We start from the raw sequence: 72,089 nt of genomic DNA, 5'->3' as shown, positions 1-72,089 counted from the left end.
AGAAAAAAAACCGTAGTTGGGAACCCCCTCCCCGGCAGACCGAGAAGTAGCTGGTTGCACTGGGGCTACGTGATCGCATGCATGCAATTGCACCAAAGTGTGCGTACATGTGGGCACGGCCAACGTAGGCCCCCACGCAAGGTTGGAACGAAAACGAACACAAAACGGACGTTGCGTCACTTCCGGGCAGTGTTTTTGCGATTTTCGACCTGGAAAACCCTAGAAAATGCGCCGAGCGTCAGAAAAATACGAGAATTGGCGTGTGTGCTGTGGATGGTGATGGCAACGTGTGGAAAAAGTGTCGTGGCGTTTGACGGAGTAGAAAAAAACCGTAGTTGGGAACCCCCTCCCCGGCAGACCGAGAAGTAGCTGGTTGCACTGGAGCTACGTGATCGCATGCATGCAATTGCACCAAAGTGTGCGTACATGTGGGCATGGCCAACGTAGGCCCCCACGCAAGGTTGGAACAAAAACGGACACAAAACGGACGTTGCGTCACTTTCGGGCAGTGTTTTTGCGATTTTCGACCTGGAAAATCCTAGAAAATGCGCCGAGCGCCAGAAAAATACGAGAATTGGCGTGTGTGCTGTGGATGGTGATGGCAACGTGTGGAAAAAGTGTCGTGACGTTTGACGGAGTAGAAAAAAAACCGTAGTTGGGAACCCCCTCCCCGGCAGACCGAGAAGTAGCTGGTTGCACTGGGGCTACGTGATCGCATGCATGCAATTGCACCAAAGTGTGCGTACATGTGGGCACGGCCAACATAGGCTCCCACGCAGGGTTGGAACGAAAACGGACACAAAACGGACGTTGCATCACATCCGGGCAGTGTTTTTGCGATTTTCGACCTGGAAAACCCTAGAAAATGCGCCGAGCGCCGGAAAAATACGAGAATTGGCGTGTGTTCTGTGGATGGTGATGGCAACGTTTGGAAAAAGTGTCATGACGTTTGACGGAGTAGAAAAAAAACCGTAGTTGGGAACCATATTTAAAAATAATTTGTTTTCCGTTTGAAGTTAAAAAAATATCATAAGATATGACCATGCATGGACTACTGCACGCCGACGCTAATCAACCCGTGTCGTCTGGGGCCCGGCCCAATCATTGCGTACGGCAGTGGAGACAGAAGCGACGCGGGCCCGACCAAATCTATCGTGATTAGCACCTGGCACGCCCGCCGCCATATGCCCTCGTCACCCACGACGCCCTAAACCACGCCGCCATCTGCCCCCGATCCCCTGACACCCCTCACCCTGTCCTCTTCAGCACGCCGCCGTCCATCCACCCCTTCTGGCCCCGTGACGCCACTCCGCCGTGTGTCCGCCGCCGGTGGAGAACACCTCATCCGCCGTCCGTCCGCCGCCGTTGGAGAACATTAAATCCACCGCCCACCGATCGACAACACGCCATCCAACGTGGTCGTCCGTCTACATCACGTCAGCCGAAGATTCTGACGTAGGCGGCCGCGGTTCCACAGCACGCAGTCGGCGTCGTCATCACCACCAGCACACCCCCCCCCCCCCCCGCCGCGGCCACCGACGGCCGTACTGGTGGGATGTAATTTTTATGTTTTTTCAACGATGCAATTATCATGTTCATCATGTACACATGAAAAGTAGCTAATATGTTATTTGCTCCTATTCGTAGTGATGGAGGACTACGGACAGATTTTCTGTTCTGTTGAGAAGTGGTGTCTCCTCGTCAGCAAACTGACCTCTAGGCAAAAAAAATGATTTGCAAGCACTAGACTAGGACAAATGTTGATGATTCCTAGTGTGCTCATGCGCAAGTGTCTGCTAAAGTTTATGATTAAATCATACACAGTGGACACAAAAAGGTTCATTATGCCATCAAGAAACGGTGCGATATCATTGCGCGCTGAAGATGTGTTTGATATTTTTGGCCTAGTGAACAAGGGCAGAGATGCCATGAAAGCTTTAGGTAAAGGGGGGCTAAAGGCAAAAGTGAAGGTGCCGAGTCGTTTCATAGATTCGAGTACGAATGAAATAATGATAGACCAGCTTATACAGGACATCACTACTAGTGGATTGTATGATGATGATTTCCTGCGTCGAATTATGTTGGTTCTTCTAGGCACTGTTCTTGCACCACACTCCACGGTAGAAGTTCCTAATGCTTTTTACAAGCTAGTGGAGGATGTGGAGAGCATTAAATCATTTAACTGGAACGCGTTTACTTTACGCGTTTGCGTCGATGGCATCATGAAGACTTTATCGGATCGTACAAATTTTACATGGCCGGTGGGAAACCTTGCTCTCATACAGGTAAATTGTATGTTATATATATGTTATTTCGAACTATAGTCTGGACTGTTAAGATTGCTAATATATTTCATGTTCATGCAGTACTTGTTTTGGGAGAAAGTGCAGCCACTTGATGACGAGACTTTTGATCCACTGGCGCATGAGTATCCGTTGATGCTTAACTGGCCAGAAGTCGAGGCTATGAAGCGTGATGCGTACGACACATCGTACGGCCGCGGGAATGGGAGGGTAAGTATTTATGGTTTGCATGCATGGAGTTATGGAACGTTTTTCATGGTGAGTAATTTAAAATGATTTAACATGGCACAGGTTGATGACATAATAAGTGAGAAGCACAGACAGATGATAATTGCTCAAGAGGAGAAATTTGTGGAGGAAGAATCTGAGCCAGTTGATAGAACAGGTCGTTCGCGGAAAAGGAAGGATAATAGAGACGAGGCTTCATCGAGCAAGGATACGACCTTAGATCAAATTATGAAAAGCATCAAAGACATGCAGAAAGAAATTCGCCTTGTCCCTAAAAAATGTGTTGAGGTAATTAGCGATGTGTTATTCAAATTACATGAGATTATTCATATTCTTTGCATGTACTTACTGCTTCCCATGTGTTATTGCAGATAATACTGGAGGAGCTGGAGAACAAAGGTCTTGTCTTCAAGACAAATAGAGGGTTTAGTGATGTTGAGTTTGTGGAGCACAGTGAGAACTGGATGAGGAGGTATGGTCCGTCAAAATATTTTCCAGATGTAAAATCAACTCCTGCAAAGGACGATATGGACAACGGGGTGGAGGCATCCTTCACCAATGGGAACGGGAAGAAGTCCGCACATGAGAAAGGTATGCATCTCAACACACCCGGTACAGGAGATGAAGGGGACCCCTTCGTTATTGACGAGAATGGTAATTCAACCGACCCATCTTTTGCAACGGTACGCACGAATGACTTTCCAGCAGTTACTTCAACCCCCAAGAATATAAATGCAGTGTCAGACGGTTCTAGTGCCGATAAATCTGAGGAGATTAGTATGGATAGTCTGAACACACTTATTAAAAAAGGAAAGAAAGTGGCACTAAGGAGAATGATGGGAATGAGAAAGAAAGTGGCACTAAGGAGAATGATGGGAATGCGAAAGAAAGTGGCACTAAGGAGAATGATGGGAATGAGAAAGAAAGTGGCACTAAGGAGAATGATGGGAATGCGAAAGAAAGTGGCACTGAGGAGAATGAAGGGAAACGCAAGAGAAAAAAGTCAAAGCATATTCTTTCACCCTTCCAGCAGATCGGTGGACGTAAACGTCCAAAGAAAAGTAAGTGTTATGTACTTTGTTTTGAAGATATTTCATTCCTTCCATGCACAATTTATTTACTCATTGTTTGATTATATTTTAGGTTTGTTTGGTATAAGAGACGTTCTGATTAATACCGATTACATTACTGAGGATCACATAGAGGCCGTGAAGGTTTATATCAAGACACTATCAGACTCGGCGAAGCTTAGTAGGAAAACTGTCGTGCACATGATAGGAATTGCTGGGGAAACATGTACACCTGATATGCTTCAAGCCATCATTGCGAAAAAATGGTTGCATGGCGGTGTAAGTATTACAACAATTATATGAAGTTGTACATGTCATATTTAATTTTTTCTAAGAGGAGTATTGCTGTTATGTTATTTTCAGGTCATCAATAGTTATTGCAACCATATGCAGACCCATAATCCTCGTCCTGGCCGTCACATTTTATCATCTTGGGTGTCACACTAGCTTATTCTTCGTGCTGAAGGAAAGGTTAAGAACTCTAAGCACCATTTTATGGAGCATTTCACAAACCAAAATAAAATGGTGTCTAGAGTTAATGAGGAGTATTTCATTACAGATAAGGTATTTCACATTTGTATGATCCTTCATAGTACATAACTAATTGTGTGTCCAAGAACTTGACTAAACTTTGTTGTAGGCATACTTTCCTTTTCATGTGGAAAAAAGTCACTGGATAACAGTTCTCATGCACAACAAGAAAAAAGAGTTTCAAGTTTTAAATTCTACTGGTAAATGTAGCAAGGCAGTTCTTAAAAAAATAAGGCAGCTGGTAAGCTTCTTTCTTTACATGTAACAAGATAGATAGTACTAATTAGTTATGTACTTCATATGAACTTCACATCTATATTTCAGAGGGCAGAAATAGCTAAAGATACCTTGGAGGTGAACTCCCTTGTACAAACGGAACATCCAGACGTATCTTCATGGCCAATAAATGAGTACGATATGCCGTTACAAAAGGATGGGTATGTTCAACTGTTTAAGTTCTAAGTACTTCTCTTACACAGCAATGCCTGACTCGAGGTTTTTTACAGAGTTTCTTGTGGTCTGTTTGTGGTGAAATGCATTCAAAACTGGAACGGAGATGAATGGATATTTGAGTTTGATCAAGCTGAGGTGAATGCTTCAAGGGGACGCATTCTAGCTGAAATACTTTTTTCAGAGTGCAACACGATGGAAACTGTGAAAGAGAAGATTTTGAAGATCATGGACAAGAATTAGTTTGTTGATGGGTTTTTGGCTACGAGAACATTCTTTTTCTTATTATCGCAACTAAATAAATGTGCCGTTGACGGCACTAGGAACAATTTTGATATTATGACATTTCTTATTGTAATGGGCATGATTATGCACGTCCGCAACTAAATAAAGGTGCCGTCGTCGGTACTAGCTACAATATTTATTTTCCAACTATATATGTTAAGCTGCTATGTGCTATATGCTTATGTGATGATGATGCCGCCGTCTGCTGGCTCGTAGAGTTTCATATAAATGGAGGCAGACGGCTGGCTTTATGTGCAATATTATTATGTGATGATAATGCCAGCCGCCGTTTGTTGGTTCTTAGATGCACATATAAATGCAGGCGGACGCCTCCTCGTTTGCTAAAAAAATTTGACTAGAAAAAAAACAGCCCGACCTTCCCTTGTGGACCCAGGGACTGTGCATCCAACCAAAATCTAGCCGACAGGCGACTCGGGCGGTCGATGCGGACCCCACAAGGGCCCACAAGTAGGCCAACGGGGCTGACAAGGAGCTTGAACAGAGGAGTTCGAGAGAAACAGCCGACGCGGCTATTTAAGCCGGTCGGTGCGCCCTTCCGTTGGCGAGGTGGGATTAAATAAGGCGATGCGGTCGACGCAACGCTGACGAGGCTCCATTTCTTGCAACGTCGCCGCCCGGCCCATGTCGGCCCAGTACGACAGGGCCAGCCTCGCCCCTCCCCGGCCCAGTCATCGTCGTCTGGCGCGCCCGACGAAGGAGTTTAGTCCCACCTCGGAAGCTTACGGGGGTGAGGACCAGCTTAAATATGCCGGCGTGCTACACAGGTCGAACTCCTCTGCTAGTACTGCTTGAAATCGCCGCCCTGTTGGACCCGGCTGCTGGGCCCTTGATGGGCTTTATATGGACCTCCCGAGTCGCCTCGTTGGCTTGATTTGGGTTGGGAATATAGCCCAACTTGCGGTCCAGCAGCCGGTCGGGCATTTTTTTGCACAACGACGGTCGGCTATGTTTTTTTGCACAACGACGGTCGGCCATGTTTTTTGCAACAGGTACAGTAACAAAAATGCAGCATATTAAAACTGTGAACTCTTTCACATAGCAGTACAAATAAGATGGCAATTCATTAAACAAATATGATGTGTCATATCACATATGTTCACATAAGTATTTTCATCACACATAAATAAATCGAGACATAAAGTTTTCTGCCACACAAGTACGAACAAGAAACAACATAGTTTATTCGGACTAGACTCATGCGACTATTTTTATTCTTCCAACATAGCAAGATGCTTCTCTACGCCCAATTCCTGAACATAACATAAAAATATGGGTGAGAAAATATAGTTTGTAAAACCGAAGTACCAACATAACAAAAAATAATAAGGTAGCATCTTACTTCTGGTTTTTTCAACATGTAGCCTTGTTATGACCTGGTAGACTACACAGACTGCACAAAGGACCACTTTTTTTTCTCTGTAAAATCTTTTGGCCTACCATTCTTTGTAACATCGGGGGCCCCCTTTGACCGCCCCTTCTTAGGTGCACCCTTCGTCGAAACTTTCTCAGGATCACCAATACCAGGCTCAACTTGTTGCGCTTGACTTGCCTCCTTCTTAAGCTTAGCATACCTTCTACTTCCTATAAGTTCCTCCTCTGGTATCTTTTTCTGCGCTATTATGTTGTCTAGACACTTCATCAACTCGTCAAACAAGAAGGGATCATTTGCTGCAACATGAGCTGCCTCTGCGGTTTTTATGCTTATTTGACTATACCGGTCTCTCTCTAATGGCCCTGACCAACCCCATCCAAACATATCACTCTTCCGCTGCACAGGCAATCCATCTCTCGCATTTTTTGACAACCGATGAAGGACACAACACTTTGGTATTTCAGTTATGCTCAGATGATGGAGAACAAAAAGAATGTGTTTGCATGGCAGGCCTTTCCGAACCATCCTAAGACAACTGCATGTTATAGTTTCTTCTGAGTTACCTGGTTCATAAACAACATTATACATGAACTTGTGGTTATCCTTCCATGTCACCATATATGTCTGGCGCTCAATTCCCACGAGCGTCTCAAATATCTCCAGCTGACCCATCTTGTGCAAATCATCTTGCAGGATGTAAAAATTAGCAGGTGTGAATACTTTGGCGGCATGCTCCTCAAGTGCCTTATATTCAGTAACCGACGGTGGTTCTTTTTGGTGTGCCTCACAGTCATCGTACGCCTCATTCTCACGCAGGCGAACTATACAGTTCTCATAATGCACAACCAAATTAACTATTGTCATACCGTAGTCCAGGTGTAGGTGAAGGCAGGAGTTGAGGCTTTCGCTTCTCTGGTTACTTCGCATACCAAGGAAAAAACCATCGGAAAGATATGAAGCTGCCCAAAGTCTCTTCTTCCTGTACATCCTGTCAAGCCACTCTTTAGTTCTATCCGTCTTCCACTTATTATAGAAAGCGGTCCATCTCTGCTCAAAGTTCGCTTGAGAGGTGGCATAGTATAGGAGCGATCTGAACTCATCCAGTGACTTGTAATGCAGGTGCCTTTGCATATTTTTCTCGATATGCCAGGAGCAAAGACGATGGAAAACATCTGAAAGCACAGTCCGAATAGCCCGGATCATTGCAGCGTCACCATCTGTGATTATTGACTTTGGCTTCACCTGGCAGTTTGCCTTCATAAATGTTTGTAGCAGCCACACATATGTCCCTTCCGTCTCGTCAGCAATTATGGCACATCCAAACACTGTGGTGCAATGGTGGTTGTTAACTCCGACAAAGGGGACGAACGGCATACCATATCTGTTCATCTTATACGTGCTATCAAACACAACCACATCTCCGTAGTCCTGATAGTCCCTCCGTGACTGTGCATCACAGCAAAACATACTCTTCAGTCGCCCTTCCTTGTCACGCACATACTCAAAAAAAACTCAGGGTCCTTCTCCTTCTTGCTCCTCATAATGCCAACTGCCGTCTCTGCGTCACCTTTTGCTATGAGCTTCATTTTTTCTCTGCAACAAAGATTGTAAATATCCCTCCTGATAAGCCCGCACTTATCGTACGAACCGTATCTGCTGATAAAGTTGTCCATTATTATATGCTTTCTTATCCCGGCAGCTTCCAACGCCAATATCTCTGCCCTCGTGCCTTCTCCAATCCGTCTGTGAGACCACAGAAAACAAACCTCGTCGGGCCTAGCCATCGCGTGGTTGTGATCATCCACGAATGACGCGACAAACCAAACACCATGTTCTCTGTCCAGCTTCACCACCATATGTGCACCGCAATCGCAACGAGTCTCCGGTCTAAGCCTGCGCTTGCGGCCCTCCATGGTTATAAACTTGCCCTGCCTTCTACCTGCCCTGGAGCAAAGAAATCTCCGGTACCGTATCATTCCTGAAGCACCTCGTTTGACTTTCTGTTTTCTGATGCTAAACCCGTTCTCTTTGGCGTGATTGTTATAGAATATGTATGCATCACCTTGCGACCGAAAGGTCATAGCCATCACCTTCCAATGTGTATCCACCATTTGCTGCTGCCTTCGAGCCTCCTCAATGTCGATCTCCCCCTCATCGTGATCACCGCTAATACCATCTGACTCCTCCTACAAAATTCATATGAAAATGTATATGTTAACTACTATCATTTAATTCATAATATTCATCGATGTACAACATCTATCTACGAACCTGACTCAAGTTATCCGCGAATGATTCCTGTAAACTATTTTCCACATTGTCAACATCCACATCTTCCTGCAAATTTGTATACATAGAGAAATAGTTAGCCATGCCATACATTGCAGGTTCAAAGATGAAATCAAAATATACGGCACTTACGTTTTCACTATTTGCGCCATGTTCATTATGATCAAAATCCTCCGGAGGCAAGATATCAAATGACGACACGGAATCGTTGTCGCTGTTGTCATCATCTTCATTAAAAATATCGTTATCATTCCGAGTCGCCTTATTAGTACCATTATCATCCCCCGTCAATGCGGTTTGTTCATCCATGGCAACACGCCTAACTGACCAAACTGCATAACATTGTGAATTCATCACGTGTTAAGTTTGTACTGTGGATCATGCCCAACTGCAACTCTATCTGCCTACAACATGCGGTCGTCCAGGGAGGCGCTGCTGTGACGGCATGTTTACTCAACCATAAACCCTAGATCACTATGTGTGACTCATATTATTTAGCATGCTAGGTTTAGACGAGGAGATTAGATGGCAAACCTTCGGCCGTGGAGTAGACAGCGGCGACGTGCAACACGAGGGTTAGATGGAAGACGGCAGTGACGTGGAAGACGAGGGCCGCGGTGTAGACGTCGCCGACGTAGGTCGACGCAGGGCCGGATCCGCGGCGTGCGGACGACAGCGCGGTCAGTCGCAGCCGACAAGCCGTCCGATGGCGACGTGCAAGACGAGGGTTAGATGGAAGACGATGGCGACGTGGAAGACGAGGGCCGCGGTGTAGACGTCGGCGGCGTAGGTCGACGCGGGACGGATCCGCGGCGACGTTCAGATGCGGTGTCGGATGGGGTTTAGTCGGCGGCGATCGCACAGTTAGAAACTGGGCGTGATCGACGTGCGTGAACGTCGGGCGGGCGAGAAGATCGTGCAGCTGACTTTTTTCCTCTACACGTGCGGCGGTTTTTTTTATTCGTCAAGGTATACGGACGTCGGTCTATACCGTATGATAGGAGATGGGCATACGTTTCTTCCGTATGACCATTATGCCCTTCTACGTTTTGTTAAGGGGGGGGGGGGGGGGGGGTCTACCGAAGCAAGCCCCTAATGAGAAAACAATGCACAAAGCGCTATTGTATCATAAAGTTCACTTTCAAAGCATCTTTGGTTTGTGAAATTTCTCCCCAAATCCCGTTGGAGCAGACGTGTGATCCCTGTAAATTTCCTGCCAGCGACAACAAAGAGACCTTTCAACATCTCACAAGAGCCATAACGGAGGATATACACAAATAATATGACAAGAAACTCATGCCTATCCTATCCTCCCCACATTGGCCGCAAGAGAGGAGAGAGCGCTTGGAAATCATCGAACTCGATCGTGAGCTGGCGTCGAGGCTGATGACAGGGTGGTGGACGAAGCTGCGTACGATCAAAATGAGAAGGTACGGTCGAAGCGAACGGCGAGAGGTACGGATGGCACTAGGATTAGGTGGCCGCCCACCACGGACTCTGTATTAAAACAAGTACGACCTGGGTGATTCTTGATATCTTTCCAGCTCTTTGCTCGATCTCTGCTGTCGTGCTTCTGTGTCATGCGTTCGCGCCGTCTTCAGTTCCGGCGTTGAGAAGTACAGTATGATATAGAACATAATCCAGATTTCAGATTCATGTGGCTGATCTCATCGGCTAGATGAAACGAGAATACATACATTCTTAAAAAAACGAAACCTTAGGCTCTATCCGTTAATTTGAAAAATAAATAGATAACCTGGTCGGTTAATTAGCCGGAAACATGATGAAAACCGTTACAACATGTCCAAAATCGAGGCATCAACGGCTGGTCTAGGCACGCGCATGCACCCACAGGCACCGTAGAAGTTATATGCAAGAGTCATCGTGGTCACGTCCCCTCGAGCAAGCATTCCGACTTTGCCACATCAAACCATCCATGAGATCGCTACCAAAACAGATGCCCAAAGTCCTCTTGAGGTTCAATCTAAGCACATCCGGCTCCTCAGATAGGTGGATAGGCTTCAAACATGAGTGATTGACAAAAAACTATCACTTTAGAGATTACCGTCCCACAGAACTACCGCTTTTTAAAAACTGACTGAAAACTACCAAAATTTTCTAATTTTGTGACTAAAAACTACCACTTCCAGAAAATGACCGGTTTAGATGATATAAACACGTTTATGACATGCTGGACCTACCAGTCAGGGCTGACGTGGCGAAAAAGTCAACTCCGTTTATTTTGACTGTCAAGTTGACCATTATTACAGGTGGGGCCCGCATGTCAGTCTAACATTTTTTTTCTAAATATCCAATCTTAGTCCCAAGGTAATTCCCGACCCCGCACCATCGCTCGATCCGGCCAGCGAGGCAGCCGCTGGCCACCGAAGCCACGGGATCCGGCGAGGACCCGCCTGTCCATATCCCGGCGAGGCAGCCACTAGCCGCTGGAGCCATAGGATCCGGCGAGTACCCGCGCGTCCATGTCCCGGTTAGGCCGCCGCTGGCCGCCAGAGCCACGGGATCCGGCGAGCACCCACCCGTCCATGTCCGGCGAGGCAGCCGCCGGCGCCTTGGAATCCGGCGACCACCCGCCCCTCCATCTCCTGGCTAGGAAGCCGCCATCATCGCGGGATCTGGCGAGTAGGTGATGTCGCCAGTACCGCCACCCCGGCCGCCCGAGATCCTGACCGACACGCCCTTCTCGAACGAGCCGAGCGCGTGGCTCTGGATGCTGCTGCCGTCCGCCGCCTACCCTTCGAGCAGATCTCCTTCTAGGGCGATGGCAGGGGGAGGGCCAAGGTCGTCCTCGGCGTCGGCCAGACGGCGGGGCGTGCCCAGGCGACGAAGTCGGAGCTGAAGACTGCGAGCGCCGGCAATAGAGGGCGGGGAGGTGACTCACAGGTCCACACAAGGTGTTCGAAGAAATGACAAAGGGAGGAGGAAGAAGAAGGAGGTTGCTGCTGACGTGCAGGCCCCACCTGTAATAACAGTCCACTAAACGGAGTTGACTTTTTCGCCACGTCAGCCCTGACGGGTGGGTCCAGCATGTCATAAACGTGTTTATGTCATCTAAACCGGTCATTTTCTGGAAGTGGTAGTTTTAGTCACAAAATTAAAAAAAATTGGTAGTTTTCGGTCAGTTTTTTAAAAGTGATAGTTCTGTGGGATGGTAACCCCTAAAGTGGTAGTTTTTTGTCAATCACTCTTCAAACATACTACAATTGGAGAATTTGTTATAAACAATATACACCGGTTTTATTGTACATATATCAGCTATTATTGGTGTGATGTCATAATTATTCTACAAATATTATTTTGCTGGTAATGTATAACGTTTATGGAGTCATCGATGGTGTGTGTTCATATGCGTTCTTCAATAATTTTGGTCGGATTAACTTATTTGTTAGGGAATGAAATAATTTTGGCTGTGTGCATCTCATGATGCAGAGGCCAGGGTTATCCCCTTTTCAGAAAACATAACTTATTTGTTAGGGAATGAATATTCATTTAGCTATAGATGTACTAGCAATATTTCCCAACAGTTTTGCTGTTTGAATTTTCCGCATATTCTAGAAAAGCATGACCATGGATGCCTAAGCTAAGAGTTGAGGAATCCATCTTTCAGAAAGGGAGAAAAAAGTGTGGTATTTGTTTTAAGTTCACCGACTAATGTCACCTAGTCTAATGGTATGCTGTTTTAAGGTGTGTTTTCAAGTTCTCCTATTTACAAAATACATCGTAATTAACTAGCTTGTTTAATACATAGTAGTACCAGGACCAAATCATATAAGTTATCTCTACCATTCGGCATGAGTGGTGAGCTATCTAAAAAATAATTACTCAGGGCGACGCTACACGTCGACTAATGGATAACTGAGAAAAATCATCCGCCCCTGACCATTTTGCATGGACCCGCTAATGACCGTCCGATATGCCTACATGAGCAGTGGTGTTGTACTGCTTTCTGCAACAGAGGTCTTGCTACAAAAAGCTTCTGTAACAGAAGTCCTGTTGCACAAATATGTCTTGTTGCATATTTCTTTTGCAAGGTTTTTTTACGAGGCTAAAACATGGCCCTATCGCAAAAAGAGCCTTGTTGCAATTGCGACAAGCCCTTGTTTCTCCTTCCATCGGGTTGCTCCTGAGCCATCCGATCAAAAATAAATTGGACGGCCACGGACGAGGACATCAGTGCAAGGGATCCGTCAGGTGGTAGAAGGCATTTTCCTTACAAAAATTATGCAGAACCAATGCACAATGTGTGACTATAGTACTATAGAATTCATGAGAATGGCATTTTGGCTCTCAGCCTCCATGGATGCCAATTTTTTGAAAAAATCAAAAATCAAAATTTTTTATTTCAAAAAAATCTGAAAAAATTGTACATGTAAACAAGGATGTGAGGCATATGTGTGTAAAATTTCAGGATGAAATACGTTGAAATGCAACCTGTCCAAAAAAGACAAATTCATGGTCACGGAGAATGAATAGTATCATGTGTTAAATAACCTAGATTTGATTGATTTATTTATTTGCACAACCCTCATTTCAACATATTTCGTCTTGAAAATTTACAAACTTGTGCACTGTGCCTTCATTTAAACATATGAATTTTCATGAATTTTATATTTGGAGGCCTCCATAGAGCTCGCCCCCCAAAAGCAATTTCCGAGAATCCATCACTTATAAAGCATCTTTGGTTTATGGAAAATATACCAAATGCCTAAAACAGATCAGATCCATGTAAATTTCTAGCCAACAACAACGAAGAGACCTTTCAACATCTCACAAGGATCATAACGGAGGATCTGCACAAACAATATGACAAGAAACTCGTTTCTACCCTATCCTATACTGGCTGAGAACGCGTGGAAATCATCGAAGTCGTGAGTTGGCGGCGACGCTGATGACAGGGTGGCCGGAAGGGTGTACGATCGAAAAGAGATTAATTATTCTATTGGGCAAAAAATATTGTAGAATATTAAAACATGTTTTTTCTTGGAGGAAGGGACGGAAGGTACGGCCGAAAGAATGGCAAGAAGTACGGATGGCACAAGGATTAGGTGGCCAGCCACCACTCTATTTTAATACAAGTCTTTGTGATTCTTGGTATCTTTCCACGTCTTACTCGATCAGTCTTGGTGATCTCTGCTGTCCTGCTATTCTTTCCGAGTCATGTGTTCACGCCCATCTTTCCCGCGTTCTGAAATACTCCAGGTTTCTAGTGTGCCAGAGGTTCCAAAATTTTGATGCTGCATGGTCTGCAGATAGGCACTTCATCCTTCTGAGAGTTATTCATGAGAAACCATCATAGTTGGTGCTAGAGTAATAACTTGATATCAGATTTATGCTAGGACACAAAATACTATAGAAACTGCGCTAAACGAGTGATAGATCACACTGATTCTCGGATAAGCTCGCGCAAACAGTGAAACAGGTGGATTTGGCCCACCCTGTCGGACTGATGTGGCAAAGACCAAGCACAAAAAAAATAGTTTGACCACGTAGACCCCACCCATCAGCAAGTGCAAAATCATCTTCCTCCCCGTCTCTCCACAATACATCGAGCAACTTGTGGGCAGCCGGACTCCCGCGGCTAGAGGCACCATCTAGGTGGTGGTAGGGGAGGGGGTGGGCACGCGCGCCGTGAGGCCTCGAAGGCCGCCGCTGCTTCCGTCGGAGTGGATGCCCGAGCATATGTGTCCGTGCGAGCCGAGACCTCAATGGCCACCATGGCCATGGCAGCCGCTCTGCTCGAGATAGGCCGGGTCTGTGCCATCATGTTGCCTACATGGGGCTGCATGCCCCTAGCTGTGGCACGCACGCACGCCTGCTGCTACAACAGGAGAGGCCGGGCGCGTGCGTGGCGGCGTGCTGGTGTGACTGCTCGAGGGCGGGTAGAGGCGTGCAACGACGACCCTGGGCGCAGTGCAGGAGCGCGCAAGGGACGACCTCAGCACTGCGGCGGAGCTCCTTGACGAGCCGACACAATGTTGAGCGTGAACAGCCCAAGCCCACTGTCGCGTGCACAACTGCAGAAGATCACCATGGGTGCCTCCCAAGCTTCTCCCTTCCGTGGTTACCAGTCAGCTCCCCGATGCGTCGCCGTGCGGCCTCACTTGGTCGTGGAGGCGAGCAGACGAGATTTCCAGGCGCCCATAGCCTGTTTGTTGAAATGCCCAGGAGAAAAATAGACGGAGAAGTAAAAAACTGAAGAAGAAAAGATAAAACGCTTGAGTCATTGACAGGGGGCCGTTGTCCAACTCAGCACAATGTCCACACAAGCACTCCACGTCAGCCCGACAAGTGGGCCTAACTTGTCAATTTTGTTGTCCTCGCGAGTTTATCAGACAATCAATGCTCTCTATTATTCGTCAGGCACAAATTTGATGGTTTCTTGTGACATGCCTCATATGTGGTACTAAGTTGTTATTCTAGGCTCAAGTGTGGTGATTCTAGGTAAAGAACTCTCCTTTTGACCTTAAGCACAGTTTAAGTCTAAAGGCCAACCCCCTCCCTTTCTTCAAACCTTCTTTGTGTAGTTGTATTACTAGAGGATGGCAATTTTATTTATAAGAGTGTGGCACTTCTCTATAATAGGGTGGCTTTTTTTCATTATTGTGAGGATGGCATTTCTATCATTAGAGATGGCATTTTTATTAATAAGAGCATGACATTTTTTTTAATAATAGGTTTGGCATTTTTATTATTGTGAGGACGACATTTTTATTATTTTAAAAGGATTTCATTTTTAATTTGAGAGGTGGCATTTGTTAAAACTGCCACTTCTTTGAACACAAGTTTTTTGGATGGGGGCTAAGAACATGGCAACTTTTGTGGCATGTTTTTTTCACTCTTCTGATTCTTGTTCATGGCATTTTCTAAAGATAAATAAGTTTACTGGGCTTTTGGGCCAATTTTGTACGCCATGGCCCTCCCCGCTGGCGAACTGGAGAAACAGTTCGCTGGAGGACATCTCCCTGGCGAACAAAAACGTTCGCTGGAGGTTCCCCTCTCAGCTGACTCAATTATTGTGTCTAAAAAAAAGCCGACTCAATTATTAGGGTCCCCTTTTATTAACTTCGCCTTAAATGTGATAAACTAATTGACTCAATTACTCCCTCCGTTTCTTTTTAGTTCGCATATAATGTTTGGTCAAAGTCAAGCTTTGTAAAGTTTGACTAACTTTATATTAAAAAATATAAACATTCATAATATGAAATCAATATTATCAGATGCACCATGAAACATATTTTCATACTATATAGTTTTTGTATTGTAGATGTTCATATTTTTTTATATAAATTTGGTCAAATTTTATGTAGTTTGACTTTGACCAAATCTTATATGCGAAATAAAAAAACGGAGGAAGTACAATGTATTTGGGATGAAGCTGTCATTAGGGACAATTTTATGGCGGTTGATGCTGCAAGATTTTGAGAATGCCTCTAAGTGAAAAAGTGGTGGAAGATTTTGTAGCTTAGCATTTGACAAGGCTGTGCTCCTTCTCGGTTCATGCCAATTTGACAAGGTTGTGCTCCTTCTCGGTTCATGCCAATTTGACAATAAAATGAGAAGAGATGACGACCAAGGATCATCAATAAGAAACCCTGTCTAGGAAATAAGATGGATACTGCGGGTGCAAGTCTCTATTCCCTACTACTTAAATCTCTACTAGTAATAATGTACGTGCAATGCACGTTTATATTAGGTAGGATATTAGTTACACGTTATATTAGGTAAGATATATCTGTTGCACGTTGGTATTTGATAAGGTATCAATTACTCTTTTCGTGGAAATGGTAGGATATTAATTACATGACAGATTTCATGGGATAGCGTTGAGTCAAAATGTGTTTATAACCAATGGCAGTGGTGGGTAATTAGAGCGTTGAACGTGTTTGGTGCTCAACATTGGAGCGATTTGAACCGCTAGATAACATGATTTGACGGTCAAGATGGTTTGGATCTGCCCCTTTGGGTCTTTTTTATATTGATATAGATATACTACTTAAAAATAACATAAAGTTCCTATTTCATCCTTCTTTTCACCATCTTTTTGTCCAACCTTCCACGTATATGATAATCAATTACGTTAATTTACTTACCTTCTGAACCAATTTCACTTTAATTTACTTACCAAACTTCTAAACAAAATATAAGATAATTCACGGGCAGAATTTAATAAACATTTATTTACACAATTACATTATTATTGATAGGTAAATCACAAGCTAGGCTAACGCATTAGAATATTTATATCCCATTACAAAGCACGGGCATTGTTCTAGTAAAATAAAACAAATTGGATGAAAGGTGTTACATGGAACCGTACCTCTAGTATGGTTGTTCTCACGAACATCTCTACTCCTAATGGAGCAGTTGGTAGCCTGGTACGGTTTATTTTCGTCCCACCTCCCACCTTAGCTGATTTTTTTCGTCCTCCTCCCACCTCGTATGGTTTTTTTTTGTCTCCCCCTCCCCCACACACGAAAAAATAGAGGAAAACTGTAGCGATGCCCCTCGCATGAAAAAACAGAAGAAAACGGATGAACCGGAGTGAGGCCCCTCGCACGAAAAAAAATGACGAACTAGGCTGCCCTTGATCTATTCCTACGACGACGGGAACCACACCCCAGCCGCCATCGATCCCTTCTGTCGTTGATCCCAGCGAGGCCACATCCGATCTCATGGAGGCCGCCTCAGATCATGCACAACCCCACACACGCATCCGCCTCCGCCGATCCCAGGGAGGGTGTCGCCGATCAGGTTCCGCCTAAATCAAGTTCGCCTAAACCCTAAACCCTTCATCCATTCAACAGGGCCCAACGCACATACGTACAGAACTCCGATGGAGCAGTACCTTCCTATACGTATGATTTTTTATGCTTCCGCCGGCAGCACATTCAATAAGACACTTGAAGGTTTTTGGACTTGTGAATCATACAATTTATACATATGCAACTTCTCTGAATTTTACGCAAAGCTAAATTACACCTTTTCTTTATCAGTGTTCCCAGCTCGACCAGGTTCAAGCTTTTCCTGTAAGCAGTTGGTAGCTTTGTCCTCCTGTACGTTGACTTTGAAATGGACCTCTACTCTGGCTTCTCATGTTGGCCTACATTTGTGATAGGTCACTCATCAGAACAAAAGGTAAGTATGGGAAATTCAAATAGCAAGGCACCGGAACAGAGAAAGGCATCGGATGTACCTCTACCCCCTCTTGTTGATCTACATCCCCAAGGAAGTCCAGGTTTACCTCTACCCCGTCTTGTTCACCTTCATTCTGGTGTAAACACAACATTGCATATAACTACCGTGTTACAGGCCATAACGAGGGTATAAATGTCGACGAATCCATCCCTGAAATCGTGCCCACACCGAGTCACAACATTGACGAGTATTACCCAATTACTCCAGGTATGGGGCTTTTGTAAATAACGTGCATTATCAAATAGTTCGTATTTGATCTTCTCATGTTGACCTACATTTGTGATATGTCACTCATCAGAACAAAAGTTAAGTATGGGAAATTCAAATAGCATGGCACCGGAACAAAGAAAGGCATCGGATGTACCTCTACCACCTCTTGTTGATCTACATCCCCAAGGAAGTCCAGGTATACCCTCTACCCCGTCTTGTTGACCTTCATTCTGGTATAAACACAACATTGCATATAACTTCCGCGTTACAGGCCATAATGAGGGTATAAATGTCAACGAATCCATCCCAGAAATCGTTCCCGCACCGAGTCACAACATTGACGAGTATTACCCAATGACTCCAGGTATGGGGCTTTTGTAAATAACGTGCATTATCAAATGGGTTTTATTTGATGATTTCATCAATCGTGCCTAACAGATTTGGACAAAAACAACAAACCAAAAGAACCTACCATGTCAGTATTGCATATTAGTCCCTCTGAAGGGGTGATACTAGAACAGGACATCACAAATGACGATGACTTTAGACAGGCTTTACATAGTTGAACCTTAAAAAGCTAAATGGTTTGAGCCATGCGTCCATCTGCATCATACTACTTTCCACATATCTTAGAAAATAGGGTCTGTAGCTGGCTCCGACAAGTAACAAAATACTACTTTCTGTTCTGCTTATGGACTATAACGACGGACACCTACGCATAACATCTGTCATGTGCGCCACGTAGTGTGACTAATATTCATTTACTGTCTCCGATCCATGGATTGGATACTAAGTTCTGGAATTGGTAGGAAAGAAGTGGTAAATAACAAGCACATAAAAGCATTCTAAAAGTTTTCCAAGATTTTACCAAGAAAATCTTGGTAAAATCTCCTTGCAATTCTATGAGCACGAAGAAATGCAGGACAGATGTAACATCCTGACTCCAGTCTTTGTACTGTGAAGTATGTGATAAAACTTTGTGGTAAAATGCTTGCAGAAAGGAACCTGTAGTAACTTGGGAAATGGACATTGAACTGCAAACTGTTCCAATCGCATAATGGCCAGCTAGAAACAAGATACATAGCTTCATCAACTGAGCGCATCAAAATATTGGCTGTAGCTGCATTTATCCGTCCCTCGTCAAGCATTGCCCAGTAACTGGCTTTCACACCTGTGAAGGAAATATGCCCTAGAAGCAATAATAAAGTTATTATTTATTTCCTTATTTCATGATAAATGTTTCTTATTCATGCTAGAATTGTATTAACCGGAAACATAATACATGTATGAATACATAGACAAACAGAGTGTCACTAGTATGCCTCTACTTGACTAGCTCGTTAATCAAAGATGGTTATGTTTCCTAACCATAGACAAAGAGTTGTTATTTGATTAACGGGATCACATCATTAGAAGAATGATGTGATTGACTTGACCCATTCCGTTAGCTTAGCACTTGATCGTTTATTATGTTGCTATTGCTTTCTTCATGACTTATACATGTTCCTATGACTATGAGATTATGCAACTCCCGTTTATCGGAGGAACACTTTGTGTGCTACCAAACGTCACAACGTAACTGGGTGATTATAAAAGAGCTCTACAGGTGTCTCTAAAGGTACATGTTGGGTTGGCGTATTTCGAGATTAGGATTTGTCACTCCGATTGTCAGAGAGGTATCTCTGGGCCCTCTCAGTAATGCACATCACATAAGCCTTGCAAGCATTGCAACTAATGAGTTAGTTGCGAGATGATATACTACGGAACGAGTAAAGAGACTTGCTGGTAACGGGATTGAACTAGGTATTGAGATACCGACGATCGAATCTCAGGCAAGTAACATACCGATGACAAAGTGAACAACGTATGTTGTTATGCGGTCTGACCGATAAAGATCTTCGTAGAATATGTGAGAGCCAATATGAGCATCCAGGTTCCTCTATTGGTTATTGACCGGAGACGTGTCTCGGTCATGTCTACATTGTTCTCGAACCCGTAGGGTCCGCACGCTTAAGGTTTCGATGACAGTTATATTATGAGTTTATGATTTTTGATGTACCGAAGGAGTTTGGAATCCCGGATGAGATCGGGGACATGACGAGGAGTCTCGAAATGGTCGAGACGTAAAGATCGATATATTGGACGACTATATTCGGACATCGGAAAGGTTCCGAGTGGTTCGGGTATTTTTCGGAGTACCGAGGAGTTACGGGAATACATGGGAAGAAGTATATGGGCCTTATTGGGCTTTAGGGGAGAGGGAGAGGCAGGCCGCGCGCCCCCCCTCCCCTATTGACTAGTCCGAATTGGACTAGGGGGAGGGGCAGCGCCCCCTCCTTCCTTCTCTTCCCTCTTCCCCTTCCTTGTCTCCTACTCCTACTACATGGAAGGACTCCTAGTTGGACTAGGAAAGGGGGAATCCTACTCCCGGTGGGAGTAGGACTCCCCTAGGGCGCGCCATAGAGAGGGCCGACCCTCCCCTCCTCCACTCCTTTATATAGGGGGGCAGGGGGCACCCCATAGACACAAGTTGATCTTCGTGATCGTTCTCTTAGCCGTGTGCGGTGCCCCCCTCCACCATACTCCTCGATAATATTGTAGCGGTGCTTAGGCGAAGTCCTGCGACGGTAGAACATCAAGATCGTCACCACGCCGTCGTGCTGACGAAACTCTTCCCCGACACTTTGCTGGAACGGAGTCCGGGGATCGTCATCGAGCTGAACGTGTGCTAGAACTCGGAGGTGCCGTAGTTTCAGTGCTTGATCGGTCGGGCCGTGAAGACGTACGACTATATCAACCGCGTTTTCATAACGCTTCCGCTGTCGGTCTACGAGGGTACGTAGACTACACTCTCCCCTCTCGTTGCTATGCATCACCATGATCTTGCGTGTGCGTAGGAATTTTTTTGAAATTACTACGTTACCCAACAGTGGCATCCGAGTCTAGGTTTTATGCATTGATGTTATGCACGAGTAGAACACAAGTGAGTTATGGGCGATATAAGTCATACTGCTTACCAGCATGTCACACTTTGGTTCGCGGTATTGTTGGATGAAGCGGCCCGGACCGACATTACGCGTACGCTTACGCGAGACTGGTTCTACCGACGTGCTTTGCACACAGGTGGCTGGCGGGTGTCAGTTTCTCCAACTTTAGTTGAACCGAGTGTGGATACGCCCGGTCCTTGCGAAGGTTAAAACAACACCAACATGAAAAACTATCGTTGTGGTTTTGATGCGTAGGTAAGAACGGTTCTTGCTCAGCCCGTAGCAGCCACGTAAAACTTGCAACAAAAAAGTAGAGGACGTCTAACTTGTTTTTGCAGGGCATGTTGTGATGTGATATGGTCAAGACGTGATGAGATATAAGTTGTTGTATGAGATAATCATGTTTTGTTGAAGTTACTGGCAACAGGCAAAAGCCTTATGGTTATCTCTCTATTGCATAAGATGCAAGCACCAAATAATTGCTTTACTTTATCGCTATGCGATAGCAATAGTTGCAAGAGCAATTGTTGGCGAGACGACCATGTGACGACACATTGATATAGATCAAGATGATGGAGATCATGGTGTCATGCCGGTGACGATAGAGATCATGACAGAACTTTGGAGATGGAGATCAAAGGCGCAAGATGATCATGGCCATATCATGTCACATATTTTGATTGCATATGATGTTTATCTTTTATACATCTTATTTTGCTTAGTTCGACAGTAGCTTTATAAGATGATCTCTCACTAAATTTTAAGGTATAAGTGTTCTCCCTGAGTATGCACCATTGCGAAAGTTCTTCGTGCTGAGACACCACGTGATGATCGGGTGTGATAGGCTCTACGTTCAAATACAACGGGTGCAAAACAGTTGCACGCGCGGAATACTCAGGTTAAACTTGACGAGCCTAGCATATACAGATATGGCCTCGGAACACTGGAGACCGAAAGGTCGAGCGTGAATCATATAGTAGATATGATCAACATAGTGATGTTCACCATTGAAAACTACTCCATCTCACGTGATAATCGGACATGGTTTAGTTGATTTGGATCACGTGATCACTTAGATGATTAGAGGCATGTCTATCTAAGTGGGAGTTCTTAAGTAATATGATTAATTGAACTTAAATTTATTATGAACTTAGTCCTGGTAGTATTTTGCAAATTATGTTGTGGATCAATAGCTCACGTTGTTGCTTTCATATGTTTATTTTGATATGTTCCTAGAGAAAATTATGTTGAAAGATATTAGTAGCAATGATGCGGATTGGATCCGTGATCTGAGGTTTATCCTCATTGTTGCACAGAAGAATTATGTCCTTGATGCACCGCTAGGTGACAGACCTATTGCAGGAGCAGATGCAGACGTTATGAACGTTTGGCTAGCTCAATATGATGACTACTTGATAGTTTAGTGCACCATGCTTAACGGCTTAGAATCGGGACTTCAAAGACGTTTTGAACGTCATGGACCATATGAGATGTTTCAGGAGTTGAAGTTAATATTTCAAGCAAATACCCGAGTTGAGAGATATGAAGTCTCCAACAAGTTCTATAGCTAAAAGATGGAGGAGAATCGCTCAACTAGTGAGCATGTGCTCAGATTGTCTGGGTACTACAATTGCTTGAATCAAGTGGGAGTTAATCTTCCAGATAAAATAGTGATTGACAGAATTCTCTAGTCACCATCACCAAGTTAGTAGAACTTCGTGATGAACTATGATATGCAAGGGATAACGGAAACGATTCCCAAGCTCTTCGTAATGCTGAAATTGACGAAGGTAGAAATCAAGAAAAACATCAAGTGTTGATGGTTGACGAGACCACTAGTTTCAAGAAAAGGGCAAAGGAAAAAAGGGGAACTTTAAGAAGAACAGCAAGCAAGTTGCTTCTCAAGTGAAGAAGCCCAAGTCTGGTCCTAAGCCTGAGACTAAGTGCTTCTACTGCAAAGGGACTGGTCACTGGAAGCAGAACTACCCAAGTATTTGGCGGATAAGAAAGGATGGCAAAGTAAACAAAGGTATATTTGATATACATGTTATCGATGTGTACTTTACTAGTGTTCATAGCAACCCCTCAGTATTTGGTACTAGTTCAGTTGCTAAGATTAGTAACTTGAATTGGGAGTTGCAGAATGAACAGAGACTAGTTAATGGTAAGGTGACGATGTGTGTTTGAAGTAGTTCCAAGATTGATATGATCATCATCGCACACTCCCTATACTTTCGGGACTAGTGTTGAACCTAAATAAGTGTTATTTGGTGTTTGCGTTGAGCATAAATATGATTTGATCATGTTTATTGCAATACGATTATTCATTTAAGTAAGAGAATAAATTGTTGTTCTGTTTACATGAATACAACCTTATATGGTTACACACCCAATGAAAATGGTTCGTTGGATCTCGATCGTAGTGATACACATATTCATAATATTGAAACCAAAAGATGCAAAGTTAATAATGATAGTGCAACTTATTTGTAGCACTGCCGTTTAGGTCATATTGGTGTAAAGCGCATGAAGAAACTCCATGCTGATGGGTTTTTGGAATCACTTGATTATGAATCACTTGATGCTTGCGAACCATGCCTCATGGGCAAGATGACTAAAACGCCGTTCTCCAGAACAATGGAGCGAGCAACTGACTTATTGGAAATAAAACATACTGATGTATGCGATCTGATGAGTGTTGAGGCTCGCGGCGGGTATCATTATTTTCTGACCTTCACAGATGATTTAAGTAGATATGGGTATATCTACTTGATGAAACATAAGTCTGAAACATTTGAACAGTTCAAAGAATTTCAGAGTGAAGTGGAAAATCATCATGACAAGAAGATAAGGTTTCCACGATCTGATCGCGGAGACGAATATTTGAGTTACGAGTTTGGTCTTCAATTAAAACAATGTGGAATAGTTTCACAAATTCATGCCACCTGAAACACCACAGCATAATGGTGTGTCCGAACGTCATAACCATACTTTATTGGATATAGTACAATCTATGATGTTTCTTACCGATTTACCATTATAGTTTTGGGGTTATGCATTAGAGACAGCTACATTCACGTTAAAAAGGGCACCATCTAAATCCGTTGAGACGGCACCGTATGAACTGTGGTTTGGTAAGAAACCAAAGTTGTCGTTTCTTAAAGTTTGGGGTTGCGATGCTTATATGAAAAAGTTTCATCCTAATAAGCTCAAACCCAAATCGGAGAAGTGCGTCTTCATAGGATACCCAAAAGAAAATGTTGGGTACACCTTCTATCACAGATCCGAAGGCAAGATATTCGTTGCTGAGAATGGATCCTTTCCAGAGAAGGAGTTTCTCTCGAAAGAAGTGAGTGGGAGGAAAGTAGAAAACTTGATAAGGTAATTGTACCTTCTCCCTTATTGGAAAGTAGTTCATCACAGAAATCTGTTCTTGTGACTACTACACCAATTAGTGAGGAAGCTAATGATGATGATCATGTAACTTCAGATCAAGTTACTACCGAATCTTGTAGGTAAACCAGAGTGAGACCCGCACCAGAGTGGTACGGTAATGCTGTTCTGGAAGTCATGTTACTAGACCATGACGAACTTGCGAACTATGAGGAAGCGATGATGAGCCCAGATTCTGCGAAATGGTTTGAGGCCATGAAATCTGAGATATGATCCATGTATGTGAACAAAGTATGGACTTTGATGGATTTGCCCGGTGATCGGCAAGCCATAGAAAATAAATGGATTCAAGAGGAAGACGGACGCTGATAGTAGTGTTACTATCTACAAAGCTAGAATTGTCGCAAAAGGTTTTCGACAAGTTCAAGGTGTTGACCACGATGAGAGTTTCTCATTCGTATCTATGCTTAAGTCTGTCCGAATCATGTTAGCAATTGTCGCATTTTATGAAATCTGGCAAATGGATAAACAAAACTGCATTCCTTAATGGATTTATTAAAGAAGAGTTGTATACGATGCAACTAGAAGGTTTTGTCGATCCTAAAGATGTTAACTAAATATGCAAGCTCCAGCGATCCATCTTTGGACTGGTGCAAGCATCTCGGAGTTGGAATATACGCTTTGATAAGTTGATCAAAGCATATAGTTTTATACAGACTTGCGGTGAAGCCTGTATTTACAAGAAAGTGAGTGGGAGCACTACAGCATTCCTGATAAGTATATGTGAATGACATATTGTTGATCGAAAATAATGTAGAATTATTCTGCAAAGCATAAAGGAGTGTTTGAAAGGATTTTTTCAAAGAAAACCTCGGTGAAGCTGCTTACATATTGAGCATCAAGATCTATAGAAATAGATCAAGACGCTTGACAAGTTTTTTCAATGAGTACATACCTTGACAAGATTTTGAAGTAGTTCAAAATGGAACAGTCAAAGAAAGAGTTCTTGCCTGTGTTACAAGGTGTGAAATTGAGTAAGACTCAAAACCCGACCACGGCAGAAGATAGAAAGAGAATAAAAGCCATTCCCTATGCCTCAACCATAGGTTCTATAAAGTATGCCATGCTGTGTACCAGATCTATTGTATACCCTACACTGATGTTGGCAAGGGAGTACAATAGTGATCTAGGAGTAGATCACTGGACAGCGGTCAAAATTATCCTTAGTGAAATAAGGATATGTTTCTCGATTATGGAGGTGACAAAAGGTTCGTCGTAAAGGGTTACGTCGATGCAGACTTTGACACCGATCCAGATGATTCTAAATCTCAATCTGGATGCATATTGAAAGTGGGAGCAATTAGCTAGAGTAGCTCCGTGCAGAGCATTGTTGACATAGAAATTTGCAAAATACATACGGATCTGAATATGGCAGACCCATTGACTAAACTTCTCTCACAGGCAAAACATGATCACACCTTAATACTCTTTGGGTGTTAATCACATAGCGATGTGAACTAGATTATTAACTCTAGTAAACCCTTTGAGTGTTGGTCACATAATGATGTGAACTATTGGTGTTAAATCACACGGCAATGTGAACTAGATTATTGACTCTAGTGCAAGTGGGAGACTGAAGGAAATATGCCCTAGAGGCAATAATAAAGTTATTATTTATTTCCTTATTTCATGATAAACGTTTCTTATTCATGCTAGAATTGTATTAATCGGAAACATAATACATGTGTGAATACATAGACAAACAGAGTGTCACTAGTATGCCTCTACTTGACTAGCTCGTTAATCAAAGATGGTTATGTTTCCTAACCATAGACAAAGAGTTGTTATTTGATTAACGGGATCACATCATTAGAAGAATGATGTGACTGACTTGACCCATTCCGTTAGCTTAGCAGTCGATCGTTTAGTATGTTGCTATTGCTTTCTTCATGACTTATACATGTTCCTATGACTATGAGATTATGCAACTCCCGTTTACCGGAGGAACACTTTGTGTGCTACCAAACGTCACAATGTAACTGGGTGATTATAAAAGAGCTCTACAGGTGTCTCCAAAGGTACATGTTGGGTTGGCGTATTTCGAGATTAGGATTTGTCACTCCGATTGTCAGAGAGGTATCTCTGGGCCCTCTCAGTAATGCACATCACATAAGCCTTGCAAGCATTGCAACTAATGAGTTAGTTGCGAGATGATGTATTACGGAACGAGTAAAGAGACTTGCCGGTAACGGGATTGAACTAGGTATTGAGATACCGACGATCGAATCTCAGGCAAGTAACATACCGATGACAAAGTGAACAACGTATGTTGTTATGCGGTCTGACCGATAAAGATCTTCGTAGAATATGTGAGAGCCAATATGAGCATCCAGGTTCCTCTATTGGTTATTGACCGGAGACGTGTCTCGGTCATGTCTACATTATTCTCGAACCCGTAGGGTCCGCACGCTTAAGGTTTCGATGACAGTTATATTATGAGTTTATGATTTTTGATGTACCGAAGGAGTTTGGAATCCCGGATGAGATCGGGGACATGACGAGGAGTCTCGAAATGGTCGAGACGTAAAGATCGATATATTGGACGACTATATTCGGACATCGGAAAGGTTCCGAGTGGTTCGGGTATTTTTCGGAGTACCGAGGAGTTACGGGAATACATGGGAAGAAGTATATGGGCCTTATTGGGCTTTAGGGGAGAGGGAGAGGCAGGCCGCGCGCCCCCCCTCCCCCATTGACTAGTCCAAATTGGACTAGGGGGAGGGGCAGCGCCCCCTCCTTCCTTCTCTTCCCTCTTCCCCTTCCTTGTCTCCTACTCCTACTACATGGAAGGACTCCTAGTTGGACTAGGAAAGGGGGAATCCTACTCCCGGTGGGAGTAGGACTCCCCTAGGGCGCGCCATAGAGAGGGCCGACCCTCCCCTCCTCCACTCCTTTATATACGGGGGCAGGGGGCACCCCATAGACACAAGTTGATCTTCGTGATCGTTCTCTTAGCCGTGTGCGGTGCCCCCCTCCACCATACTCCTCGATAATATTGTAGCGTTGCTTAGGCGAAGCCCTGCAACGGTAGAACATCAAGATCGTCACCACGCCGTCGTGCTGATGAAACTCTTCCCCGACACTTTGCTGGATCGGAGTCCGGGGATCGTCATCGAGCTGAACGTGTGCTAGAACTCGGAGGTGCCATAGTTTCGGTGCTTGATCAGTCGGGCCGTGAAGACGTACGACTACATCAACCGCGTTGTCATAACGCTTCCGCTGTCGGTCTACGAGGGTACGTAGACTACACTCTCCCCTCTCGTTGCTATGCATCACCATGATCTTGCGTGTGCGCAGGAATTTTTTTGAAATTACTATGTTACCCAACAACCTGAAGACAATATTTACAAAAAGGAAAAATAATCTTTGTTAATTGATCACGTTTAGTATGAAACTAAACATCTCCATAAAATACAGAGACAAGATAGAATTATGGACGTATCAAGCCAACTATTTAAGGGCAAAAAAGAAAAGCAAACAAAAAGCCTGCCTGCCATTCAAAATACGCACTCGGCCATCCCTTAAATTCATGGTATGTATGTGATTATGATTGTCATCATGTGGATGTGCATGTTCATCTTCCAAGTTACTCAAGCCTGTGATATATTTCTTAACTGTAACCCGGTCAGCAGGACCAAGCTCCTCATCATCTTTGAGATCACCAAAAGCTTCTAATGTCTTGTTTAGAATTTCATGTCTAGCATAATTCAACATGCGAAGCTGCAGCAGTAATCAGAATACAACTTTTATGACGAACCTGAACAGAACATTACTATATATATTTAAGGGCAATCACATGTGAAACCATAAAGTACTGGTATTTCTGGAAGCAACATGGTATCAGTCACGCAAAACCTACTCCTCGGAGTTGCTGGATGAAGAAGTTTAACTAAAAATTGTAGTAAGCAAGGCTCACAACATCTTTGGGACTTACAAATAGGTTCAACTGGAAGAAAAATTAATCATTTTCATGCCATGGTTATATAAGATGCTAATCCAGCAACCCTGAACTCATAGGCACATAAATAAAATATGTGTAACAATAACACCATATAATCTTCCTATTTACTAATTAATCTTAGGGAAATGAAAGAGGAGTTATAGTTCAAAAGATTTCTGATTAGCACGCATAAACACAAATTCTTTAACTCCAAGGTTAAAAAACCCAGAGATGAAACCTGTAATTTGTAAAGCTAACCTTCGTTACTGACAGGTTGTTCATACCAAGTGCGTGCAGCCAAAATTATGTGGTAGAACCATTCAATATCAGTGTCAGAAACACGATGCCACCAGTGAAGAACACAAACTGCAAAAACATGGATAAAATAAGCCTTGCTCAAATTAAATTTTCTGATTTTGTATTTTCTCAGGAAAAACTAACCTACCATTGTTCTTCACTGTTCTATAAATCACATAATCCCAGTGTATTCCCACAAGAGTATGGCTAAAAAATATGGACGATCAATTAAAGTATTCTGACATGAGAGGAAATGGATAGTGGAGGGTGAGAGATAGGGAGAGGGAAATGAAAGAGAGCACATGAGGGAGAGAGGGGTGTAGCAATCAAAACAAAAGTATTCTGACGTGAGAGGAAAATGGATAATGGAGGGTGTGAGAGAGAGGGAAGTGATCTAAAGAGTACAGACTTAGGGATAGACTAACATGGACAATATGATAGAAGGAGGTTTACATGGTAATATAAAAGGAGTGGGAGGAAGAACTGCAAAGAGCTGAGCCAAATAAAGATCCATCTTAAACAAAAACATCCAATGGACAATGTCGCAATGGGACGCACCTTCCCTACTTGTGCTTATGGGTGTTCATATTCATCTGTGAGCCTAACCACTAGCTTTTGTTCTGTTCCTCTAGGTCCAAAATCTCCACATAACGATGTCTGCCTAAATGCCCATGGTCATGATGGTTTAGATTTTGCGCCAGCGTCTACCCCAAGTGATTCCCAGACAACATCTCTACTCCTGAATGTCGCCAAGCTATCTACCAGAAAGCATGATAAAGAATGCAGTAATAACTTGACAGAAGAATAAATGGAGCGGAGAAACGCGCGAAGGCGAGAAAATTATCGGAAGAAAAAGGAAGAGAATACGATCAAGCTCCAAAGTGAAAAGCAGAATGTTTCTCGACCCCCTCTTGGCGATATCACCAATGTTCATCAGCCTTCCCATGAGATACCAGGTACGGATCTAGAATTTATACTTGGTATAATTGTAGCGTAAATTTGGTAATGGTAGTTATGGGGCAACGTGATAAAGAAAGCAACAATAACTGCATAGGCAATAAAAAGAAGCAGGACAACACACGGAGGCGAGCAGGTTATCCGAAGAAAAAAGATGAGACTGTGACCAACCTCCAAGATGAAACTCAGTGTGTTTCCCGACCCCCTCTTAATGATATAACAAGTGTTGATCAACCTTCCCATAGCATATCAGGTACATGTGTTTAATTTTTCATTTCATAAATTAAGTAATCGTTGGATAGAATGACCTCATTCTGCAGCTTCGTGCTTGCTGAACATGGATGATATGGTTATGTTTCAATTTTATTGTTCAACCAACCAACCCAACTAGCTCCAGCTATACATCCTTGTCACATGCCGATGCAATGTTGCCTGCTTCGAGTACTCCCATTGTTGGGTACATTGATGACAATGTACTAGCTGGGTGGCAACGTGAGAAAGAAGAACAAAGGGAGCAAAGAAACGCACAGAGACGAGAATCTTATCGGAAGAAAAAGGAAGAGGGTACGATCAACCTCCAAAATAATAATCAAGTGCAGCGTGAGCGACGAAAGGAACAACGAAACAACAGGACCCCTGATGAGCAGGGAGAGTCAAGTGCGAAGAGAAAGGCAGAGTATGCTAGAAAGAAAAAACACCCTTTGTGCTGAATCGATCACAATGCCACGTCCAGATCTAACTAGCGCATTGTCCAACTCTCACGCTTTCAACCCTCACGCACATTGACCGACTCTCACACTTCCAACCATCACGCAACAATCTGACAGTGAACAGATAGATCGTGCTACAACCGTCAAGTCGGCCCCCACATACATTCGCAACACCAAAACCGATGGTAGATATCCCATCAACGATCATCTTTCATCTTGCAATCATTCATCGGTTATTTATAATGATTCGATAATATTGTAGGTGCATACCTAAGCAGAACCCTAGGTGATGGTGATGTAGATGGCAACCTCATAAAAATCAATGAGCACCTACCAAGTGCCGACCAGCAAACCAGTGATCCGGTAACAAAAGCGGATTATGGCGCTGGCGAGCAGAGTCATGAGTCCAGAGCTCAGCGTAGGACGAGAGAGCGAGCTTGCAAGGGAAGTATGGCAGCGAATAAGCATTAGGAGAAAATTGGCAAGCGAAAATCATGTTCGCAGGTGCCACATGTTGAGAGGAAGGCTCTGCTAGATCGTCATAATGCAAGCTTTGTAGGTAGGGCAAATACCCCAGCCGTCAAGTCCATCTCCACATCGAAGATTAGCTCAACCGGACAACCTACCGTAGTTGAAGCACACGGTGCCTCAACATCATCTAGCACACCGGAGTACATGATCAGAAGTGAAGGTAACACCCCCATCCTTACTCTCCTTGCGTCCCTTGAGACCAAACCCTCATTTGTGTGTTTGGCACCTGGGTAGACGACATGGACGCTTACCTCAATGGTCTCATGAATGATAATGCCAATCCCGACAACCTCTTTGACGATGAATATTACCTGTTTGCTGGTGAAGGTATGTACACCCGCTTGAGCGTGATCCACATGTTGGGGGTATCACACTAATTAGAAACATTCTTTGCAGGCTCAGATGTTGATGACATGGAGCACGACAAATTGGAAGACTCAAGGCACAATAACTATGTCGACCATGATCCATTTGACTATGTGTACTCAAACCTCCCAGCCAACACACACATCCTGAAGCACGCCGCGAACTACGACCACTGCAAGGCCAAGAAGTTTGTGTCCGAGGCCCCGGGATTCTGTTGTCGCAGTGGGCAGATCGAGCTGAAGCAACCGGAGCCCATCCCGGAGCTCATGAGGCTTTGGTCTAGCACTGATGTGGACTCCAGGCATTTTCGGGAGAACATACGGTTCTTCAACGGCCACTTCTCCTTCACAACCCTCGGCGTCAGCCTCGATGAAAGCTACACAAACATGAAGTCTGGGGTGTACACGTTTCGGGCGCACGGCACCATCTACCACAATGTTCATTCCTTCGGGCCAACATCCTGTCCAGAGCATCTACAGTTGTACTTCTATGATGACGACCCAGGCCTAACACATCGCAAGGCTGCCACCAAGCAATTAGACCAAGATGTCGTCAGAAAGTTAGTGGACATACTCAGGGAAAACCCGTACTCCCAGCAGTTTAGGAGTTTGGGTGCGCATAGGGACAACCTCGACGATTACAGGATAGACCTCAACACTGACCAGAGACTAGACCAAAGGAAGTATAATAGACCTCTGTTATCTGAGGTGGCTGCAATTTGGGTGGAGGGCACTGACCTAGCGAAGAGGTTCGATCCTAGGATTACACTTTGCGGGAATGACAACCAGAGACACAGTATACATGTGACGGCTGGCTCGTATGACCCGCTCTCTTACACACTCTTCTACCCAAGGGGGGAGCTCGGTTGGCACCCGAAACTACCTAAACGTTATGTCCCTTGGCCGGTTGTGCAACAACCAAGAGGTGGACGTGATGATGATGATGATGATGCAGGTAAGCCTTATGCGTATTATGTCGTTTTGATGAATTGTATAGTTCTCATATGAATCCTAACTTCCGCGTTACTCATCCATGTGCAAAGGGGAATAGCAGGTTATGCGTCTCGGTGAGAGACTACTACTGTTACATGCTGCAGACACGACCTGGCATATTCAATCCCATACTCTGTGGAGCACGATTGCTCCAGTAATGGGGGGTGGACATGTACATCAAGATTGAGAGTTGTAGGTTGAAATGGTACAGGAAGAACCAAAAAAAGATCCGCGCCGACCTTTATAAAGGAGTTGTTGATGCAATTACATCCGGAGAGACCCGGGCAAGTGCTGTTGGAGTAAGGATAGTGCTCCCTGGAACGTACCCAGGTGGCGACCGCGACATGAAGCGGAGGCATATGGATGCCATGACAATTGTCCATACCTACGGAAAGCCTGACATCTTCTTGACCATGACCTGCAACCCTAACTGGGAAGAGATAACGAATGAGTTGTTTCCTGGTCAGACAGCGCAAGACCGACCTGATCTTGTGGCTCATGTGTTCCATGGCAAGCTAGAGGCTATGAAAGAGATGTTGTTCAAGAAGAATATCCTGAGTGTTGTTGTCGCACATGTATACATAGTCGAGTTCCAGAAGAGGGCCTCCCCCACGCACACTTTTTGTTGATCATGGATTCTGCCTATAAGCTTGTCGTTCCGGAGCAGTACGACCGACTTATTTTTGCTGAACTCCCAGACAAGCAGAAGCATCCTAAACTCCACGCCTTGGTGGTGAAACATATGATGCATGGACCATGCGGTGCTCTCAACCCCCAAAATGTGTGCATGCAACAGAACGAGTGCAAGTGCAGATACCCGCGGCCGTTCAATGAAAACACGGCACAGGGCAAGGACTCATACCCAGTTTATCGTCATCGAGATGATGGTCGGCAGGCTAAGGTCCGGGGTAAAATGTTGGACAACATATGGGTTATGCCATATAACCCTTACCTTCTGCGTATGTTCAATTGCCACATCAACGTTGAGGTTTGCTCCAGCATAAAGGCCGTCAAATACCTTTACAAGTACATATACAAGGGCCATGATAGGGCTTCTTTCAGCATCGACCAACCCGACGCCGATGGTAACATTGATGAGATCAAAAGATACGTAGACGCGAGGTGGGTTACTCCTCCAGAGGCGATGTGGAGGATATTTGGCTTCCCCTTGTGTGCCAATGACCCGCCTGTCCTACAATTGCCTCTTCATCTCCCGAATATGCACAGGGTGGCATTCAATGAGCAAGCTCACTTGACCGACGTAGTCGCCTCTGAGAATGCTTCCAAATCCATGTTGACGAGTATTTCAAAGCTAACCAAAACCACCCGTGGGCTAGGAATATATTGTACAAGGATTTTCCTGGAAGGTTCACATGGCAGAAGGGTAAGAAGTATTGGAAAGAGCGGGTGGAGCGTTATCAAATAGGTCGAATTGTGTCTGCCAATCCTGCCGAGGGGGAGCGATATTATCTGCGTGTGCTGCTAAACCATGTTGCTGGCAAGACATCCGATGAGGACATGCTCACCATGGACGGTGGGCTATGCGGGAGCTTTAGAGAGGCTGCCGAAAGGTTGGGACTCATCGAGGCAGATAACACGCTCGACGACTGTCTTACCGAGGCAGAGCAGTGGGCGATGCCATGTTCGCTCAGGAGGCTCTTCGCAACAATTTTGGTGCACTGTGAGCCTGGCGACGTGTGTGGTTTATGGGATAGGCACTTCGAGCCTATGTCTGATGACTATCGGCGATCACACACGTGCCCGATTGAGGTGGAACAGATGGTGTTGCTTGACATTAGGGGTATGTTGCAGTCCATGGGCAAAGACATAGCCGATTTCGCTCTTCCATGCATTGACGATGCGTTCGACCCAAACGTGGGCGAGGCCAGAGAAGTGATCGAGGAATCCAACATCGATTTTGACATCAACCACACTAAATTGGCATCGTTGCTAAACTTGGAGAAGAGGGTTGCATACGACGAGATACTAGCTGCTGTTGAACGCGGTGATGGGGGTGTGTTCTTTGTTGATGGCCCGGGAGGTACAGGGAAGACCTTCCTGTACAGAGTGCTGCTCGCCATGGTTCGAAGTGAGGGAAACATCCCTATCGCTACCGCGACGTCAGGTGTCGCCGCTTCTATCATGCCTGGAGGCAGGACTGCCCACTCGAGGTTCAAGATCCCATTGAGCTGCGACGATGGCGCCTCATGCACCTTCACGAAGCAGAGTGGTACCGCCAAGCTACTGAGGATGGCCTCATTGATACTATGGGACGAGGTCACCATGACTAAGCGACAGGCGGTCGAGGCACTCGACAACAGCATGCGCGACATCATGGGAAGACGGGACCGACCCTTTGGAGGAAAAACTGTTGTGTTTGGCGGGGACTTCAAGCAGGTGCTTCCAATCGTCAGGAGGGGGTCCCGGGGTCAGATAATCGATGCAATCCTTCAAAGTTCACATCTCTGGAAGGGTATGCGCCAGCTAAGGCTCGTCACCAACATGAGGGCTCATAATGACACCTGTTTTGCGGTTTACTTGCTAATGGTAGGCAATGGTACCGAGGAAGTTGACGATCAAGGAAACATACGACTCCCTGAAAATATTTGTGTGCCGTCTACAGGCGAGGGTGACGACCTGGAGAAGCTGATTGACCATGTGTTTCCGAGACTAGATGACAACATGTCTGATCCGAATTACATGACTTCACGCGCAATCCTCTCCACCACGAGCGACAACGTCGACAAGATAAACATACGCATGCTAGAGCGTTTTCGGGGGGAAGAAGTAATCTACCATAGCTTTGACAGTGCAGAAGATGACCCATATGGCTACTACGCTCCCGAGTTCCTAAATGGATTGACTCCCAATGGTCTGCCTCCGCATGCACTCAAACTGAAGTTCAACTGCCCTGTCATACTTCCGAGGAACATTGATCCGGCTAATGGTCTATGTAACGGGACGAGGCTTGTGGTGCAAGGTTTCGAGAGGAACGCCATCGACGCAGAAATTGTGATCGGACAACACGCAGGAAGGAGGGTATTCCTTCCTCGAATACCCCTATGCCCGTCTGACAACGACTTGTTTCCATTCAAGTTCAAGAGGAAGCAATTTCCTGTAAGGCTTAGCTTTGCTATGACGATTAACAAGGCTCAAGGACAGACGATTCCGATTGTTGGCGTGTACCTACCTAATCCGGTGTTTTCTCATGGTCAACTCTATGTCGCATTGTCTCGAGCCACCGCGAAGAGAAATATAAAGATCCTCATTGAGAAGGAGAAGGACAAGGAGAATGCCAGGAAGCAAAGCAGTAAATCAAAGAAGCGAAAAAGACCTACCTTGTTCTTACAAACCTTGATGAAGAACATCGTCTATAAGGAAGTCCTTACAGGCTGAAGTCCGCCCTTAAATATGACAGAGGATTTACTCTTATGCTACAGATAAGTTGGTGCTCTTCGGTGTTCTTGTACAGATATCTTATCTTTCGATGTTAGCAATTAAACCTTATTATGTTTATACAACAAGTCAAATATTAATAATATTGCCTCGGATTTGTGACTTTGCAAGTTGCCAATTTTTGTTGTATGTGACATTATTTTCCCTTTTGCTGGATTGCTTATGTATATTATTCTTTTGTTATTTTGTAATCAATCATCTACTACATCTAAACTCGGCTTTGTTTTCCTGCACAAATTTTGCACACTGCCTGGGTCACTCCGTTGTTGTAAAACTAGACTCCACTGGAGTGTTCTACATTAGATAAGTTTATATGATGCGGCCCCAAAGCATGCAATTCTGAACATGCAGAAAACAAAAAAATATAAGCATGCAAACAATAATATTACACCAAAAATATCACAACTATATAAACTTTCATCTCTGTTACTAATTAGGAAGAAGGTCATTTCTACTGAAACTACAATGACAATGTCACTAGACTAGAAAACAACTGAATCTTTAATCCCAGTGCAGTAGTGAAACAGTGAACCTTTAGGCATGTTTGCATGCTTTCAGTACTGTCACAATTCAGGCCATAATCGTTTGACATAATTTTCCTGGTTTGGTGCTGAAAATTGGTAGTGTATTGTGAAATAACAATACTCACAGATTATTCTACTGTTATTTATCTAGAGATGGGAGTAGGCTGAATTAGAGCAGGATTGGGCGTATGGATACACACAGAAATCGAGCTGAGTTGCTTTTTAAACATGTAGATGCTACTCCTTGCTGTACTTTTAAAAAATACTCCTTGATGTGCATTCAGACTCAGAATTCAGAGTGGCTAGAATTTAGTTGCAAATCAATCAGATACGGCGCACCAGCGAAGTGCTTCCACAAGTACACCTAGCAGTTCAGACCTGCAACTACTCCTACTGCAAACAAAATTCAATAAATTTCGATGCATCTATTGCAAACAAAATTCAGTGCATCAACTCCATGTACTCCTAGAGTACTCTTTCTTTGAAATTCAGTGCATCTACTGGAAACAAAATTCAGTAAATTTCTAGCAACTACTCCTACTGCACAAAAAATTGAGTGAATTAAGTATGCAGAGATACCTGCCACAACTTGATTCACATGTTTGGATTCAGTTGCATTGATGGATTCAGAGTACTACTGCCGGCACTCCCTGTTTCTTGGCTTGCTAAAGAAAGAAAGCAACCAACCAACAAATTCAGAGGAGGGGCTCGCAAGCAAGCAAGCAAGCAGGCCAAGAGAGCAAAGGAGGGGCTTATCATCAGCAATGCGAGAGCCGGGCGAGGTAGCGCTTGCTGAGACGGTCCATGGAGATGCCGAGGTCGCCGGGCGCGGGGGGCGTTTCGGTTTCTTGGCCTGCTGAAGCAGCCGGAGGCGGGCCACGACGGCGCGTGCTTCGAGCTGGACGAGCGTGAGGTCGTGTGGCCGGCCGGCGGCAGTGATGGGGACGTGGACGGGTGGTCGGCCACGCCGGTGGCTGAGGCGGCGGTGCCCCCGCGGCGCGTCGCTTAGCGCACGCCGTGCCGCAGAGCTTCGAGCTGTCGTCGCTCCTTGCGGAGGGCGGCGGCGTCGGGGAGCTGTTGTCACCCTGGTCGTGCCTGTGAGGCCGGGTCACGGCGCCGCGGCACGTCAGGGGCGACAACGATGGGGCCAACGGAGAGGCAACAACGGCCCGAGAGGGAGAGGCGCGGGTGAGGGAGAGGTGCCGGCGAGGCGTGCGAGAGAGAGGCGGCGGCGGCGGTGGGAGACGAGGCCGCCGGTTGTGTGGCTGTGGGGGCGAGAGCGGAGGGAGTGTGGGTGACTCCGCCGTGATCTGGATTGTGTGCGTGAGTGGAAAGGGAGTGGAGAGGAGTGAGGAGGAGTTGGTGGGTGCTGGTTGGCCCATGATGCGAGTGGACTTGGGCTTCTTGGGGCCTTGGATCAGCAACCTGTGTTGTAAGAAAACAAATGCCTAAAAAATGATGTACGAAAAAGGTAGTATATATTAAAGTAAAAAGGGATATATATATATTAATTAAACATGGATCATCCAAATAAATCTTTTGTATACTTATTCCATATATTTAGAATATCACACAAAAAACACAATTTTGAGTGAAGAAACAAAGTATACTTGGTTTATGTTGGAGAAGGGCGACGCTAAAAAGGGCCGAAAATTCACCGAGTTTTTCACAACATAATGATGTGGAGGCGGTGATATCTCATAAAAAACCAAAAAAGTATGCCAATTTAAGTGTTATCGCATAAGGTATTCTTTTCAATGTTATTGTCGATCTTTCTTTCATCATATTGCCTTTTGTATTCAACCAATTTGTCTCATTTTAATACAAATTTGGCTCATTTTTGTAGCATGACAATAGACTATGTTTGTATCCCTAAAGATATTACAGTCATCGAATCAATCATGTCTGCCCCAAAAAAACCAAGTTTGTGGACATTGAAGATGCCTTGTTATGAAACGACAATTTGGAATGCTTTATGAAGGATGGTATGTTCTTACAGGATGGTGTAAGACCAATTGCATAAACTTCGTAATTAATAATATAAACAATATATAATATCGTAAAAGATATATATTATGGTCATTGTGGAATTACAGCTGGCTCATGATCATCTATGAGATAGGGCGGGTGAAAAGGTACATATTATTAGCACGTTTGTTTCTGCCAGATGAAACAAGATGGAGAAAGAGACATAGAAGCATCAAAATTTGTTAAGTGCATCAAGTATATCTCAGTAATTTTCAATAGATTTTTAGTTGGATCATCCCTTATATGTATACATTGCTAATGTACTATTTTGTTATCACTTTATATTACAAAGTTAAGTGGACTTAAATTATTATGTAATTGGGACTGTGTTATAGTGTCTCTATCTTTGACGATTTCAGAAGCCCGTGGCAACGCACGGGCATTCTACTAGTACATTAATGTTTCAGTTTCCAGTCTGTAAGAGCGGAGCTTAGATGTGAGACATTTGTTATTTACTTGTAAGAGAGCAAAAAAAAAAAGAAATAGGACCCCAATAACCGGGGAACGGTCAGCATGAGGGATGGTCGATCAAATGATTTTGTCGATGGGGCGTGCTGCTCCTAGCGAAGGAATAAACCCTCCCTCGATCGTTCGCCGGGGAAAGGCCAGGGCAAACCCATAATGGCCCAGAGGTCCAGTTTATAGTTTTTTTTCTTTTTTCCAAAATGCCATAAATAAAAGAATATATATGCTTTTTTGTAAGACACAAATAAAAATCATTTTATAATTGCCATGAATAAAAAAATGAAAATGCCATTAATTTATAAAAGGCCATGCTACTTTAAAAAATGCTTTGCACAGTACATGAAAAATCTACCCTAGCCATTAATTTTCTTGTCTAATTGAGAGTATGATGTAATTTTTTTGCTTTATTTTGTCCACTGTGCATAATTCATAAAAAAATCCATGTCAGTGATTTTTTTTCCATGGCAAAAAATTTGCCATCCTCTTCCTAATAAAAATGACGTGGCAACTGTAATAAAAATGCCATGCTCTCAATAATAAAATTGCCACCCTCCTAATTATAAAATTAACATCCCCCTAATAATAAAAAATGCCATGATATTAATAATAAAAATGCCATGGTATTTTTCATAAACTGCCATCCCTCTTGATAAATAAAAATGCCATGTAATTAAAAAAAATAAAAATGCCATGTTACTGATAATAAAACTGCCATCCTCATAATAATAGTAAATGCCATTGTATTAATAATTAAAATGCTATACTCTTTACTAAAAAATGTCGTAGTATTTATCATAAATTGCCACCCCTCTTAATAAAAAAATGCCATGTAACTAAAAGATGAAAATGTCATGTTACTGATAATAAAACTGCCGTCCTCCTAATAATAGAAAATGCCATGTTAGTAAAATGACATGCTCTTTACTAAAAAAATGCCATGTGGGGTATTGAAATGACCTAGAAAAATGTCATTTTATTAATTATTAAAAATGCCATGCTCTTTACAGAAAAAATCTCATGTCGAGCCCCCCTACTGCTCGCATGTTTTTTGGGACAAAAAGATAAACATTCGCCGAGCTGGCCTATGTGGCATCGTACGCGCGTCAAGCTTCTTGCGACGGTGAAGGGGGCGTCCGCTGGGGCTAGCCTCCCAGGGAAAGGTCACTTGATATGATTTTTCCAAAGAAATATGAGGGGCATTGGGGCCAAAGGAAACTGTTGATCATGCTCTGCTAGTTGATAGCTCAGGCAACATTGTTCTAGAAAATCTTGTGAGAGAGACAAGGAAGCAATCCCAAACATTGAACGTTTGGGATTCTGAGTATTATAGAACGGCACTAGTGATACATGTGATAACATAAAATGCTTCAAGTGCAATAAGCGGCAGTTGAGATTCGCAAGGAAAAGTGCTCGAGGCCTTCATGAAACAATTATAATTTGAATGTTGATGTCTGCTTCTCTGAAGATGAGTCCGATGACATGGGTGGTACTCTGCAATAGTTATAGGAAGGCATTGGCTGACGCAAGCTCACTACTGGAACATGTTCTAGATGTCCCCTCTGTAGATTTGATGGCAATGAAAATGGCTTAGCTCTTGGTGGAAAGATTACGCTACTCAAAAGTTATTATCAATTCAGATTGTCCTTAGATAATTCAAGCTTGCAATGGAGAGACTGAGATTGATGGGGAACGTTGCATGGAAAACAAAAAATTTCCTACGAAACACCCAAGATCTATTCTATGGAGATCCTAGCAACGAGAGGGGGAGGTGTGTACATACCCTTGTAGACCGAAAGTGTTAACAATCAAGATCGTGGTTGGCATAATCATACTCCCTTCGCGATCCAATCTGATCCAGCGCCGAACGGACGACACCTCCAAGATGTGCACATGTACGGCTCGGTGACGTCTCTGCCTTCTTGATCTAGCAAGGGAGGGTGGAGAGGTTTTATTGGCGGGATTTTGTCTTATTTTCCCCACGTCTTTTCCTCTAGGGAGTAGCACGATGCCGTGGAGAGGACGCATCTGACCTTCCAGAGTCTTCTCCGCACACTAGTGTGGGAGCCACTTTGGCCACTTTAGACGTGGAGGCTGACCCTTCCCTAGCTCAAGCCGAGGTACCAAAGGGCGCGTTCCATCCGCCACCCAACGTATGATGTTGAGGGTGGGACCCTTCCACGACCGAGGTTAATACTTCAGCGGTAAAGGACCAAGGTACGAACCGGGGAGGAGAAATCCCCTAGTTCATGAAGAAAGGTTGGATGCCGGCTTGACATCCTCAACTCACGTGGTTTCAGACCTACGTGAACATCCGGCGATCGTCCCGCCTCATGCAGCCAACAACAAGGCGTTGGAGTCTCCCGTGTGGGCCCCGGGTATTTCCAAGGCTGAGCTGGCGGAGCGCCGCCAAGCGGCGTAGATGGATCAATCAAGATCCTTTCTTCTCCTCGACTATCATGCCATACTCGATGCGAACTTTGGCCAATTTTTTCCACCGACGCTGGCATAATGGAGGTGTTCCTTAGCCTTGCCAACAGCGTGAAGGTATGTTGTCTGCTTCTCTCTATTACCTTTAGGTTTAGTACCGAGCACAAAATTATGCCCAATCGCCCTCGTAGTGGATGATGATGCATCGTCTGAGCACACCATAGGCAACTCACGGATTAACGTTGAAGGTGCCATAAGAAGCACCAGTGCTATATCTCTCCTATTGCGAGATATAGTCCGATCTCGCCTCTAGCGTCCCGTGTCATGGGTCGACGTGATACTGTTGCACATATTTTGTCCTTTTCCACCGCTTTGCCTTTTTTGGGGGGTTTTCTTTTTCTGTTTTTATTTGTTTCTTCATCGTTTTTTTCTTCCCCAAAAATGGTTTCCTTCGTTTTCTTGTATGTTTTTCGCGATTTTCTTTGGGTCTTTCATCTTTCTTCTTTCTTTGGTTTTATTTTGTTCCTTTTTCAGTTTTCACCAGGTTTTTTCCTTTTTTATTTTTTTCTTCAACACATTTCTATATTTTATCGTACACATTATATGTTTTCAATATTTTTCAATGATTAATATTTTCTGAATATATGTTTTGATATCCACCTTTTTAATACATGTCTTCATTTTTTTCATACATAGTGTTCATTTTTGTATATACCAGAATCATTTTTATACATCTTTAACTTTTTTTAATACATGAAGGCTATTTTTTCAAATATATGTTTTGATGTCTAGTTTTCATACATATTGTACATGTTTCATATACATATGAAACATTTTTTTATATATGTTTAACATTTTTAAAATACATGATTAACAATATAGAAACATATGTTTGATGTCTACTTTTTTCATACACATTTTTCCATTTTTCATATACACCTGAAATATTTTTTATACAAGTTTTTTGGCGGGGGCTCTATACACGTTGAAAAGTTTTAAAATACAATATTAATATATTTTGAATATATGTTTCAACGTATGCTTTTTCAATACAAGTTGTACATTTTTTGTATACTTGAAGAACATTTTGTATACACTTTTAACATTTTTGCATGATTATCATTTTCTTATTATGTCACGCTACATAAACATTTTTGAATGCTATCAACAGTTCTTCAGGGTGCACGGATATTTTTTGTAATACTACATAAATATTTGCTTATCAATTTTTAAAATATAAGTAAAATGGTTATCAATTTTTGAAATGTATGTAAAAGTAATAAAAGAAATAAAAAGGAAAAGAAAAAACACGCGCTAGAGAGACCAGCGCTGCAGTAAAAGATCTATAGATGCTGGAGTAAGAAATCTATAGACGCACCGATATAGGAGCTCTCGAGCTCTCTTGGTTGGTTCGGGAGAGAGTGCCAATTCAGCGCCTCTAGCGTTAGCTATCCCCCACTAGGCTCACACCCTGCATAACGTGGGTTGGCCCACCAAAGCAAACATTGTCCGCTGGCGCCCGCTCGGGTCAACCGCCTCCTTGATCGGTCGAAGTTCCTAAAAGATGGTTTGTTCTCCTAACTTGTTAAGTTGAAAAATGACTAAGAATGTTGACCTTGACTTTATTCATTCGTTGTTGACTCGATCGTTGACCGTTTCCATTTTCAAAATTGTTTTGAAAAATTGCATATTTGAAAAACTTCATGAATTAAAAAAAAGGTCATGTATTATGGAAAAAGTTCAAAATTTCGAAAAACAATTTTTGGTTTCCACATCTTTGATTTTTTTAACAAATTTGACGAAAAACTCAAAATTTTGAAAAAAGTCAAGATATTTAAAATTTCACGTTTTTGAGAAAAAGGTTCATGAAATTTTGGAAAAGGTGCACAAAATAGAAAAAGTTCACAAAATTTGGGGAAAACTTCATGGATTTGAAAAAGTCACAAATTTGAATAAATAGTTCACACATAATACACGTTTTTTGCCGGGGTTCTATACACGTTTAAAAGTTTTTAAATACATGATTAATATTTTTTCTAATATGTTTAAATGTCGGGTTTTTTCCAATACATGTTATACGTTTTTCATATAATTGAAGACCATTTTTTATACATGTTTAATTGTCGGGGGTGTCGTGCGACATATGCCAAAGAATGGCTTATCATAAAGAGGGCTAATAATACGTCGCCGGTGCCAAGAAACGGGATAAGACGCAAACATGCACACCGGTGAATCTTGCCCAGGTTCGGGGCTCTCCTAGGAGATAACACCCCTAGTCCTGCTCTGCGGGGTCTCCGCATGATCACTCAAGCAGCAATAGTGGCTACAAGTTTGCTCCTTGAGTTGTTTCTCTAGAGGGGGGAGAAGAATAAGGCTAGCCCTAACTTCCTCTCTCTATATGTGTGGGTGAAATGAACTAAGGTCTGAACCCTTTGCATGGGTCTCCTAGGGGGTTTATATAGGCCTACCCCCAAAGGGTACAAAGGTAATCTGGTCGGGTGTTGGCCCTGTCTGTCAGTGTCTACGGTCTTCGGCTTCTTCGCCGATCGCTGGGGCCCGCCGCCTAGTGGGCCCTGTTGGCTGTCTCGTACTTGGTCGACAGGTCGTACCCACCGCTTGTGGGTCTAGCCGGCTGCTCAGCACTGTAGCAATGCTGGTAATGATGCATGCTTTGTCGGGAGAGGCGTAGCTACAGTACCGCCGCCTGGCGGGCGATCACTGTTGTTGGGGAACGTAGCATAAATTCAAAATTTTCCTACGTGTCACCAAGATCTATCTATGGAGTCATCTAGCAACGAGGGAGGAGTGGATCTACATACCCTTGTAGATCGCGCGCGGAAGCGTTCAAGAGAACGGGGTTGATGGACTCGTACTCGTCGTGATCCAAATCACCGATGATCCTAGCGCCGAACGGACGGCACCTCCGCGTTCAACACACGTACGGAGCAGCGATGTCTCCTCCTTCTTAATCCAGCAAGGGGGGAGGAGAGGTTGATGGAGATCCAGCAACACGACGGCGTGGTGGTAGAAGTAGCGGGATTCCAACAGGGCTTCGCCAAGCGCTGCGGGAGGAGGGAGATGTGTCATGGGAGGGAGAGGGAGGCGCCAGGGCTTAGGTGCGGCTGCCCTCCCTTCCCCCACTATATATAGGGCCAAGGGAGAGGGGGGGGGCGCAGCCTTGGCCCTTCCTCCAAGGAAGGGTGCGGCCAGGGAGGAGTCCATCCTCCCCAAGGCACCTAGGAGGTGCCTTCCCCCTTTAGGACTCTTTCTTTCTCTTATCTCTTGGCGCATGGGCCTCTTGGGGCTGGTGCCCTTGGCCCATATAGGCCAAGGCGCACACCCCTACAGCCCATGTGGCCCCCTGGGGCAGGTGGACCCCCTTGGTGGACCCCCGGACCCCTTTCGGCACTCCCGGTACAATACCGATAATGCGCGAAACTTTTCCGGCGACCAAAACAAGACTTCCCATATATAAATCTTTACCTCCGGACCATTCCGGAACTCCTCGTGACGTCCGGGATCTCATCCGGGACTCTGAACAACTTTTGGGTTACCGCATACTAATATCTCTATAACCCTAGCGTCACCGAACCTTAAGTGTGTAGACCCTACGGGTTCGGGAGACATGCAGACATGACCGAGATGACTCTCTGGTCAATAACCAACAGCGGGATCTGGATACCCATGTTGGCTCCCACATGTTCCACGATGATCTCATCAGATGAACCACGATGTCAAGGACTTAATCAATCCCGTATACAATTCCCTTTGTCTAGCGGTATGATACTTGCCCGAGATTCGATCGTCGGTATCCCGATACCTTGTTCAATCTCGTTACCGACAAGTCTCTTTACTCGTTTCGTAACACATCATCCCGTGATCAACTCCTTGATCACATTGTGCATATTATGATGATGTCCTACCGAGTGGGCCCAGAGATACCTCTCCGTTTACACGGAGTGACAATCCCAGTCTCGATTCGTGCCAACCCAACAGACACTTTCGGCGATACCTGTAGTGTACCTTTATAGCCACCTAGTTACGTTGTGACGTTTGGCACACCCAAAGCACTCCTACGGTATCCGGGAGTTGCACAATCTCATGGTCTAAGGAAATGATACTTGACATTAGAAAAGCTTTAGCATACGAACTACATGATCTTGTGCTAGGCTTAGGATTGGGTCTTTGTCCATCACATCATTCTCCTAATGATGTGATCCCGTTATCAATGACATCCAATGTCCATGGCCAGGAAACCGTAACCATCTATTGATCAATGAGCTAGTCAACTAGAGGCTTACTAGGGACATGGTGTTGTCTATGTATCCACACATGTATCTGAGTTTCCTATCAATACAATTCTAGCATGGATAATAAACGATTATCATGAACAAGGAAATATAATAATAACTAATTTATTATTGCCTCTAGGGCATATTTCCAACAGTCTCCCACTTGCACTAGAGTCAATAATCCAGTTCACATCGATATGTGATTAACACTCAAGGTCACATCCCCATGTGACTAACACCCAAGAGTTTACTAGAGTCAATAATCTAGTTCATATTACCATGTGATTAACACTCGATGAGTTCTGGGTTTGAACATGTTATGCTTGTGAGAGATGTTATAGTCAACGGGTCTGAATCTTTCAGATCCGTATGTACTTCGCAAAACTCCATGTCATCTTGTAGATGCAGCTACTACGCTATATTTGGAGCCATTTCAAATAACTGTTCTACTTGGAGCTATTCTAAATTGTTGCTCCATTATACGTATCCGGTATCTCTACTCAGAGCTATCCGGATAGGTGTTAAGCTTGCATCGACATAACTCTTTACGTCGAACTCTTTATCACCTCCATAACCGAGAAACATATCCTTATTCCTCTAAGGATAATTTAGACCGCTATCTGGTGATCTACTCCTAGATTACCTTTGTACCCTCTTGCCAGATATGTGGCAAGGCACACATCAGGTGCGGTACTCAGCATGGCATACCGTATAGAGCCTATGACAAAAGCATAGGGGACGACCTTCGTCCTTCCTCTTTCTTCTGCCGTGGTCGAGCTTTAAGTCTTAACTTCATACCTTACAACTCAAGCAAGAACTCCTTCTTTGACTGGTCCATCTTGAACACCTTCAAGATCATGTCAAGGTATGTGCTCATTTGAAAGTACCATTAAGAATCTTGATCTATCCTTATAGATCTTGATGCTCAATGTTCAAGTAGCTTAATCCAGGCTTTCCATTGAAAAATACTTTCCAAATAACCCTATATGCTTTCCAGAAATTCTACGTCATTTCTGATCAACAATATGTCAACATATATTTATCAGAAATTCTATAGTGCTCCCACTCACTTCTTTGGAAATACAAGTTTCTCATAAACTTTGTATACACCCAAAACTTTGATCATCTTATCAAAGCATACATTCCAACTCCGAGATGCTTACTCCAGTCCTTAGAAGGATTGCTGGAGCTTTCATACTTATTAGCATCTTTCAGGATTAACAAAACCTTTCGGTTGTATCACATACAACCTTTCCTCAAAAATCGTCGAGGAAACAATGATTTTTGGCATCCTATCTGCAAGATTTCACAAATAATGCAGTAATTGCTAATATAATTCCAACAGACTCTTAGCATCGCTACGAGTGAGAAAGTCTCATCGCATTCAACTCCTTGAACTTGTCGGAAAACATCTTAACGACAAGCCGAGCTTTCTTAATGGTGATACCTACCATCATTGTCCGTCTTCCTTTTAAAATCCATATGTACCTAACAGCCTTACGACCATCAAGTAGTTCTCCCAAAGTCTACACTTTGTTTTCATATATGGATCCTCTCTCGGATTATATGGCCTCGAGCCATTTTGGAATCCAGGCCCACCATCGCTTCTCCATAGCTCGTAGGTTCATTGTTGTCTAGCAACATGACTTCCAAGACAGGATTACGTACCACTCTGAAGTAGTACGCATCCTTGTCATCCCACGAGGTTTGGTAGTGACTTGATCTGAAGTTTCATGATCACTATCATAAGCTTCCACTTCAATTGGTGTAGGTGCCACAGGAACAACTCCTGTGCCCTGCCACACACTAGTTGAAGAGATGGTTCAATAACCTCATCAAGTCTCCACCATCCTCCCACTCAATTCTTTCGAGAGAAACTTTTCCTCGAGAAAGGACCCGATTCTAGAAACAATCCCTTATTGCTTTCGGATCTGAGACAGGAGGTATACCCAACTGTTTTGGGTGTCCTATGAAGATGCATTTATCCGCTTTGGGTTCGATCTTATCAGCCTGAAACTTTTTCACATAAGCGTCGCAGCCCCAAACTTCTAAGAAATGACAGCTTAGGTTTCTCTAAACCATAGTTCATATGGTGTCATCTCATCGGAATTACGTGGTGCCCTATTTAAAGTGAATGTGGTTGTCTTTAATGCCTAACCCATAAACTATCGTGGTAATTCGATAAGAGACATCATGGTATGCATCATATCCAATAGGGTGCAGTTATGATGTTCGGACACACCATCACACTATGGTGTTCCAGGCTGTATTAGTTGTGAAACAATTTCCACAATGTCTTAATTCTGTGCCAAACTCGTAATTCAGATATTCATCTCTATGATCATATCATAGATATTTTATCCTCTTGTCACGACGATCTTTCAACTTCACCCTGAAATTACTTGAACCTTTCAATAATTCAGACTCGTGATTCATCAAGTAAATATACTCAACATCTACTCAAATCATCTGTGAAGTAAGAACATAACGATATCCACTACATGCCTCAGCACTCATTGGATTGCACACATCAAAATGTATTACTTCCAACAAGTTGCTTTCTAGTTCCATTTTACTGAAAACGAGGCTTTCAGTCATCTTGCCCATGTGGTATGATTTGCATGTCTCAAGTGATTCAAAATCAAGCGAGTCCAAACGGTCCATTTGCATGGAGTTTCTTCATGCATATACACCAATAGACATGGTTCGCATGTCTCAGACCTTTCAAAACAAGTGAGCCCAAAGATCCATCAACATGGAGCTTCTTCATGCGTATTATACCGATATGACTTACGTGGCAGTGCCACAAATAGGTGGTACTATCATTACTATCTTTTGGCATGAACATGTGTATCACTACGATCGAGATTCAATAAACCATTCATTTCAGGTGTAAGACTATTGAAGGTATTATTCAAATAAACAGAGTAACCATTATTCTCTTTAAATGAATAACCGTATTGCGATAGACATAATCCAATCATGTCTATGCTCAACGCAAACACCAATCTCGATGGTAGAGGGAGCGTACGATATTTGATCAACCTTGGAAATACTTCCAACACATATCGTCATCTCACCTTTAGCTAGTCTCCGTTTATTCCGTAGCTTTTATTTCGAGTTACTAACACTTAGCAACCGAACCGGTATCTAATACCCTGGTGCTACTAGGAGTACTAGTAAAGTACACATTAACATAATACATCCAATATACTTCTATCGACCTTGCCAGCCTTCTTATCTACCAAGTATCTAGGGCAATTTTGCTCCAGTGGCTATTCCCTTTATTACAGAAGCACTTAGTCTCGGGTTTGGGTTCAACCTTGGGTTTCTTCACTAGAGCAGCAGCTGATTTGCCGTTTCATGAAGCATCCCTTTTTGCCCTTGCCCTTCTTGAAACTAGTGGTTTCACCAACCATCAACAATTGATGCTCCTTCTTGATCTCTACTTTTGTGGTGTCAAACATCGCGAATATCTCAAGGATCATCATATATGTCCCTGATATATTATAGTTCATCACGAAGCTCAAGCAGCTTGGTGGTAATGACTTCGGAGAACCATCACTATTTCATCTGGAAGATCAACTCCCACTCGATTCAAGCGATTGTTGTACTCAGATAATCTGAGCACAAGTTCAACAATTGAGCTTTTCTCCCTTAGTTTGCAGGCTAAGAAAATCGTCGGAGGTCTTATACCTCTTGACATGGGCACGAGCCTGAAATCCCAATTTCAGCCCTCGAAACATCTCATATGTTTCGCGACGTTTCAAAACGTCTTTAGTGCCTTAACTCTAAGCCGTTTAACTGAACTATCACGTAGTTATCAAAATGTGTATGTCAGATGTTCGCAACATCCATAGACAACGTTCGAGGTTCAGCACACTGAGCGGTGCATTAAGGACATAAGCCTTCTATGAAGCAATGAGGACAAACCTCAGTTTACGGACCTAGTCCGCATAATTACTACTATCAACTTTCAACTAAATTTTCTCTAGGAACATATCTAAACAGTAGAACTGAAGCGCGAGCTACGACATGATTTGCGAAGACCTTTTGACTATGTTCAAGATAATTAAGTTCATCTTGTGAACTCCCACTCAGATAGACATCCCTCTAGTCATCTAAGTGATTACATGATCCGAGTCAACTAGGCCGTGTTCGATCATCACGTGAGACGGACTAGTCATCATCGGTGAACATCTTCATGTTGATCGTATCTACCATACGACTCATGCTCGACCTTTCGGTCTCTTGTGTTCCGAGGCCATGTCTGTACATGCTAGGCTCGTCAAGTCAACCTAAGTGTTTCGCGTGTGTAAATCTGTCTTACACCCGTTGTATGTGAACGTTAGAGTCTAACACCCGATCATCACGTGGTGCTTCGAAACAACGAACTGTCGCAACGGTGCACAGTTAGGGGGAACACTTTCTTGAAATTATTATGAGGGATCATCTTATTTACTACCGTCGTTCTAAGTAAACAAGATGCATAAACATGATAAACATCACATGCAATCAAATAGTGACATGATATGGCCATCATCACTTTGCTCCTCTTGATCTCCATCTTCGGGGCTCCATGATCATCATCGTCACCGGCATGACACCATGATCTCCATCATCATGATCTCTATCATCGTGTCTTCATGAAGTTGTCTCGTCAACTATTACTTCTACTACTACAGCTAACGGTTAGCAATAAAGTAAAGTAATTACATGACGTTTATGTTGACACGCAGGTCATAAATAAATTAAGACAACTCCTATGGCTCCTGCCGGTTGTCATACTCATCGACATGCAAGTCGTGATTCCTATTACAAGAACACGATAAATCTCATACATCACATATATCATTCATCACATCCTTTTGGCCATATCACATCACATAGCATACCCTGCAAAAACAAGTTAGACGTCCTCTAATTGTTGTTTGCATGTTTTACGTGGCTGCTATGGGTTTCTAGCAAGAACGTTTCTTACCTACGCAAAAACCACAACGTGATATGCCAATTGCTATTTACCCTTCATAAGGACCCTTTTCATCGAATCCGATCCGACTAAAATGGGAGAGACAGACACCCGCTAGCCACCTTATGCAACTAGTGCATGTCAGTCGGTGGAACCAGTCTCATGTAAGAGTACGTGTAAGGTCGGTCCGGGCCGCTTCATCCCACAATGCCACCGAATCAAGATTGGACTAGTAACGGTAAGCATATTGAACGAAATCAACGCCCACAACTACTTTGTGTTCTACTCGTGCATAGAAACTACGCATAGACCTAGCTCATGATGCCACTGTTTGGGAACGTAGCATAAATTCAAAATTTTCCTACGTGTCACCAAGATCTATCTATGGAGTCATCTAGCAACAAGGGAGGAGTGGATCTACATACCCTTGTAGATCGCGCGCGGAAGCGTTCAAGAGAACGGGGTTGATGGAGTCATACTTGCCGTGATCCAAATCACCGATGATCCTAGCGCCGAACGGACGGCACCTCCGCGTTCAACACACGTACGGAGCAGCGACGTCTCCTCCTTCTTGATCCAGCAAGGGGGGAGGAGAGGTTGATGGAGATCTAGCAGCACGACGGCGTGGTGGTAGAAGTAGCGGGATTCCAACAGGGCTTCGCCAAGCGCTGCGGGAGGAGTGAGATGTGTCATGGGAGGGAGAGGGAGGCGCCAGGGCTTAGGTGCGGCTGCCCTCCCTTCCCCCACTATATATAGGGCCAAGGGAGAGGGGGGGGGGCACAGCCTTGGCCCTTCCTCCAAGGAAGGGTGCGGCCAGGGAGGAGTCCATCCTCCCCAAGGCACCTAGGAGGTGCCTTCCCCCTTTAGGACTCTTTCTTTCCCTTATCTCTTGGCGCATGGGCCTCTTGGGGCTGGTGCCCTTGGCCCATATAGGCCAAGGCGCACACCCCTACAGCCCATGTGGCCCCCCGGGGTAGGTGGACCCCCTTGGTGGACCCCCGGACCCCTTTCGGCACTCCCGGTACAATACCGATAATGCGCGAAACTTTTCCGGCGACCAAAACAAGACTTCCCATATATAAATCTTTACATACGGACCATTCCGGAACTCCTCGTGATGTCCGGGATCTCATCCGGGACTCCGAACAACTTTCGGGTTACCGCATACTAATATCTCTATAACCCTAGCGTCACCGAACCTTAAGTGTGTAGACCCTACGGGTTCGGGAGACATGCAGACATGACCGAGATGACTCTCCGGTCAATAACCAACAGCGGGATCTGGATACCCATGTTGGCTCCCACATGTTCCACGATGATCTCATCGGATGAACCACGATGTCAAGGACTTAATCAATCCCGTATACAATTCCCTTTGTCTAGCGGTACGATACTTGCCCGAGATTCGATCGTCGGTATCCCGATACCTTGTTCAATCTCGTTACCGACAAGTCTCTTTACTCGTTTCGTAACACATCATTCCGTGATCAACTCCTGGATCACATTGTGCACATTATGATGATGTCCTACCGAGTGGGCCCAGAGATACCTCTCCGTTTACACGGAGTGACAAATCCCAGTCTCGATTCGTGCTAACCCAACAGACACTTTCGGAGATACCTGTAGTGTAACTTTATAGCCACCCAGTTACGTTGTGACGTTTGGCACACCCAAAGCACTCCTACGGTATCCGGGAGTTGCACAATCTCATGGTCTAAGGAAATGATACTTGACATTAGAAAAGCTTTAGCATACGAACTACATGATCTTGTGCTAGGCTTAGGATTGGGTCTTTGTCCATCACATCATTCTCCTAATGATGTGATCCCATTATCAATGACATCCAATGTCCATGGTCAGGAAACCGTAACCATCTATTGATCAACGAGCTAGTCAACTAGAGGCTTACTAGGGACATGGTGTTGTCTATGTATCCACACATGTATCTGAGTTTCCTATCAATACAATTCTAGCATGGATAATAAACGATTATCATGAATAAGGAAATATAATAATAACTAATTTATTATTGCCTCTAGGGCATATTTCCAACAACTGTAGCCATCCCCCATCTCTTCTGATTAATGGCGCACGAACTTTAAGGAGAGGAGGGCCGTCTGGTCAGGGGCCAGCCTCTCCTCGAGCCGACTGGTCAGGATTCGCCGCCCTCTGGCTCCTTGCGGACAGGTAGGGCCCACCGCCTGTGGGCCGTACCGACAGTCCGTAGTGGGAGCATGGCCTTCTCTGCCATGGGTGATGTCACGGGCCGCATGGCGACAGTGCCGTGCCGCGCGGGGGACGTCCGCCCCGTATGATGCACTGTGGCCACGCTTGGCCCTGGATTCGGGGGTAGCTGACAGCACTGTAACCATGCCCCGTCTCATCGTCATAATGTGGTGCAAACTCTAAGGGTGCTTGGGGCTGCCTGCTAAGGGCCGACCTCTCTAGAGGCCACCCGCTAGGAGTCAGCCCACTTTGAGGCTGCCCTCTGGGCCTTGTCATCTTTTGGCAGTTGGCCGCTCGGACCAGCCGGCTGCGAGAAGGCGGCGCTTCGGTCTTTGATTCTTGAGGGGCGCAGCCGGCCCCGATGTCTTGAAACGCCATGAGGAGCTGATGAGGCTACCCATGGCTAATTACTCCGACAGTAGCCCCAAAGCTGGTGGGGTGCCACGGCTGAAAGAGGCGAGGAGCCTCAGCAGTTTCTCACTCTATGTGCTTCATTGATCTTTGCTTCGTCCGTCTTCCGGAACACCGACTGTTAGGAGCCGGACATGACCAGGCGGGCCGCCTGTTGGTTTTTGAAATGTCTCGGCGGGAGGTGGGTGGCGTGCCGCCCTGGCGCCAGCCTTGCCGCCTGCCAGCTGCACGCCACGTGTCGCCAGCCGGCCAGGCCGCCTGCCAACCCACGCGCGCGATGGGACATCACAGCAGGCCGGGGCCCACCACTACCGGGCCTCGGCACACGCGCGGATCCGCTGCGACCAAGGCGAACGGTTGGGATTCCGGGGCACGATTACTCCATGTCGTTACGGCGTGGTTAATGCGGGGTCGTGGGCACAGTTAATCCCACGATCCCCACGCCCCATCCACTCGGCTTCGCAGCCCAGAGCTATAAGTAGGGGGGAGGAGGCGGCTCTGGCTCGTGCGCCCTCCTCTCCCTTTGCTCACTCTTCTTCTTCTCCCTTTCTGCCGCCGCTGCACTCCCGCGATACGCCGAAGTGCTGCCGCGACCCATCGTCACCAACTCCAGCCCCTCCGCCGCGTCGTTGCTCCGCCAGCCTCGAGCTCCCATGGCGCGAGAGCGAGCCGGCGACTGGGATGGCTCCAAGGTCATTGAAGACCACATCACATTCCTCCGCAACACGCGGCGGTTGCACGACGAGGGCTATGTCCGGACACGCGTCCCGCCGGCGAAGGAGATCTCACTGACGCCGAAGGAGGGTGAGCGTGTCATCTTTCGCTCGCATTTCCTCCGGGGCTTCGGCCTGCCGGCGAGTGGTTTCCTCCGCTCCTTTCTTTAGTTCTACAACCTCCAGCCGCACCACCTCACACCGAACACGGTGGTGCTGCTGTCGGCCTTCGTCACGCTGTGCGAGGGCTACCTCGGCGTTCTCCCCACTCTCGAGTTGTGGGGAGAATTCTTCTACACCAAACTCGTCGTCTCTGCCAAGGATGAGCCGTCTCAGTGCAGTGCCTTCGTCGCGGTACGGCGCCCAGGAGCCGGCAACCGCTTCCCGTCCATCACCTTGACCCAGTCCGTCAAGCTCTGGCAGAAGTCGTACTTTTATGTGAAGAACGTCAACCCGGCACTGGACTTCATCAACCTGTCGGCCTATGAGGCCGGCCCGCCGGCCGAGCCGCGCACCAACTGGACCTTCAAGCCGAAGCATCTGTCAGCCGCCTCCACCGCCGCCGTCGCTCGGCTCTAGGAGATGTCGGAGTCGAAGGGCCTCAAGGCCTCCGATCTGCTGACCGCCTTCGTGGAGCACCGGGTTCTCCCTCTTCAAGGCCGGCCTCATCTGATCAGCCAGATGAGCGGGCGTTGAGACCCATGCCGGCTGAGCACCAAGGAGATGCCGGCCACGGAGGTGGTCCACCTGGTGAATGAGATCGCGAACCTCAAACTCTCGGAGCCAGAGTGGAGGTTCGGTAAGCGGCCGTATACCCGCGCACACCCGCCGCCTGCGGTAAGTTTTCCGACTCTTAATCTTTCCTTCGTCCGCCCGGTTCTTCTTTGCCAACTGACCAGTCGGCCATGCTGCAGCTCCTCATGACCCAGCCGGCCGCCGACGTCTTGGCGCAGGGCCGGGAGTACCTGTCGGACCGGTCGGTGAGCGATGTGGACGAACCTGATCTGGGGGCGGCCGCCAAGGAGGCAGATGATGCCACGGGTGGTGGCGACGGAGGAGGCGGCTTCGGAGGAGGCGGCGGCAGTCTCGGGGACTGGCTGAACGACGACGAGGAGGAGCACGTGCCGCACCGCCCACAGGTTGCCAGCAAGGCGCCACCCGCACTAGGCGGCGCACCAAAGCGTCGAGTCGGCGTGCAGCTGCAAGGCGGCCGGTCAAAGAAGCCCAAGGGCCTGGCCGCAGCCACCAGGCGGGAGGAGGCCGCCGCGAGGGCATCCCGGTACCAGAGGGCCCCGAAGCAGCCGCCGACAGTGTCTGCGTAAGGGCACAACTTTCCTTGTGTCTTCCTTTGTTCTTTTTGTGTTTTTCTGGAAACCTTTCTGAGTTTGCCTCGTCATGTGTGGACAGTGCCCCACTCTTCCTTGAGCGGTCAGCTTCTGCCTCAATCATTGGGGGGATGGAGGGCTCTTCCAACACCCGCCGCATCGACCCGCTCGCCAACCTGCGGGAGGCGACAGAGAAGAACGCGCAGGAGGCGCACAAGGAGAAGGAAAGGGCAAAGCAGGCGAAGGCGGACACCGCCAAGGCGACGCGGGAGGAGGCGGACGCAGCAGCCAAGGCACATGCCGATGCCGCGGCCAAGGCCCGGGAGGAGGAGGCGACCAAGGCCCAGGCGGACGCGACCACCAAGGCGCAAGCAGGGGGAGCCACGGGTGGCTAGGCTCCACAGCTGGTCGTCCCACTGAGCTCCATGCCGCCGGCGCCAGAGGTCCTGACGTCGTCTGGAGCGGCCGACAACGACCAGCCGGTCATGGAGAGGGAGGGAGGTGACGCTGTCATCCCGAAGACGGAGGTGACCCAGCAGACGCCGGCTGCCGAGGCTCTAGGTAGTCGGCCTGACACATCGCTGGCGCCTCGAGTCGGCGGCGAGCTGGTGGTGGGGGCGACTCCTGTCGTCCGCACTCCGACGCGTCGGCGTGTGACAAGGGTGACTTCAGCTCCGCGGCCTCAGGAAGTTGGAGCCTCGGGCTCGTCGGCCTTGGAAGCGGAGGCCACTAGCGCCGTCCCGCGGGAGTGGACGCCTTGAGGTGGGACGGGTGTCCTGAACAAGGCTGCACAGGAAGTCCGCTCCCTGCTTCAGGCCCAGGGCGACGCCCTCCAGGACTACACGAAGAAGTTCTTGGCGTCGCAAGCTGCCGTATGGGTATGGTCCTTATGCCTTTGCTTTCAATCTTTGCAATCTTCTGTGGGGGCGCGCCAGCGCACCCACTAGGTGTAGCCCCCGAGTTCCAGGCCGGCTGCTGAGCAGGCGGTCCGGAACTTAAATGTAGGCTCCAAGTGCCGACCTTCTCTTTTTCTTTGTTGATTATGTTGTAGGATTACCACAACATTCGCGTGGCCGCCTTCAACACCCAAGTCCAGGAGCTGGACAAGCAGACCGCCGAGCTGACCGATAGCCAGAGTAAGTGCTCCTCTCTTTATTTTCACGGGGGCGCGCCAGCGCACCCGCGGGGTGTAGCCCCCGAGATTTGGGCTGACTGCTGAGCAGTCGGGTCGGATCTTTTGGCAGCTACCTTTTCTTGTTGATTTACCGACCTCTCCTCTCTCTTGTCTTCTGCAGGAGCCAATGCCACCTTGCGACAGAAAATGGGCGAAGCTCAAACCGCGCTGCACGCCAAAGAGGAGGAGCGCCTCAAGGCGGAGCAAGAGCGAGACCGCCTGGCCAAGCAGCTGGCTGACCAGGCGGACAAGCACAAGGCGGAGCTGCAGAAGCTCAAGGACGCGGAGGAGGCCCTTGAGGCCGAATTCAAGACTGAGCGCTCGAAGTGGGCGGACAATGAGAAGGCCTTTTTGGACGGCTATGGCGAGATCGAGGACTTGCTCGATGGTGAGTTGTCCCTCTCTTTCTTCCGCTGGCTGACTTGTCGTATGAGCCGGCTTGTGGCTTCATATTTCTTTTTCTTCTTATGCAGAGTACTTCCCCAGTTATTTCGTCACCGCCAGCCAAGCCATCGAAGCTCGTCGTGACAAGCGGAGGAGGGCTGGTGCCACGATCGGGCCCAACGCCCCGCGCACCCTCGCCGAGCAGCTGCTTGCCATCCAGGCTCGTCTCCAGCCGGTGCATCGGGCTCTCCGCTGTCTTCAGCGCGCTGGGGCCCAGGTGGTCACCGCCCTCTGGCCAGGTACTCTCATTTTGCGCACCGTCAACCAGACCTCCAAATGGCTGGAGGCGGCCATTGGCTGCATCGAGGCATGGAAGGGCTCCTCCGCCCGGGAAGGTGCACGGCGGGCCCTGGAGTTCGTCAAAGAGTGGTGCCCTGGGCTGAACTTGGACCAGCTGGCTACTCTCCGCGCCAAAGCCGGCAAGGAATTGGAGGCGGTGGCGTCCTAGCTCTATCACCGGGCCACGGTGATCGCCGAGTACACGGACACCGGCATCTTCCTCCCCGAGCTAGATGAAGCGGGCGCCGAGGTGCCGCCCAACTGGTTCGGGCTGGACCCAGAAGGCGGCGAGGACTCGGTGGAGGAGATCGCCTCCAGTGATGAAGGCAAGGAGGAGGAGGATGAGGACGGCGAAGACGACGCGCCAGATGGTGAAGACGAGCGTGATGTCTACTAAGCAACCTTCTTCTTGTAGACGTTGTTGGGCCTCCAAGTGCAGAGGTTTCTAGGACAATAGCAAATTTCCCTCAAGTGGATGACCTAAGGTTTATCAATCTGTGGGAGACGTAGGATGAAGTTGGTCTCTCTCAAGCTACCCCGCAACCAAATAACAAAGAGTCTCTTGTGTCCCCAACACACCCAATACAACGGTAATTGGTATTGGTGCACTAGTTCGGCGAAGAGATGGTGATACAAGTGCAATATGGATGGTAGATATAGGTTTTTGTAATCTGAAAATATAAAAACAGTAAGGTAACTAATGAAAAAAGTGAGCACAAACGGTATTGCAATGCTAGGGAACAAGGCCTAGGGTTCATACTTTCACTAGTGCAAGTTCTCTCAACAATAATAACATAATTGGATCATATAACTATCCCTCAACATGCAACAAAGAGTCACTCCAAAGTCACTAATAGCGGAGAATGAACGAAGAGATTATTGTAGGGTACGAAACCACCTCAAAGTTATTCTTTTGGATCGATCTATTCAAGAGTTCGTACTAGAATAACACCTTAAGATACATATCAACCAAAATCCTAATGTCACCTAGATACTCCAATGTCACCTCAAATATCCGTGGGTATGATTATATGATATGCATCAAACAATCTTAGATTCATCTATTCAACCAACACAAAGTACTTCAAAGAGTGCCCCAAAGTTTCTACCGGAGATTCAAGACGAAAATATGTGCCAACCCCTATGCATAAGTTCACGAGCGGAACCCGCAAGTTGATCACCAACACATACATCAAGTGGATCACGTGAATATCCCAATGTCACCATAGATAAGCACATGCAAGACATACACCAAGTGTTCTCAAATCCTTAAAGACTCAATCCGATAAGATCATTTCAAAGGGAAAACTCAATCCATTACAAGAGAGTAGAGGGGGAGAAACATCATAAGATCCAACTATAATAGCAAAGCTCGCGATACATCAAGATCGTACCATCTCAAGAACACAAGAGAGAGAGAGAGAGATCAAACACATGGCTACTGGTACATACCCTCAGCCCCGAGGGCGAACTACTCCCTCCTCGTCGTGGAGAGCACCGGGATGATGAAGATGGCCACCGGTGAGGGATTCCCCCTCCGGCAGGGTGCCAGAACAGGGCCCCGATTGGTTTTTGGTGGCTACAGAGGCTTGTGGCGGCGGAACTCTGATCTATTCTGTTCCCCGATGTTTTTAGGATATATGGACATATATAGGCGGAAGAAGTCGGTCAGGGGAGCCACGAGGGGCCCACAAGGGTGGGGGCGCGCCCAGGGGGTAGGGCGCGCCTTCTTGCCTCGTGGCTTCCTCGAAGCTTCCCTGACATCTACTCCATGTCTCCTGGATTGCTTCCGTTCCAAAAATAACTCTCCTGAAGGTTTCATTCCGTTTGGACTCCGTTTGATATTCCTTTTCTTCGAAACACTGAAATAGGCAAGAAAACAACAATTTGGATTGGGCCTCCGGTTAATAGGTTAGTCCCAAAAATAATATAAAAGTGTTTAGTAAAGCCCATAAACATCCAAAACAGATAATATAATAGCATGAATACTTCATAAATTATAGATACGTTGGAGACGTATCGGCATCCCCAAGCTTAATTCCTGCTCGTCCTCGAGTAGGTAAATGATAGAAGAAAGAATTTATGAAGTGTGAATGCTAGCAGGTGCACAAGTTTGATCAATGGTAATTTCAATCACCTTTTGTAGCATCATTATATATCATAACAGTAGCTCAACTCATAGGACTTCTTATGATCAAGTAACAAGCTATTCACATGTTAAAGTATAGATCATAAACTTTCTTCAAAACTAACAAACCGTGTTATTAGTCATCAAACAATTACAATTCATCTTATTTTCAGGAAGGGTCTATGTCAGAGCTTTGATTCAGCAAACTTCACATACTCAACTATCATTTAGTCTTTCACAATTGCTAACACTCACGTGATATTTATGGGTTCAAAGTTTTAATCAGACACAGAGAAAGATAGGGGCTTATAGATTCGCCTCCCAACCTTTTACCTCAAGGGTAATGTCAACAATAATAGTTCATGATGCCTTACATCCAATTGGATATATATATCAGGATCTTTCCAACACAATGTGCTTGCCAAAGGATAAAATGTAAAAAGGAAAGGTGAAGATCACCATGACTCTTGCAAAAGGTATAAGACAAGAATAAAAGATAGGTCCTTCGCAGAGGGAAGCAGAGGTTGTCATGCGCTTTTATAGTTGGATGCACAAAATCTTAATGCGAAAGAATGCCACTTTATATTGCCACTTGTGATAGGGACCTTTATTATGCAGTCCGTCGCTTTTATTGCTTCCACATCACAAGATCGTATAAAGCTTATTTTCTCCTCACTAATAGATCATACATATTTAGAGAGCAATTTTTATTGCATGCACCGATGACAACTTACTTGAAGGATCTTACTCAATCCATAGGTAGGTATGGTGGACTCTCATGGCAATACTGGTTTAAGGGATGTTTGGAAGCACAAGTAGTATCTCTACTTGGTGCAAATAATTTGGCTAGCATGAGGGGGAAAGGCAAGCTCAGCATGTTGAATGATCCATGACAATATACTTTATTTCAGATATAAGAAAACATAACCCATTAAGTTGTCTTCCTTGTCCAACTTCAACCTTTTAACATGTCATATTTTAATGAGGGCTCACAATTACAAAAGATGTCCAAGATAGTATATTTATATGTGAAATCTCTCTTCCTTCAATATTCTTTCATGAATTGTTCAAGTGACCAATACAATGTTTGCCAACCTTCAATAAATTTACCACCTCTACTTCTTATATGTGAAGTCATTACTCCCCATGGGACAAGCATATGAAATATATATAATTTCAGATTTATGATATTCAAATCATTCAACTATTTACTCATAGGATATAAGTGAAGCACACGAGTAAATGACAAACTACTCCAAAAAGATATAAGTGAAGATCAATGAGTAGTCAAATAATTATTTAGCTATGTGAAGACTCTCCCATTTAATTATTTCAGATCTTGATACTTTATTCAAACAACAAGCAAAACAAAATGAAATAACATCTAAGAATAGCAAACATCATGTGAAGAAGCAAAAATTTAGGATCAACCGATACTAACCGATAGTTGTTGAACAAGAAATGTGGGATGCCAATCGGGGCATCCCCAAGCTTAGACGCTTGAGAGTTCTTGAAATATTATCTTGGGATGCCTCGGGCATCCCCAAGCTTAAGCTTTTGTGTCTCCTTAATTCCTCTCATATCATGGTCTCCCTAAATCTCAAAAGCTTCATCCACACAAAACTCAACAAGGACTCGTGAGATAAGTTAGTATAAACCAATGCAAAAACCTTATCATACTCTTCTGTAGCAAATCACTAAAATTAATAATCAACATTGCATACTAAATGCCTCCGCATATTTAATAGTCCTATCCTCAAATAGAATCATTAAACAAGCAACCATATGCAAACAATGCAAACATAACAGCAATCTGCCTAAACAGGACAGTCTGTGAAGAATGCAGCAAGATCCATACTTCCCTAGCTCCAAAAATTATGAAAGAAAATTCCCACTGTAGTAAATTTATCAGAGCTTATTTTGCGCCAAGTTTTGACCTTTGATTTAACTAATAAAATGTTAATGCATGTAAACAAAAATTTTGTGTAAGTCACCTTACGAAAACCAAATAATCCCAAAATACTTAGGCATGGTGCATTAACTCCCTCCTTGTTTCTTATTTCGTGACATATCAACTAATGAGAGATGTGGGCCGTGCATGCTTTCAATGACTTGAGACTAGTACCAAACATGACATGCAGTGTTTAGTTCATTGCATGTAATCCTATTACAGTACTCTAGTTAGCAAAAAAACATTAAGTTCTCTCGCTGATAGGAATAAAACACCATGTATTTATTTACAGAGGGAGTAGTACATTTTTGGTGACATGCATTACTAGATATTGCTAGTCAATACTAAAATCCAGATGGACGTGGTAGTACTCCTAAATCCAGACGGTGGTGCTACTAGTACTACTAGTAGTAATACCAATGTAGTAGTAGGAGTACTAGCACTGTACTACCCGTTGGTCAAATTATTACGTGCTGCTCCTCATAGTGAAGTGACAAGACCTTGCGCCGGAGATGACACCTGAGTATAGGCGCCGTGTTCGGCATACCATAGTCAGCCTCACCGTCTGCAGTCACTATCATCATGGCTGTAGAGCTAGCCTGCTTACAACTAGCCCTATTCAACATAATTCCCCGTGCGTAGATGCCCGTGCATTGCACGGAACACCAAGATTGGGGGTAGACGGCTCCGGCAGCGGCCATCGCACCAGATTTTTCCACGACCTTCTACTCCTAGATGTGGTGGTGAGGAGATGAGGCTGATTGTGAGAGACAAGGAGTTGTTTGTAAATAGGGAACAAGTGCGGGCATCTTTTTGCAAAAATGGAGAAGCTTGGTTTGTATGCGTCAGATCTAGATCCGACGGCTATTGGTGAAAGATGGGAGGCACAACATCATCACCAACTTAGGGCCTGTTTGATTCGCAGGATTTTGAAAACGCAGGAATAGGACACGACAATATTACAAGTTTCAAACTAATATTACAAATGTTAGGAGTAATGCTGCACCTACGAAGAGGGAATTACTAGGAAGTTTACGTAAGAACTTTCGTTACTTTAGGTGGATGCAGCATTATCGTACAAACTAAAATCCACCGCCCTGACAAGTCACTAATGGGCAAATAAGTTTTCGAGTCTCTGGCCACTTGATGTTTCAAAAACAAATTCAGCTTCTGCGGATACTTTGTCATTTAGGCTTAGACACTTGCGGTGATCATCACGCCATTCATTGTTGCGCCAGAGAACGCCAAACCTCATTACCTTGAGCACACTTGCCTCCAGAACAAAGAACCTGGCCAATTTAATCTCAGATGTGCTGCCTCGGTAGTCGATCAAATCAATTTCTGTAAGATGGAGATCAAGGCATTCGATGAGATTGTTATAGTGCAGCACATTTTTCACTTTCGGGTCTTTTTTATCTGCAAAAGAAGAGAACATATTAGAGCAGCTGGCTGCATAAGATTGCCGTGTCATCAAGAGGTACCAATATTATTCGCTCATACGATAGGGTTGGCTGGCTAGTGATATTTTTTCACTCTCTCTCTCTCTCTCTCTCTCTCTATTTCCTCTCATTTAACTAGGAGCACGTGAAGAGCTTGGGCATTTGTTGCCTTCCACTATGTGGCCGATGCCATATTTCACAAAAGTATGCCACATAATACGCATTGATGTCAAATCAAAAGATTTTGGCACCGCTCTCGCGATGTGAGAGAGTTGGCACCGCTGTGCACACAGACCCACATGTATAAACAAATCAATCAAACCAACTACACCAGCCTCTCACTCTCTCAAACAAGTGTTTTTTTATTGCCTCGGTCCTCTCTCTCCCACGAAGTGTTTTTTCATTGCGTGAGTTAATTTGGCACCGGAGCAAAGTAGGTGATCCAGATTGGGACACCAGGTGAGCAATGGAGGGGCATCGATGCCAAATGCATCACAAGTGAATTTGGCACATGTTTTGGCCTACATAGCCCACTTTTGTAATAATACCTCGTATTTAGTATAAAATTTTGACCATAGATTTACCTAAGAAAATGCCAATGCATGTCACTAAAAATTACAACATTTGAAATTATGTTCAAATACGAATCCAACGATATAGTTCTTAGTGACATGCATTAACATTTTGTCAGTTAAATCTATGGTCAAATTTTGATACTACAAAATTGGAAGAGTAAACCAGGACGGAGGCAGTACTTCCTCTTAGGGTAACCATAAGTTACTTTCCACTATGACTAGCCTAGGCTACTATAATAGTACAGCATAAAAATGATGCAGGTGATCACGTGAGAAAAAATACTAAAAACATTTCTTTCGATGCAATGCGTAGATGCAGTTTTGAACACTACACTTGTCATCGTAATTTGGGAATATTACGAAAAAATTGAGCTATGTTGTGATTACCGTTTACTTATAGGAAAGAAGTTTCACCTCGATGAGTAGCTTCTCCATGCACGAAAAGCATGTAAGGAATCCAACAACTTGATCCAGATTGGGGCCAATAGATTTTAGTGCGATCTTCACTGTGCGCATGGACTGGGTCATACTTGTGGGAATCATTTTCTAGAAGACGGTCGTAAATACATCAAGAAGAAATTTAAAAATGTAAATTTCAAGAAGACGGAGAAGAAGATGAGTGCTGTACCTGAACGATTACGGATCCAATAAAGAGTTCGGAGAATTTGGCAGACGAGTACACCAACGTTGTCAATTTCGGTGCGTCAATGACCCTGATTTTTGTTGGACCTTCTAGATCCGATACAAGCAATCTCTCAAGGAAAGGCGCATTCTCAATGACCATAACGTGGAACAGCTGGAGTGATCTCTTCCCAATTGATGTCTTGTTGCGGGGCTAGCAAGACACATAAATCCATCGGAGATTTGTCGAGGCGATGTGGAGGCTAATGAACCCGTGGATCTGCTCAAGACGAAGGTACTCGAGCATAGTACAGCCGCGGAGCAGGTGCTCCATAGCCTTCTTCGAGATGACAACGTCGAAGACGTCGAGCTGCTTGAGTTGAGGGAGAAGAAGAGTGGGCGCGACATTAATCCGGGGAAGATAGCAGGAGCTGAAGCTGGCGCGGTGCAGCGTTGGCGTGAGGCGGAGCGCGGATGGCGGCAGAGAGCGACATCGTCCAGCTTCAAAGCTGAGCTCCTCGAGCTGATCTAGGGCAGGGGATAAGAACCACTCGTCGAACTTGGGTTGGACCTTGCAGTTGGTACTGAACATGTGGATGTCAAGGCGTTTGGCTGGCCCAGGGTGCGATGAAAGGATCTTGGAGACTGCGGCCATGCGTTTGCAATCCCCATTGCAGAGGTAGCTGTCGACGGTGAGGTTGAGGGGGACGCAGCGCCAGAGGGGGCGCCACCGCTGGGAGAGCAGGGCGGTCCGCACGGCAGATTTGGTGGGGAGGAGGCCGATGATGACAAGCAGCGTGTCGTCGGGGAGGCTGCTAATGAAGTCCAGGCTCGCCGGATGCGGTTTTGGCTCGAGCCGCCTCCGCTTGTTGGCTGCCTCGCCGTCCATCTCAACCGGCGGCGACGCCGGTGTACACGTGTGCTGGTGTGTGTTGTGTGCTGGGTGTGCGCGAGTGTGTCCTTCTATGCATGCCGCCGCGTAGTGGTGAATTGTGCGCGAGTGCATCCTTCCCGTGCAAGAAGTTTGTCATCAATGCGCCCTTAATTTACTAGCGTGCGGGGTGCTACCCCGAGTGGTTTCAACTTTGTTTACTTCACCGCGTGTCAGATGGGCCTCTAGTTTACTTATTTTCACCCACTGCCACATGGGCCAGCACATGAAGATACAAAACACGAGCTGACAAGGCAGCATGTGGATTGGTTGACCGGTCAACTAAACAATATACAGAGCTATACGCTGACACAGTGAGCGTATAATCCGTTGGTATAGAGAGTTCGAGTGAGAGGGGAGGCCCGTGAGAGATAGCAGAGAGAGAGAAAGAGCTACTCCCTCCTTTCGATAATGTAGTTCCAACATTTTTTTAAGTCAAACTTTTGAAACTTTGACCAAGTTTATAAAGAAATTACTTATATCTACAATACCAAAGATAAATGATAGTATGAAGTAAGTACATGTTGTGATGAATCTAATGATCGTTCCAGATGTAAATGTTTTTCTCCACATATACCTGGTCAAACTTTTCTGAGGTTTTACTTTTCTAAGCATCCATATGCTTATGGACGTGACAGAGTCCCTAATGAGAGAGAGAGAGAGAGTGAAAAAAGTGTGTGTGCGTGTGTGAAAGAGACATGGACAACACACGATAAAAGTAGAGAAAAAGCGTACGTGTCTTATGCAAACATACCACACATGCATCTTCGACAACGGAGGCAAGGTGAGGAGATAGTGTGTGGTTGTTTGGAACCGAGAGAGCAAGACCCCTAGCACGTGGCCAAGAAAGGTCTAACAAACAAGGGAGAGAGATCGAGAGAGACGTACGGAGAAAATGCAGACATGGGGAGGAGAGAGTGTATGTTTTTCATAGAGAGATCCCCTGGAGATCGTGATGGGACTACATGGGTGGGAGATCGAGTGACAAGGTGTGTGCGCGATAGAAGATGCCTCGAGAGATATCGAGATAGATGTATGGATGGAAGGAGACAATACATGTGTTCCTGATGGCTAGTAAGAGATAATCATACTTAGGATCGGGGGGGGGGGGGGAGTGCTTGCGCCTATGATGGATTGAGAGATTATGGTACTTAGGGGGGTGCGTGTCACATGGAGAGAGAACAAGGGCGGAGAGTGTTGGATGGGTCTATATGTATAGCGCGAGCGAGACATGTGTATGTGTGAACCAGGGAGATATAAGGCCAGTTTGGCTTGCATCCTGAGCATCTTTTGCCTGGCCTGGGGTTGTGGCTGGATTTCATGCACGCTTGTTTAGTTGCTACCCTGTGAAAAAGAAAGCCCGCCTGGCCTGGGTTCCCTTGCACTTTAATTAGCCTGGCTGAACTCCAGACACTGCAAGTAGCCTAGCCCAGGCGATCGATTTCGAACCACTGGCCGTGCATGGTCATGTGGCCACGAGGCTAACAGCAACATGGATGGATATTAGCATTAAATAATTGATGCATGGATTGATTGATGGGACGTTGATGCTTTGCCTGGCCCAGGCATGAACCAAACGCTTCAGCACCACACAAGCCTGGCCAAGCAGAAATATTTTACATCTCACGTCCACACCAGGCAGTACCGGCCATCAAGGCATGAGGGTCAGGTCACGAACCAAACTGACCAATAAAGTTTGAGAGAGATTGAGGAGCCCCGATAAGGCTGAGTGGTGCGTCAGATAGCTGAGAGGGGGGAAGAGATATTCCATCCGCTCGATAATGCAGTGCATGTAGATTTTTTAGAAGTCAAACTTTGGAAACTTTGATCAGGTTTACGCAAATGTTATTTATATCTACAATACCAAAGATACATCATACAAAACTACATCTCATGGTGAATCTAATGGTATATGTTTGCCGTACTAGATGTAATTCTTTTTCTCCACGTACATGGCCAAACTTTGTGATGTTTGACTTTTCAATAAATCTGTATGCTATGGACTGAGGAGAGTGCCTCAGTCGAGACAGATCAAGTGCGTGTGAAGGAGAATGAGTAAGTGTGCAAAAAGAGTATGCGTGTGAAAGAGAAAGTGACAACAAACAATAAATTAGAAAGAGAGAGTGTTTTTTCGTTTCTTATGCGAACATATCACACATGCATCTTCGAGATGGAAAAGCGAGGCGAGGAGATACACGAAGATAGCTAGTGTGTGATAGTTTGCAACGGAGAGAGACACCCCTGTAGCACATGTCCAATAGAGGTGTGGCCAACAAGGAACAAAGGTCGAGAGGGACACATGGATGGCATGGAAGCATGGGGAGGGAGAGAGGGTGTGTTTGTGATAGAGAGATCCCGTCGAGATCGTGAGGGGACTATATGGGTGGGAGATCGAGGGAGTGCGTGCGTGATAGAAAGATGCCCCGAGAGAAATCGAGATAGACCATGCAGATGTTTGTGATGGAGAATAAGATTAGCTAGTCATATACATATAGGGGGGACTGCGTGTGCCTACAATTGAGTGAGAGACCATCATACTTGGCTAGCTGGGCATGAGATTGTGTGTGTGCGCGTGTGAGATGGAGAGAGAACGAGGGGGAGAGATAGAGTTTTAGATGGGCCTATCGAGTGCGAGTGAGATATGCATGTGTATGTGTGACCCAGGTGGATGGAGAGTTTGAGAGAGGGGGGGGAAGAGCTCTGAGACGACATAGTGGTGCGTGAGAGAGTTACAGGCAAAGAGGCAAGGAATCTGCGTGCGTACGATGAGTGCACCCAAGATATCTGGCTTGGACTAGCTAGAGTATCATACATAGTGTGTGAGAGAGACCTATAGATGGTGTATATATGCATGCGAACTAGAAAGACCCCCCCACACACACAAAGAGAGAGAGAGAGATAGAGAGAGAGATGGGGAGAAAGGGAGAGGGACCAACAAGGTTTTTGTGTCGGATGAGTGCGACAGAATTGAAGATTGTCGGCGAGAGAGAGAGAGAGAGAGAGAACAGGAGTCCGGGAGAGGGAGAGGTCGTGTTTTATGCATCAAAGACTGATATAAACCATGTTTCGATATAAACTTGCATTCAAATATTTAAATTGGAGAACATGTTGTCTGCAATCCACACATGAACGGATATATGCGTATATCAAACAAGTTCATTAATTTTACTTTCAACATGTTCATGGAGTACTATAATACTGTACAACATGCTACTCGATTGAGGTGTTCAATTTTGGATTTAGTTCACTATTTTGACCTACTGAACGAGCTATTTCATTGAATCAAGATATTTCCTTTTGGTTTTGATTCGCGTTTTTGAGTGGGTCAACTATTTGTCATATAGTAAATCGCTAGCAACGAGCATGTAAAAACACATTACTCCCGAGCATCATCTCTCCATCTAAAAAAGAAGTGGCAAGCTAATATTTCAAAATTTTATCCGAATCGACTTGGTAAGGTAGACGTGGATGCTCGTTCTCCCAAAATTTTAAGGAACCATTAAACATCCTCTCTGCTCGGTGGAATTCGCCCGAGCAAATAAATGGGAGACGCGAAATTACCGTCCTATGTGGGACACGCATCAATTGGCCCATTGTACATTGAGGGTAGGTTCGTAACTTCATCCAAGCGCGCCTTCTCCTCGGCCGAAATGACATGTGCCGAATAATTCATAAACCATGGTCGGAAAAACATGCTCTCCTCACCCGAAATAGCTCGCGCCCACTATTTCAAAACACGCTCTCCTCGCCCGAAATCGCTCGCGCCCACTATAGTTCAAAACACGCCCTCCTCGCCCAAAATCGCTCCCGCCCACTATTTGGGGAGAAGCAAAGTTACTCTACTATCCCCGACCCTCAGTACACAGACCCAAGCCGAGAAGCCTATAGGCAAGGGTAGAACTGTAACTCCCCCTCACATTTCAGACAAATGCGTCCGTAAGACATGGTTTCCACTCCCCTCCCAATTCCCCCCCCCGCCCACACCCATTTATACCTCGTGGGCGCCAAATCACCTTCTCCCTGGGAAGCTCCCTTCTCCCGAGCCGCGAAACCTCAGCCCCACCTCCATGGCGCCCCCACTGCACCAATTTCACAGCCGCCCTCCTCCCTAATGCCGGAGACGCTGTCCATTTCCCGTCGTGCACTGGGCCGTGTGCCTCTTACTCCGTGCTGCTGGTGCTGCCTCGACGACGGCCGCATGAACCGTACCGGAGCCGATTCACCCCCACTGTTGTTCACGGCGCCGGAGCGGCTCCAACTTTGGATCCGTCCAGAGTCCTGGCGCTGCTTCGGCGTAGCCGTCGACCGTCGCGACATCGCTCTTTCCCTGCCGTCGGTCGCCACCGCAACCGCGCCGGCCTCACCGACTCGGCAGCTGGACCTGCCTACTTCACCATGCCGCCAGATAGGTCGCACCCTCATCTCAAATCACTTTATTTAGGCGTCAGTTGTCTGAATTTTTATTCTGGGCCAATCGATTTGCAATGGGAAGCAGCACCCCTCGAGGCGGCGGAGCTCCTAGGCTGCCGGTTGGCTGGTGTCTAACGTAAGGGTGCGGTGCCGCAAGTTCGCCGCGGAAGCAGCGCTTAGATGTATATCTTTTAGAGTTGTGTGGGTTGAAGGTACTGCCACCGCCGGATCTGGATGACGGGGAGTCTTTGTGGATTGGCCCGGGGGCGGCGCAACCACGGCAGTGTGGTGGGGCGGGGAGCGGGGTTTTGGCCGGGGCCACGGACAGCGGAGGCTGGCTGCTCTGCCGTTGGTCGCTGGCTCTTCGGGGAAGATTCCGAACAGTGTCAGCCGGGAGGCACAAGATGGCCAGCCATCCGGCATAGATCGGACAGTACCAAAATAAAATAAAATCGTGTGACCCCAATTTAGTCTTCAGTCAATAGACGTGTGACCACTCTCGTACCTTACTGTTGATCTCTTAGTGTATTTCTTCAGATCAAAGAGATATGTCGTTCTTAACATTATGCGTTATCTGCATCTTCAGACACACCGTCTTCCGACTCACTGCAGCTGCTCCAACAAGGGAAGCATACACTAGAAGGGAGCTATAGTCCCCACTCAACAGTTCCCTGCATCGAATGCGCGTGCCCTACATGCACAGCCACAACAACTGCAGGGCCATCGACAAGTCAGCACATGATGCTCACTCCTATGGATGGCAGCCCGATAGGTTGTAGCCTCATCTTACTTGTGTGCAACATTTATGGCTTTGTTATTCATCTAAGCATGGAAAATAGATCATCACATTTCACTGTATATTCATGCTGATCTCTTATGGGTCTTGTTCAGGAGTTAACGTTGTTCCATAGTTCAGCTAAGATACTTGTTCTTTAGGTAACATTGTTCCATAGTTATCATCCATCAGCCAATGCTATCCCACAGGCTGGTGATTATAGTACTATACCACTTCTAGTATTTCCTATGTTGTTCTTTAATACTTTTGTGTGCCATCTAGTTAATCTCGAGTACAAACGATACATATTCTGTAGCTTTCATCTGTGTTCTCCCTTTAGTTTATGAGACCTGTTGCTGCTAGTTAACTCCAGTCCTACTATTTATGTCATCTCCTACAGGCACTCATTACATAAATCTAACTACTAGTTGTCTTCCATGCATGTCAGATATAATTGCACACACTGATATATCCACAAGAACCTCACGGAGCAATTTAAAGGCCAATAAACTTGATGTCAATGATACCCAATATGATGGAACATGTAAAGGCAGTTCTTCAGAAGACTTGCAGAAAGATGATGAATCCTCTTCACCCCACAAGGTCCTTGCTCTAACTTGGCCTGTGATATGGGTACAACATGCATATAATGTCCTGGAGTGTATCTACTCTGTTGCAATGGCATGTGCTTAGCATGCTGATCATGCATGTAAATATGTCATGCCTTCCTATTTTACATTCCGCTAGCATAGAGTTTTACATTCAACTAGTGTTTTTTTGCTGTGTTGTCCTGTCGTATCCCTAGCTCTTACACCATACTCCCTCCGTCCGGATTACATGTTGCCAAAATGGATAAAAAAGGATGTATCTAGAACTGAAATACGCCTACACCCATCCATTTTTTTCCGGATGGAGGGAATACATGTCAATATGTCATGCCTTTCTATTCTTCAGTACCTATTCCATCTCTCTGCTGCTGCATGTTTTATAATTAAAGCACCATTCTTCTATACAAGGCATGCAAGGGGAAGACGACTATGTTAGAATCTGAAGGGTTACAAACAAGGCCTTTGCAAAAGTTCCAAACGCCAGGAGATAATAAACCAACTCCAGTTTTTATAGATACTGCTCCAGCACAGAGAAACCCAACTCCTACTGATAATAAGTAGATTCCAGTGGCCAAAGAACTAGTCCGCTCCAGTCCAGCAAAAATATGTCAACTCAATTCTAAGAAGCGTGTGCATATCCTTGCATCATGAAATTTTATAGCATGCTGATCATATTTTCTACATGTTTCTTACCCATCTCTCTTTTAGAAAATAAGCTTAACAGATAGAAGATTTTCTGCAATGGTATCGTTTATGATGAAAGATTCTTGCAGGAATTCTCTGTGCTCCAATGTAGATGTAAGTACCTATTGTATATCACTATATTTTTACATCAGCATGTATTTTGTTAATCGGCGTGAATCCAAGCTTTATCTGATCTAAATTTAGTTGTAGCAAAATGTATGATTAAAGGCCACAATGTTGATTTTTGCAAGGAAAACTGCCTGGTAGTTTTGCATCCTGAGCTGCATGAGTGTACTATCTCATATCAGTGGGTTTGAATACTTTGGTTCTGCAGTGGGTTTTTCAGTGTTTTTTTACTGTGTTGTCCTGTTGTATCCCTAGCTCTTACATCATACTCCCTCCGTCCGGATTAAATGTCGCAGAAATGGATAAAACTGGATGTATCTAGAACTGAAATACGCCTAGACCCATCCATTTATTTCCGGATGGAGTGAATACATGTCAATATGTCATGCCTTTCTATTCTTCAGTACCTATTCCATCTATGTTGTAGCATATTTTATAGCTGAATCACCATTCTTCTATATAAGGCGTGCAAGGGGAAGACGGCTATGTTAGAATCTGAAGGGTTACAAACCAGGTCTTTACAAAAGATCCAAACGCCAGGAGATAATAAACCAACTCCATTTTTCATAGATACTGCTCCAGCACAGAGAAACCCAACTCCCACTGATAATAAGCAGATTCCAGTGGCCAAAGAACTAGTCCGCTCCAGTCCAGCAAAAGAATGTCAACTCCATTCTAAGAAGCGTGTGCGTATCCTCGCATCATGAAATTTTATAGCATTCTGATCATATTTTCTACATGTTTCTTACCCGTCTCTCTTTTAGAAAATAAGGTTAAACGATACAAGACTTCCTCCATTGGGATCGTATTCGAGGAAAATATCTTGCGGGAATTCTCTGTGCTCCAGTGCTGATGTAAGTACCTGTTGTATATCACTATATTTTTACATCAGCATGTATT

At 45.3% G+C, this 72,089-nt stretch overlaps 3 protein-coding genes and 1 long non-coding RNA gene across 4 annotated transcripts; 1 reads left to right on the top strand and 3 right to left on the bottom strand.

The window, feature by feature from the left end:
* Positions 1-6,269: 6,269 nt before the first annotated feature.
* On the bottom strand, positions 6,270-7,514 carry LOC147964178 (protein FAR1-RELATED SEQUENCE 5-like). The gene has a single exon (XM_087529868.1). It carries the CDS (start codon positions 7,461-7,463, stop codon positions 6,270-6,272), a length of 1,194 nt encoding a protein of 397 aa, XP_087385994.1. The 5' UTR covers positions 7,464-7,514.
* Positions 7,515-7,609: 95 nt separating this feature from the next.
* On the bottom strand, positions 7,610-8,936 carry LOC147964177 (protein FAR1-RELATED SEQUENCE 11-like). The gene is made up of 3 exons (XM_087528968.1): positions 8,682-8,936; positions 8,532-8,597; positions 7,610-8,446 (listed from the first exon to the last, which is right to left on the bottom strand). Exons 1-3 carry the CDS (start codon positions 8,901-8,903, stop codon positions 7,733-7,735), a joined length of 1,002 nt encoding a protein of 333 aa, XP_087385094.1. The 5' UTR covers positions 8,904-8,936; the 3' UTR covers positions 7,610-7,732.
* Positions 8,937-27,758: 18,822 nt separating this feature from the next.
* On the bottom strand, positions 27,759-37,529 carry LOC147964175 (uncharacterized). Its single transcript, XR_015607430.1, has 3 exons — positions 36,768-37,529; positions 28,614-28,721; positions 27,759-28,135 (listed from the first exon to the last, which is right to left on the bottom strand). It is a non-coding gene; the product is annotated as an uncharacterized LOC147964175 (long non-coding RNA).
* LOC147964176 (uncharacterized) lies at positions 31,090-35,604 on the top strand. Its single transcript, XM_087527636.1, has 5 exons — positions 31,090-31,177; positions 31,247-32,170; positions 32,539-32,783; positions 32,876-33,293; positions 33,521-35,604. Exons 1-5 carry the CDS (start codon positions 31,090-31,092, stop codon positions 35,602-35,604), a joined length of 3,759 nt encoding a protein of 1,252 aa, XP_087383762.1.
* Positions 37,530-72,089: the final 34,560 nt, after the last annotated feature.

This window comes from Triticum urartu, chromosome 6A, assembly GCF_056163025.1.
Source record: "Triticum urartu cultivar PI428250 chromosome 6A, HENAU_Tu73, whole genome shotgun sequence".
In the NCBI taxonomy this organism is placed as follows: Eukaryota; Viridiplantae; Streptophyta; class Magnoliopsida; order Poales; family Poaceae; genus Triticum; species Triticum urartu.
This window is presented reverse-complemented; position numbering and strand designations above follow the sequence as displayed.

Coding starts and splice junctions, on each gene's coding strand:
- LOC147964178 (XM_087529868.1), bottom strand. CDS start 7,463: ATGATCCGGGCTATTCGGACTGTGCTTTCAGATGTTTTCCATCGTCTT.
- LOC147964177 (XM_087528968.1), bottom strand. CDS start 8,903: ATGAATTCACAATGTTATGCAGTTTGGTCAGTTAGGCGTGTTGCCATG. Junction 8,598..8,681: donor ATGGCGCAAATAGTGAAAAC/GTAAGTGCCGTA, acceptor ACAAATTTGCAG/GAAGATGTGGATGTTGACAA. Junction 8,447..8,531: donor TCGCGGATAACTTGAGTCAG/GTTCGTAGATAG, acceptor TGAATTTTGTAG/GAGGAGTCAGATGGTATTAG.
- LOC147964176 (XM_087527636.1), top strand. CDS start 31,090: ATGGACGCTTACCTCAATGGTCTCATGAATGATAATGCCAATCCCGAC. Junction 32,171..32,538: donor TGATGATGATGATGATGCAG/GTAAGCCTTATG, acceptor GAACGTACCCAG/GTGGCGACCGCGACATGAAG. Junction 33,294..33,520: donor CGACCAACCCGACGCCGATG/GTAACATTGATG, acceptor AGTATTTCAAAG/CTAACCAAAACCACCCGTGG.